Here is a 54,241-nt window from a genome sequence, read left to right as displayed (position 1 = left end):
GAGGTCCAGTACAGCCCAGACGTCAGCCCCGAGGCACTGCGCTACAAACCCCGACTCAACTCACGGGTGAGTTTGACGCACCGTCAGCACCGAGGAACAGCACCTGGGTACCCGACCTTCGGTACCCACCAAGTACCAGCCCAAGACGACACGCACGGGGAGACTCGCCCAGGAGGCCTCTCCCCCAACGCTCACCGATGTGCCAGCCATCCATGGCATCGTACCTTGGCACACCGACGTTCCCGGACTTCACACACGAGAACAGAGCACAGTACACAGAGCTACGAATGTGCTTAGAGACAATGATGTCCGATGTACCGGATGAAACGTACAAGTATGCTATCCTACTCAAGCACCTGAAGGTGCCCAGAGCGCACAATATAGCGCTGGCATATTCCAACTCTGCTACCCCATACACCGCGGCTCTAGTAGCCCTCGACCAACGTTATGGACGCATATGGGACTACGTGATACAAGAGATAAGAGACATTGACCGTCTCCCCCCAGCCAGAGACAACAGAGCATTAGATGACCTCTCTATCAAGGTACAGTCCCTGGTAGGGATGCTGGGGTCCCAAAAGGAAAAAGGGATATACGAACTGTACGCTAACTCCAATGTAGAGAGAATATTAGAGAAGCTCCCTCCCGCCCGACAAGAACGTTTTCGGCGGCAGAGAGACCACCGTGACCCCAACGGCCCAGAGGCATCCCTCCTAGACCTGTCTGAGTTCCTCGCCAGGGAGGTCAGCAGCTTACGACTGGACACGTTCGTATGGAGTGGACCAAGCCCAAGACTAGGACCTCGGGGATCAAACGATAACCGCTGGTCGGTGACCGCTATGCACCAAGCCGAATCAGTACCGCAGCACAAGAACCACAACGCCCCCTCGACGAAAGAGGAGTGGAAGATTGAATGCCAGTACTGTGAAGGGGAACATCGGCTGTATCAATGCGACACTTTCGGGAAGCTGACCACGGACGAGGTGAGTCAGTGGATCAAGGACCACCGCCGCTGCTTCCGCTGCGCGCGCAGCCATATGGCAGCTGAGTGCCGCTTGAAGAAGAAGTGCGGCAGGTGCGGCGGCACCCACTTGGAGGTCCTGCATGACATCAACAGGCGCCCGACGGGACAACAGAGTGGGCCCGTCACGGTAATGTACCAGGCCGAGGCGGTGGCACCAGTACCAAAGATCCACCAGACCGCTCCCTGGTGTCCCGACTGCTACAGCAGACACTGGGAGTCACGGTGCTACTCGGACGACCGCGAGTCGGCACCACCCCAGACGATTCAAAGCAACCAACCAACAGGAGTGCTCCACATTGACCAGCATAGTGGGACCCCCCGAGTGCTCATCAAAGTGGTCAGAGTGCTCCTGAGCTACGAGGACAAGGTCCTGGACACTTACGCCGTCCTGGACGATGGGTCTGAAAAGACTCTCCTCCTCGCTTCCACCGCAGCCCAGTTGGGCCTGCGGGGTGCCAAAGGTACCATGACCATACGCACCATCAGAAGGGACCAGAATACCATAAAAGGTGAAAAGGTCTCCTTCAAGATAGCAGCGGTGGACCAGCCCGAGAAGCAGTATAGTATAACCAACGTCTTCACCAGCCACGACATAGGCCTATCACAGTACACCTACCCCATCCCACAGCTGATGGCCAAGTATGTGCACCTACGTCAACTACCTATACCGCTTATCGACGGCGCCACACCGACCCTGCTCATCGGCTCCGACCACGCGGACCTCATCCTCCCAATTGAGGCGGCCCACATCGGACCCAAAGGATGCCCAGTCGCGGTTCAGACCCGACTGGGGTGGACGCTCCAGGGCCCCCTCTACGGACTTGACAGTCAACCCACGTCTACACGCTGCCTACACACAAAGGCGAGCGACACCGGCCACTCCCTTGTACAGCCCGTTGAGAGGCTATTGACATTAAGCGAGAGGCCTGTGAGAGAACCGTGGGCACAAGAGGGAGTTCGGAACTCCACCCCCTTCAGCTGCGCTTCAGACGTAGCTGACCTCGAACCTAGCACCCCAAGCGACTCCTTGACGGGGCGGCCAGAACCGGCCCCTCCTCAGACGGGGTACAGAGCAAACAAGAGAAACAGACGGAGGAGGAGGAGGCACAGCCAAGCACAGATCAAAGCAGTCTCAGGCCCGCTTCCTCCTAAGCCCCCTTCATCCCGTCCAGTCGTCATGATCATAGACCAGTCACTACCTCGAGCTGCGTGGCCGGCCGGCCGCGTAAGCAAAGTGATCACTGGTGCCGACGGAAAGGTCAGAGCGGCAGCAGTGCTCGTCCAGGGGCGGACATACACCCGGCCCGTGGCGAGGCTGATAGAGTTGCCAAGGCTCCCCGACTCTCTCGATGACGACCATGACCCCCCGACTTTGTGAACTGCCCTACCCTCACAACGGACATTGAGTAGTGGACAGTGCGGTTAATCTGTCTCTGCTTATCTAATTAGGTGGGACTAATTAGGAGGCGGCTGTTACGAAGGATCAGATTAAACCGAATATATATATTTACTACTTGATATATATTGCATAATATTTGTATATCGTCTGATATCCCTTGTGTATTCTTTGTACATATACACGGAATATCCCTTTTACCTAGTACAGACCATAATATTTCGTTCTCCTATTGGATAGCGATCCACTAGGCGCCACAGCCATACCCCCAAGGTCTAGTTCAAAGTCACCGTCAAGGCTTGCCTGGACATGCCCGGTTCGGCGCAAGAATACGAGACAGGAATAAGGCTGGTACTAGATTATTCACCGTACGTATAAATACGTCGCAGGTGGATACAGCAGCACTTAGCCTAAAGTCAAGTTAACCTAGAAACGCGTTACCCTCAACCGTAAAAGCCTTCATCACGAGTCAACGACCAAGTGAAGTGAGCAACCGTGCGTCTAAATAGAGCACTTATAACCGCGTGCGAATAGGACAGTAAAAGTATCAGAGCTTAGTGGAATAACGTCAAGTTCGACCTAGTTAATGTGAAGTACCGCGCACCGGAGAATCTACACCGGTGAATGCAGAGCCCTTTTCCGGCTGGATTATTATTATATTGCTTTGGTCCTGTGGCTGTTGGAGCGGAGGAGAATCGTCTACACCCACTACTGTGTGGGATTTACCCGTGAGGAACATCACTTGAGCCCGTCTCTGGGAGAGGCTGGCCGGCTTTCACCTATGCTGCACGCATACTTGGATTACAGCTGCTGCTTTCGTCTGCCGATCAAGGGAGTAATGTACCGACTCCCGTAGCTGGAGCTTATTGATTCCCCGTTGATCCAGAGTTTGCATTCGAACATTTCCTCCCCCTGCTGGCCTACAACCGGAGGGACCCTACTAGTATCTCCCGCTGCCCTACTAGTGTACCATAGATATAATTCCTAAGATACAGGTGGTATTCATTATCTCCTGCGTAATATGATAATGGACTTACGTTATTGATTTACTCACGCACATTCTTTCGCCTTATAAGCGCGACCCTACGTAAAGTATTGTTATATACTATCATTGCTGCTAATAAATATTATTATAACCCAGTTTTGTGTGGAACCGTGTCATTGTGGGAAGTGTTCATCTGATATACCTGTGTACTGTATGGCCAGTAGTAATGTACATAAGACAGTAGTGGTTTAATGATACCATACTTATTAATACAGTCAGGGAATTGTACCCCTCAGTTACACTAAGTATGTTTATTTTGGGTGAGCTGCCCCTTTAAAACGGGTATTTAGAAGTTACCTTTGACAAATAGATGAATGAATGAATGAATGAAAACTTTATTTAACAGATTGCAGAATGGGTACAATACAGTACGGCTCAATACATACAATTGTTAAGGGGATGCAGACCTGAGAAAGACGTTTGTCTTGTTTCCATCAGGGTCCCCCATTTTCAATTCATATAGACATTTATGATATACACAACATACATGACATTTATGGCATAGGGACATATAGGTATTGAGTACTGATACATTTGTGACATAAGCGGTATTAAAATGTACAGTACTGTTACCCCTAGATCCTGACAGAGTATATATGATGGGGAGGGGACTGTACATTAGGAGGGGGTGGGTGGGTGGGAGAGAAATATACATACGGCGGGGAGGGAATATATACATGCGGTGGGGAGGAGACTGTCTATTAGGAGGTGGTGGGGGTTTTGGGCATTTACGGTGGCCAGTTTCGAATTGCAGCCTCCCGTAGGTGCTTTTTAAGAGCGGTTTTGAATGTGGGCAGGGATTCACATTCCTTTACAGCTTTGGGTAGGGCGTTCCACATTGTTGTGGCATAATTGCGAAACGTGTTTAGTCCCTTGTTTGAGCCGAATCTGGGTTTAACATGATTTGTTGAGCTTCCTCTGGTGTAGTGGTTGTGGTATTCACTGACCTTTGGGAAGTATTTTGACATGTACATGGGCACCCCGGTCGTATAGTGTATCTTGTAGACCAGGCCCATTGCAAGTTGCTGTACTTGGATTAGATTCAAATGTATTGTCAACATACAGCACAAGTACAGTACAACGAAAATAAGTTTGGCATCCAACCAGAGTTAAAATATAAAGTGCAAGAAATATCATCTGAAACCAGTCAAGTGACACTGGATGGAAAGAAATAAGTATTTTTAGAGTAAGTAGTCCTTTATTAGTACTTAGTCCTTTATTAGTACTTAGTCCTGTATTACTCCTCTATTAGTACTTCATGTATTATATTCGATAAACATAGGCTTGGTCTACATGTTAATCTAGTAGGCATTAGCTTTGAGACCTCAAATTGAAAGTAGACAGTAATGGACCTTGTATTAGTGGTATGTAAATGCAGTGGTTTTAGTGGAGAACAGCGCCCCCAGTGATAGATCTGAGGTAACACTGACATGTAATGACACATGTTTACCACTAGATGGAAACATTGTCTCAGTGCCAGGGCTGGGGTCATTCACTTCAATTTATAGAAACATTGAAACTGTAAGTTCTATAACTCTATAACTGAGGATTTGTGCTAAATTATTTGTCAATATAAATGCAGCCCATCTACACAATTTTGAGTATGACAATTACTTCTTTTAATAAGCTCATGGAGTCTCCAAACCGTTTCAAACTGTAAATGGTCCTACATTTATATATAAAACTGTTTAGAGTTGTTGGATGAGTGCGAGATTATGTGCCCCATTTAAGCCCTTCATCCCCAGAATGACCATTGTCCTGTAGACAGGGACCACTGCTGCAGGTCACTGACCATGTCCTGTAGACGGGGACCACTGCTGCAGGTCACTGATTCGAATCAGACTTTATTTATGAACTGTGTTCTTACATCATGACTGTCTTCTGTGTTCTGACCATGTTTATGAACTGTGTTCTGACCATGTTTATACCTCCAGCAATATCACCCTGAGTATCGGGTCCCCCCAGGGCTGCGTTCTGAGCCCCCTGCTGTACTCACTGTACTGTACACACATGACTGTGTGGCCAGGTTTAGCTCCAACTCCATAGTGAAGTTTGCGGACGACACGTGGTGGTGGGGCTGATCTCTAACAATGACGAGAAGGCCTATCGGGAGGAGGTTGATGAACTGGCACGCTGGTGCCGGGACAACAGCCTACTCCTGAACATTGGTAAAACCAAAGAGCTGATCGTGGATTTTAGGAGAAGACAGCAGGGGACACACACGCCGTTGTGGATAAACGGGGCTATCGTGGACAAGGTGAGCAGTTTCAAGTACCTGGGAGTCCACATCACAGAGGACATGACATGGTCTACACACATAGATTCTGTGGTGAAAAAGGCGAAACAGCGCCTCTATCACCTGAGACAGCTAAGGAAGTTCAGAGTATTGGGGAAGATACTCTACTCCTTCTACTCCGGGGCTGTAGAGAGCATTCTGACTGGAAACATCACTGCCTGGTTTGGAAACAGCACGGCACAGGACAGGAAGGCACTCCAGAGAGTGGTGCGCTCAGCTGATTGTACTACGGGTATTGCACTACCACCCCATGCAGGACTTATATAACAGGAGGTGCAAATCCAGAGCCTGCAGAATAATGAAAGACCCCCACCACCCCAACAACAGCCTGTTTAAGCTGCTGTGGTCAGGCAAGCGCCTACGGTCACACACTGCACGAACAGAGAGACTCCGACTCAGCTTCTTCCCCCAGGCCATCAGAACACTGAACACTGAACTCTCCACTCACAAGTACACATGAGCACACACACACACAGACACACACACACACACCACTCATGCGGCAACCGCTAAAAAAATCACTTTAAACAAAATGTCACTTTAAAAAATTGAATCTTTAGAAACACTTTGAAAGAAGGAGGTACTGTATATGTAGCAGGGTGGATTATCCCTGCTTCGTGGGAACTGGGGTGCACGGTCACTAGGTAGCAAGACACAGTAGAACTCGGGCTAGCTGCACCTCCGGCTTTGGGGTCAGGAGCGTCAACTGGAGGCTGGCAGTGGGGTGTATGAGGCCCAGGATTTACAAACCTAGTCCTGTACTCCGGTCTTCCTCCCTCTCTCTTGGGCAGTCAGCAGTACTCCCCAACACGCCCTCACTCTCCCCAATTGTCCCCTAGCACCCCCCCACACCTAATGACCGAATGGTAAATAAATAACTTGGTTCCCCCCGCAAGCAGTACCCTCCCTCATTAACACCAGAAACCTTACAATGGAAAAGGGAAGGTTGAATAGGAAGGGGTTAATAATGGATATATTATCCGCATCAAAGGGTTAGAATTAGACTCAATAAAAGACACACACACCGTGCTCCCGTTCAGTCTGAGTGTTATTATATCAGGGGCCTAGTTACAACATTGCTACGTCTGGTGATTATTGCACCATGGGTATCATCACACAATGCTTACAGTCTGGTAATTATATAATTACACCTAGGCACCAGGTGCTCTCACGGTACCCGGACTAAGTGCTGTCCACTGTACACAGACTACGTGCTGCCCACGTCTGAGCTAAACACAGTATCCACCTTCCCTAAGGGTTTACATATACTGCTCCAGGTCGGTAATATGGGGAAGGAAGGGGGAACATAGGGGAGGAAATAGAAGGGTTCACCGAATGGGAAATATTAGGAAACACACATATTATCACGCTCAAAGGAAAGGAACGAAAACAAAAGAGTGGGCCCACAAAATACCAGTAAAGTCCTATCTTAATGCCGGCATATATTGTTTGGGGTACCCCTATGGAATGGTAGTAGCAACGTTACTTTCGCCCGCAGGCTGCACCACACTGTGTACTGTATAATAACTCGGGAGCATCAATGCTCATTTGTACTCATCCGAAATGGCCGCCTCGCCACGCCACTGTTGTCCGGGAGGCAAGATGGTGTCGAACGCTCTCGGTGAGGATGTTAGCAGGCGGAGCTGGGCAGAGAGGCAGCGCCGGCTGAGAGCGTGTGCTGAGCGATGACGACCCCTGCTGGACGGGACGAACTCCCGTAAGCTGTAGGCAGCCGGGTGCAGGTCTGATTGAAGTCAGCCGGAGCAGACTGATTGCAGGCAGCCGGGTGCAGATCTGGTTGAAGTCAGCCGGAGCAGAACGGTTGTTGGCCCACGCTCGCCTCTGGGCTCGTACTCTATACCGCACACAGTAGCTACTATAACTCGATTGTTAAGGACTTTGATACTTGGTTAGCCGCACGTTACTTATACCGCACACAGTAACTATTATAACCCGATTGTTAGTGCCTGGCTCTGCACTAATTGTTCACACACTATCGCTGGTACTGCTAGGATATCGTGTCCACTAGCCAGTACTTCCTATCACCCGTTGCTATCTCACGGGGCCCTCTGGCATAACTTCAGCAACAGGGCTCTCCAGAGCCCCCGTTCGTTGCGACTGTTCAAGTTCACTGCCGAAGAGGTTCTCTTTCCGTCTTCCGCCCCCATATATCACGTTCCATCTCTGTCCAACACTCTCTGCCAGACACCGCCCCCTGCTGGTCCCGCCTACTAGTCACACAGGGAAGGATGTTGATCATGGTCCAGCGATACTGTGTATAGTCCATACTTCAGTCGATAGAAGGAAGAGAAACTCATATCATTGCTCGTGGGAATATCAATGATGTCTTTGTGTACAAAGGGAATATAAAACACCAGTCAGCAGTCCTGAATAATATACAATATTTTCAGACTGCTACATATAGTTTAGATACAGTAAGAGTTAACATTGTAAATTGTATATTGCATAGTAGTGTATATAAGAACCAGTTTCTCAGGAACCTAGCATGTCTTTTTTTTACCATGCATATCTTGTGTCTTATCTATTTAATTTTTTCGATGCCTATTTATTCTATTTTATTATTGTATTTTGCACAATCAATGCGGGCAAGACCACCCGCATTTCACTGCATGCCCTGGTATGTATGTGACAAATAAACCTCTTGATTCTTCTTTAAAAAAAAATTTAACTGTGTTCTTACATCATGACCATCTTCTGACCATGTTTATGAACTGGTTTACCGTCAGACACATCTGTATGTTCTTATTTTTACAAGCAAAGCCGTTATTTTCCGTAGTGAGTTTTAATTTGTAAGAGCAGGCGTTAAAATGTGAAATAAAGAGCTTTGTCTCTGAACTGTTTCTTTTTTTTTATCTACTTTTTCTCCCCATTTTTCTATTTTTCTCCCATCCCAATTTTGTATTATCCAATTCTTTATCCAAGCTAGACCATGCCTCCCACTGGCCGGCTGCAATGTGGACGAAGCCTTGCATCACGTGTCCCCTCCGGTACACGAGGAGGCAGCCGTCGCATCTTTTCTCTCAGTGGCGAGGAGTAACACGTGGGAGGCTCACGCTGCCCCCGATACTTCCTGATTCTGCTGTACAGGTGCACCAACCGACCTGTAGGAGTCGCTGTCCACAACGTCCGATCCCCACCCACCGGCTTTCCCACCCCCTAATACTGCCAATTGTATTAGTATGAACGACCAGCCAAGCCGGAAGCAACGCCGAGAGCTGGGCTCGAACCCAGCATCTCCTGCGTTAGTGGCGAGCTCCTTGCCCACTGCGCCACTTAGCCGCCATCTCTGAACTGTTTCTAATAGAGAAACCAGACCAGAGCAACCAGACCAGACCAGAGCAAACAGTAAGCTGAAGAGAGCAACTTCCTGTTTACATCACATCCCTCACAATGGCCCACAGGTTCCACAGAAAACACTTTCAGGGGTTTCCAGACAATGATGATTATATCATCACCATCACCATCACCATGACCACCATCACTATCATCACTATCACTATCACCATCACTATCAGTGGCGGCACGGTGGTGTAGTGGTTAACACTGTTGCCTCACAGCAAGAAGGTCCAGGGTTCGATTCCCGCTTGGGGACCAGGTTTCCATGATGCCAGGTACTCAGGTGGGGTATCTCCCAGGCCTTTCTGTGTGGAGTTTGCATGTTCTCCCCGTGCTTGCAAGGGTTTCTCCCCCGATAAGATAAACCCAATGGAAAAACATGAACAACAGATCGCTAACGCTGTGGCGTCCTTGACGAAGACGGACAGGAGCACTTGGATTGGTCCCCGGGGCGCGGCTCACGTTGACGCCCTATCTGCTCCCGGCTGCCCATTGGGGGAAGGACAACGGGATGGGAAAAGTGCAGAGAGACATTTCATCGGCGACTCAGTGTGTGTTCCTGTGGGTCGCCCATCTCGCGTGTGTGTGTTAAAACTGCATGACAAATAAAGACTTCTAGTCTAACCAATTATTATATCATCATCACCATCATTATCATCATCACCATCATCATCATTGCATCTTGTATGCACCTTTTTGTTTTCTTCTCTCTTCACTTGCATTTCTGTCCTATTTATGCAAATGTATTTATCCCTTTTATATGTATTCTGAACCATTTGTATTTGTAATCTTGACGGCAAATTAGGTTAAAACCTCAATTTCAAATTAAATCATCACCATCATCATCATCACTATAATCAACCAGCTTCTGTCTATCATTACCACTTAGTCATACCAGGAAGTGGCCACATAAGGTATCAGCCAATCAACAGAGCTGTGTACAAACTGAAGATGATGTAAAGTTGACCACCATGTGAGCCAATCCTTTGTGAGCACGCAGGTTAGAGAGCTGATGACGACGCGCAGCCAGTGGCCTCAGAGACCTGTCAAAACGAGTCAATTACAGAATATTAAGAAATAAAAGTAATCAGCACATCGATAAAATAATGTAATTATTGTAATCGGTTACTTAATCAATTATTGAAATGTCAAAGTAATGAATTACTGAATACTGATTACTTCCTGTTCTAGTTGGTTGGAGGCGTGTTGAAAGCTTGTTGGGTAACGTTGGTTTTGTAACCATGGTGACTGCAGCTGAGCACCACAACATGAGAAAAATACCCCAACAGGGTTAGGGGTTAAAGGTCAGGGGTTAGGACTCCATTAGTATCACTCTCCCCTCCCTCTACAAGTAGAATCAAGATTCCCTTGAGCAAGGCAGTGTTTGTGCTCAGTGGTCAACTGTCAGAGAGAGAGAGAATCATAGATGTTGTTGAATAAACTGTATGTTTATTGACCCAGACCAGTAACTCTGAACAAAGGTCTGAGAGAGAGAGACCATACAGAGAGAATACAGAGACCAGAGAAATAAGACAATACAGAAAGGGAGAGAGAAAAAAGACAGAGCATACAAAGAGATGATACAGAGAGAGACCAGAGAACTTAGACAATACAGAGAGAGAGAAAGAGATGTAGTTGAATCATAGATGTTGTTGAATACTGACAAAGTTGCGATAACAGTATGTTTACTGACCCAGTAACTCTGGACAAAGGTGAGAGACAGAGACAGAGAGAGAGAGAGAGAGAGAGAGAGAGAGAGAGAGAGAGAGAGAGAGAGAGAGAGAGAGAGGGGACAGAGTAGAAAGAGGGTTGAAATGAGAGAGAATACAAGAAGAGACAATACAGATAGAAAGAGACAATACAAAGAGACAGACGATACAGAAAGAGACACTGGCACGAAGGAGTGGAGGGTCGGGGAGTCTTTGAGTGTGTTTATACTATATTATACATATTATGCTAGACTCAGACCAGCACTGCTTCCAAAAGAATGATTAGAATTAGGGATGTTCGATATTGGCTTTTTTACCGATATCCGATATTGTCCAACTCTTAATTTCCGATACCGATATCAACCGATACCGATATATGCATACTTATCACAATAAATAAAATAAGAATTTGTTCTTACTTGCTTGCCTGGGTAAATAAAGGTTAAATAAATCAAAATTTGTTTAATAAAAACTTAAAAAAAAAAACGATAGGCCTACCGATAATTTCCGATATTATATTTTAATGCCAATATCGGTAGGCCGATAATATCGGACATCCCTAGAATCAATCAAATCATCAAACAAAGTCAAACATCTAATTTGGAACATTGGCTCAATGAAACCACAAAGTAAATTGCAAAGCTACCTCTACTGTCAGAGATACTAAGCAGAGATGGATCCTTACCAGGTACAGGCTCAGAGACCACAGTCTAACCCTAACCCTTACCAGGTACAGGCTCAGAGACCACAGTCTAACCCTAACCCTTACCAGGTACAGGCTCAGAGACCACAGTCTAACCCTCACCCTTACCAGGTACAGGCTCAGAGACCACAGCCTAACCCTAACCCTTACCAGGTACAGGCTCAGAGACCACAGCCTAACCCTAACCCTTACCAGGTACAGGCTCAGAGACCACAGTCTAACCCTAACCCTTACCAGGTACAGGCTCAGAGACCAGTCTAACCCTAACCCTTACCAGGTACAGGCTCAGAGACCACAGTCTAACCCTAACCCTTACCAGGTACAGGCTCAGAGACCAGTCTAACCCTAACCCTTACCAGGTACAGGCTCAGAGACCACAGTCTAACCCTAACCCTTACCAGGTACAGGCTCAGAGACCAGTCTAACCCTAACCCTTACCAGGTACAGGCTCAGAGACCACAGTCTAACCCTAACCCTTACCAGGTACAGGCTCAGAGACCACAGTCTAACCCTAACCCTTACCAGGTACAGGCCCATCTCCAACACCCTCACGTGGCACGACAACACCCTGAGCCTCGTCAAAAAAGCTCATCAACGCCTGTACTTCCTGAGGAAACTGAAAGGGGCGGGGCTTGACACCAACATCCTCAGCTCTTTCTACAGATGTGTGGTGGAGAGCGTACTACTGACCTCTTGCATATCACAGCATGGTAAGATAGCTGCACAGCAGCAGAGAAGCAGGCGCTACAGAGGGTGGTAAGGTCTGCACAGAGGACCATTGGATGCAGCTTACCAGACATCTGACATTTACAACAACCGATGCATGCACAGAGCAATCCGTATCATGCGTGACACCCACCCTGCCCATGGACTGTTTACCCCCCTCCCACCCTGCCCATGGACTGTTTACCCCCCTTCCTTTAGGCAGGAGGCTGCGCAGCATCTGGGCAAGAACCACCAGGCTGAAGAATAGCTTCTTCCCGGATGCTGTGAGACCACTGAACAGTTCATCGCAGCTCATCACTACCATGCCTCAGCACACTGCACTGTGGCACTTTATGGCACCTATCTCCTTTTAAATCAGTGAATCAAATTCGTTTTTATTGAATTAAAATCAGTTTTATTGAATTAGACTAGGTTTTTATTGAATTCATTCGTTTTTTTTACTGAATGATTCATTTTACTGGATTTCTATTGAATCAGTTTGTATGTCTATCATGATGATCAGTATTTATTTTAGTATTTAATGGCTATAACCGAGACCTGAGTACTGTATCTTGTGCTTCCATGTCACATGGAAAAATGACAATAAACATAACTTTGACTTGACTCATTCACTTAACCTTTCTCTCTTCAGAGAGGAGGAACAAACCCAGGGGATCTGCCCAGTGTGAGTCAGCAGGTCAGAGCCAGAGAGTCAGTGTTGTGACTTCATGTCAAATCTGGTTTTATTTATGTATATTTTGACCCAAAGAACATATACTGCCGATTTGCAGTTGGAGTCAACCTTTTTAGTTATGATTATTGCGAATTGAGAGACACAGACAGAGAGAAACACATACAGAGAGAGAGAGAGAGAGAGAGAACCCTATGTTTTGTTTTGACATGATAATTCTACATTGTGATATGTAGTAAACTGCTTTGGCAAGACTGTTGACACAATTTGACATTCATGTCAATAAAGCACCTTTGAATTGAATTCAATTGAGGGAAATCGATAGATGATGTAAACTAGACTAGGATACTGACAAGATAACAGTATGTTTACTGACCCAGTCACTCTGGACAAAGGTCTGAGTGAGAGAGAGAGAGAGAGAGAGAGAGAGAGAGAGAGAGAGAGAGAGAGAGAGAGAGAGAGAGAGAGAGAGAGAGAGAGAGAGAGAGAGAGAGAGAGAGAGAGAACAGAGTAGAAAGAGGGTTGAAATTAGACAAGAGGCAATACAGAGAGAGAACAGAGACAATAGCTTACAGAGAGAACGGAGACAATACAGAGAACAGAGACAATACAGAGAGAGCAGAGACAATACAGAGAACAACAGAGACAATACAGAGAGAACATACAGAGAACAGAGACAATACAGAGAGAACAGAGACAATACAGAGAGAACAGAGACAATACAGAGAGAGAACAGAGACAATACAGAGAGAGAACAGAGACAATACAGAGAGAACAGAGACAATACAGAGAGAACAGAGACAATGCAGAGAACAGAGACAATACAGAGAGAACAGAGACAATACAGAGAGAACAGAGACAATACATTGAGAGAACAGAGACAATACAGAGAGAGAACAGAGACAATACAGGGAGAAGAGACAATACAGAGAGAACAGAGACAATACAGAGAGAGAACAGAGACAATACAGAGAGAACAGAGACAATACAGAGAGAACATATACAATACAGAGAGAACAGAGACAATACAGGGAGAAGAGACGATACAGGGAGAAGAGACAATACAGAGAACAGAGACAACACAGAGAGAACAACAGAGACAATACAGAGAGAAGAGACAATACAGAGAACAGAGACAATAGAGAACAGAGACAATACAGAGAGAACAGAGACAATACAGAGAGAACATATAATACAGAGAGAACAGAGACAATACAGAGAGAACAGAGACAATACAGAGAGAACAGAGACAATACAGAGAGAAGAGACAATACAGAGAACAGAGACAATACAGAGAGAACAGAGACAATACAGAGAGAACAGAGACAACACAGAGAGAACAACAGAGACAATACAGAGAGAAGAGACAATACAGAGAACAGAGACAATACAGAGAGAACAGAGACAATACAGAGAGAACAGAGACAATACAGAGAGAACAGAGACAATACAGAGAGAACAGAGACAATACAGAGAACAGAGACAATACAGAGAGAACAGGGACAATACAGAGAGAAGTGCGAGAGAGAAACAAACTAACAGATGGAAAGAAAGAGACTCAAGACCAAATCGACTGGTAAATCCACTCATCAACTATGAGGAAGTTGCAGCCCTAAAATAAAAGTGTTTGTTTTCAGGTGACTGGAGTAACAGGTGCGTGGGGTTTACCAGGAAGTTTAGACTATCTGTCAACATAAAGGGTAGTTATTTATTTTGTTATAGTTAAGTGGTATGAAATCCAAGTCCTGACCAGGTTCCAAGCGACACCGGCAGATTCAGACCGGCAGCACACAGGGTCCGGTAACAGAAATATGTTAAGCCACAAAACATGGCTTATAGGCTACTGTACCGACACTGTATACTATATTACGATTTACTGGGGCGATCTAGCTAGCTTGTTCCAGTGTATTACTAAGTACTGGGGCCATCTAGCTAGCTTGTTCCAGTGTATTACCATGTACATGTACTGGTGTTATCTAGCTAGCTCATTCCAGTGTATTACTAAGTACTGGGGCCATCTAGCTAGCTTGTTCCAGTGTATTAATACATACTGGGGCCATCTGGCTAGCTAGCTCCAAGATATTGCATTGGTCTATGTCACGACATACTATACTAGGCGGTGGGTGAAGCTGAGGTTGGGGTACATTTGAAAATATTTGAGTAATTGTGTTAGCTAACTTTAGGTCCGATGCTTGGCAATAGCAATATCATGGCTTTGGTAATGTTAGCTTGTGTTAGGTGTAACATTTGCTAGCTAACATTAGCGCTAGTATTTGGCGGTTGATGACAAGAGCCGTTGATGCTAACGCTAGCCGACAGCAAAAACTGATTTTGTGTTGGACACTTTGCACTAATCATTTTTGGGAAACTTTGAAAATCAATCTATTTCAGGTTATGGTGGGGTGTGATGTCTCCACTGGGGGTAAGGGCTGGGTTTATAAAAATAAAAATAAAAAAATACATTTTAGGTGAACCAATTATGGTGTGAAATACTCTCAACCAGGCCACCAGGGGCGCCACTGAGCAGAGGAAAACCACACTAATAATCACACATCACTGCTATTCTATCATTCATGATTTTCTACCAAAAATGTAAATATAGGATTTTAAAAAATGTAAGATTGTTGGGAGGCCTGTCACAATGTTAGATTGTTCTTTCTAGTTTATGTAGAACAACATCAAATCAGCAACACATAAGACAATAATGTAAGAAGATGGTTAAAAACATTTATAAAAATAAATACATAAACTCCATTCATTCATTCAACCTTTATTTAGTCTCAAAAATCATTGAGTTCAACTCTCATTTCAAATTATTTAGAGAAATACAGCACACAAATACAAAAAAACAACAACAAGAAAGTCAATCAATAAAATAATTAAAAACAACTGTAGACTGGGGTGAAATTGTTGCTCATTAAAGAGTTAAACTGTCCAGAGCAGTAGCGTTGGATGCAGGGGGGCCAAGGGACCATCGACCCCCCCCCCCACCTTTTTAGAGGAGTTTGCAGAACCTTTTAAGTTGCAAATCGCTTTGTATCCCTGCAAATGCCCCTATATTGCAACACTTACGGTAAAAAGACGTTTCAATCATTCTCTAGAGACAAAGATTGCCCCTATATTGCAACACTTAGTGAAGCTTCAGACAGTACATCCGGGTACTTTGGCTCAGAAGTACGCTTGTTTGTTGTGTTGTTAGTGCAGTGGATCAACTTGGTGAGAGTTTGTGTCATTGTGAAAAGTTACGTTTGATCCGTTTTCAGGCACGCCTCCTCAGTCTCCCCCACAGAGTTTAAGATTATTGTTTTTTGGAGGAAAATGATAGTTTTCAAGTCATAATCAATAGAACAAATAGGCGTACAGTTGGCAAAATTATCATACAGAGGGCAAAACCAATACGCACAAATACGATAATTATCGTACACCTGGCAATGAGTGAGACAGTTTTGGAGCAAACTTCCGAACCAGGACCTGACTCATGAAGAGAGAGAGAGAGAGAGAGAGAGAGAGAGAGAGAGAGAGAGAGAGAGAGAGAGAGAGAGAGAAGACATAGAGAGAGAGAGACATAGAGAGAGATATTGTCTGATGATTGATTGAAAACTTTATTAACAGATTGCAGAATGGGTACAGTACAGTACAGCTCAATACATACAATTGTTAAGGGGATGCAGACCAGAGAAAGACTTTCGTCTTGTTTACATCAGGGTCCCCCATTTTCAATTCATCATAACATATATGACATACACGACATACAGATAAGACAGTACTGCTACATCTATACATTTATGACATACCAGATTTGCAAATACAGTACTGTTTGTGGTACAAAAAGAGTCTAGAGAAGAGAGTATATACATTTGACATAGAAACTGTACACATATTATATTATGTGGCCTATGCGAAATTATGTATCCAAAGCCAATTCTATCTGCATGTCTCTCTAGTCGTTATATTATAAGCTGCATGTAAACCTACAGGTCTCTCTAGTCATTATATTATAAGCTGCATGTAAACCTACAGGTCTCTCTAGTCGTTATATTATGAGCTGCATGTAAAGCTACAGGTCTCTCTAGTCATTATTTTATAAGCTGCATGTAAACCTACAGGTCTCTCTAGTCGTTATATTATAAGCTGCATGTAAAGCTACAGGTCTCTCTAGTCGCTATAAGCTGTGTGCCATCAAGGGCTCATCAGATCATCAGTAGGACAATCATGTTTTTTCAAATAGCGTCTCAGGTCTATCTAGGCCTCTGCACCTCTGGAATGAATCCGGTGCTGCTGGACTCATTGAGTTTTAAGGCACGTTGCAAGATGTTCCACGTGTCGGAGGCACGGAGTGTGAACTCTGGTTTGAAGTGTCAGCCAATCACTAGGATGGAGTACGATAAGGTCCAGAGGTCCAGTCCAATAAGGCAGTGATAGGAGTAAATAATTCTCTCTAACCTTGGTCCTAACATAGAAAAATAACAGAACAAGCAAAGTAGCCTGTAGCTCAGACTCAACAATAAAACATCATATTCTTCGAGGTTTCTGCTCAGGTCACGTTCAAGTCAATCAATTCAGAAAATCGGATTTTATAAAAAATAAAAGAAATACTACTTTTATCATGAGGTCATTTATATCAACCCCATTAACCCCTTTATGTGTTTTTTCATTCTAGGACTCTAGAATTAGAAAGTAAGTTGATCTTATCCTGGTATCCCGACGTTGGCTGGATTGGAACATTTTGAGATATTAACAAATTTTGCCTCTACAACTTCATAAAACATATAAAGCAATCATCGAAAGAGACAATAAATATTACGTTTCCACGTTTTTGTACGAGTTGCATAATGTAAACCAAGCTACTGAAATAATATGTAACGGCGATTTTCGCAAAATGACATTCCCTTTACGCAAAACACTTCTTCACCTCGACTTGTAGATACAGATTTATCATGATGCCATTTAACAAATATAGCCGGTATTTTACAGAGAGAGCTTTTTCTGTATGTCATTTCCATTTTATGGGGTATTTTATCTGAAAAATAGCAAAGATGCTTCACACTATACATTGTGTTTTTGAAATAACTCATGATAGAAAGAAACAATTTTTTTTAAGAACCCTCCTTAAATTACAAACTATTCAATTATTCATCACATTGAAACAGAAACATTTACAATTTACAAGTGTTCTAACGTGCAAATTCTTATGAAATATTAGCTAATTTGAGTATGTTAACACATTGACCGCCAATCACGTTGTACGACGGGTTTGCTGGTCATGCGAATTCTGCCAAACCACTGCGTACGACGTTATTGAGATCATATTAAATTTTTTCGCCATGGTATTCATAATTCCGCCACCCAGCCTCTGCTGAGACAGTGGGACTCTGCACAACCGTGCAACGCTTCAATACCGCCGCCTGGTGGATGATCGGTCGAGTTACAACCGGAAATGGATCTGGTGATCTCGGTGCATCTGGGAAATCCATCCGGCAGTCACATATTGTTGCGGGACTCTAGACACACATCTGTGTATATGGATCGCTGCCATAACTCAATAATCGATATGATTTGGGCGTTTATTGCGCCATACAAACCGGAAATGAATCTAGTCGATTGACGTCAAATAAGTGGGATCTTTTTCCTCCAGTCTCATCGGCGAACGGTAAGAGGACAGTAACGTTACTTTCAGCTTGATTGTTTATTCTTTTCAATGCAAACCGCTTTGATCAATATATCACCCATACTACATAAAGCATTTACTGACGATCACGGAATTATAAACGACCCCCCCCTTTCATCCGTGCATGATGAGTCATAACGTTTAGGATCGTATTCAGTTGGATTTTTTAATATAGAGTGTATCGTGAATAAACTGCAATCGATAATCTATATTATGCGTTTAGGCCTATAACTAGCGTTCTAGGAATTACTGCAGAAAACGATAAAAACATACTTATATTCTAGACGGTATTTTCGTATGAATCTATGAATGAAAAAGTATAACGTTCCTACATCCTGAACGATAGATAATCGATGTTGAATGGGCCATAGTAATGTCAATTTAGCAATACAATTTAAAAAGTTATAGCCCTGCAAAGAAGGTGAACATCTCCATAGGCTTAGACTGGTGGCAGTGATCATACATTGATGGATAGAAGCGTGGCAGTCAATGTGTTAATAACAAAATATATAAAAGTCATAATACAAAAGATTGTTTATTTTGTATCTAAATTAAATGTGTAAAGTTTCATTAAAATAATACCCCCCCCCTATTCAATGGTAGTACCTCCCCTTAAAACAAACCTTGTTGTCATAGAAACATAATATTATTAATAACTGGTATAAAAGTCTTAAAACAAGAGTAACAGTGTACAACAGTATGTCATCGGTCAATGAGTAATTTGACTGTTCCGCTTCATGTATGTATCATTTATCATGTATGTAATTTTATTTGGTTGTTTGTTTGATGCATGTTTTAATTATTTCCCGTACCTCTGTGATGTTTGTACCATCTGTATCTCTTCTATCTTATTTTATTTTTATCCCCTTTCCCCGTGACCCTTCATGGATGGATGGATGGACAGACAGATGAGGTGAGATTGAGAGAAGGTAAATCAGACTAGCAGAGTTCCTACTAAACTCTTTTAACTTTGAGTCACTATAATCTGGACTGTAATGAGTATACAGTATAATTCTGTGTGTGTGAGATCGAAAGTGTGTAACTTGAATAATTTCTGAATACATCAGAGCTTCAGTCAAATCTGTGACATCATCCTCACTCAGAGAGATGCACCATGGGAGGTGGAGTCTCCAACACTGTGGGCTCCTGGTCGCCGGGGATGATGGCGATGTCACCCGTAGGGTGGTTTGCGATCTGTGACAAGAGCTCCTCAGATTGAAGCAGATGATTGGTCCATTTTTGACATGCCTCCTCAACACTAGGCCCCTCCCCTCCATATTCCAGAGGCAGCAGAGAGAGCGAGAAAAAGTCACTCAGAGAGTCATAGAAATCACCTCCATGCATGTGGATCTGAGGAGGAGAGGAGAGGAGAGAAGAGAGAAGGAGCGAGAGAGGAGAGGAGAGGAGAGAGATGGGAGGAGTTAATATCTATCTGTTATCAGCATGACAACAACAACATTATTAGCCCTGTTGATTGACAGCTGACTGACCCTCTGTCTGATCTTGTCAGGCAGGAAGGGGCGGAGCATCGCGAAAACAGGCCGGAAGAAGATTGGCTCGTTGATGAGATGGATTCCTCTGACCTTCAATGGAAAAGAGTCCTGGAGAAATAATAAAAAAAATACATTTAACACATTCCCGCCCAACAGCGTATATATCCGTGTTTCGCATCCACCGGTTGAGGACCAACCACGGACATGTCCGTGGCATGGTTGTTTTGGCTTTTATTCCATTTTAATAACCTATTCAAGGTCGCCGAGCGGCACTGCACTCTTTGAATTCGAAAAAGTGCATTACCGGCCAGATCCTCTTAGGGGCGCTGTCACGATAATGCAGTGTGCCCTGTGACAGAACGGTGCCTTCTTTTTTTTTACTTTCAATGGAGTTTCCAGTTAGCTGGATTCTGGATGTGCAGCCTGTAGCTTGGAATACGTTTTGGATCGTGGATTTCAGTGTGCAGTAAAGGAATTTATCATCAGCCAATGGACATATCGATCTACCAGATGGCGATCGATAACTGGGAAATGCTCTGTGGGATCCAATCGGCTCACGGTAAGATCTTTTTCACGTAAATTAAACGCTGATCAGGCCTTGTTATCATACTCAACCAGCCGATCAATGAATGTGGCTACTGAGGCGAACACGGTTATTGGTAATCAATAGGGATGTCCGATATTATCGGCCGATATCGGCAGTAAAATGTGATATCGGAAAATATCGGTATCGGTTTAAAAAAAATAAAAACAATAACAATATTTGTTATATATATATCCAGTGAAATTATTAGTTACCTGAAATTATTCAGTTTTTTGGACGGGGAAACCCTGCATATATTGGTATCGGTTGATATCGGTATCGGAAATTAAGAGTTGGACAATATCGGAATATCGGTATCGGTAAAAAAGCCAATATCGAGTATCCCTAGTAATCAATAATCAGAAACGACGTCCCCCGCCCCCCCCTTTCATGCATTCATGGTTGAGGATCATATGCACTTTGAGTTTTACCTGTAGCTTCTGTATAACAGAAATGCCATTGGATATAACGTTAGTAGCTAGGGATGGGTATCGTTAGGATTTTATCGATACTACTACTCTTATCGATACTGCTTAACGGTTCGGTACTTTATCGATACTCTTATCGTTCTTTTTGATTATTTTTTTATGATTTTTATATTTGCAGTTGAGAGCATTGGTCATCTCCCTACAGTAAAGATTAGAAATGATTGAATTATTGTAAATTTGTGTGGAGTGGTGGGAATAGCTGCTTCAATAATAACTTATAACAACAACAGACAAGTTAGACAACTATGTATAAAAAAAAAGGCAGTCGCAAGGCAGTCGAATACGCGCATTTCTGCACACTAATATCATGTTTTGCCAACAGATGTTTTGATAAATTGCTCGTATTGCCACCCTTACTGGCAAATGTTTTGTTGTACTTGTGGCAACGTGCATTGTCGGCATCGACTCTTGTAAAGTATATCCATACTTTCGAGCACTTTACTCTATCCGCCATCACGACTCAGTGCATGCAGAGGCAGAGCTGTCTGTGTCAGCACGGAGACAGCACCTTAAGTTAAGAAGTACCCGTATGTGTATGACTATCGCGACTCACGAGGAGTGTGTGTAGTGTAATAATAATAATGGCTCGCTGCGGCTCGCTTCTCGTGCAGAGACAGAGAGCAACTTTTAAATAATAATAATAATAATAATAATAATAATAATAATAATAATAATAATAATAATAATAATTTCTCTAGAGTATCGATAGCAGTACCGATGACGTCGGAGCTTATAAATACTCCGTTCTTTTCTAATATAGTACCGGTTCCCGTTTAGAACCGGGGTCCGGGGGTCATCCCCATTAGTAGCTATTAGCCCTTTATCCAGCCTTCCAGGAAATATACTAGACCAAATCCCTTATAACGCTTATATTCAAGACGCTATAAAATGAGAACGTATTGATGAACAAATTATTTCTTTAAGCCATTTTGAAGGGACGGTTTATGGTCTCAATTGACAATGAGAATGGACAGATAGCAATACTATAAAGTATAGATTTAGCTCTACAAACAGCCCCACGGACTGTGCAAGTAGGTGAACAGCCATCCAGTCAGTCAGTAAAACAGTCAGTCACATACCACTAGAATTGATGATATTTTCCTGGCGAGGGCAGGGTTAATCTGGAGGGCATGTCCGAAGCTCCACCCCTCCAGGTCAAAGATAGCCTTCAGGCCCCGCCTCTGGGTCTCTGTCTCCATGGCGATGAGCTCTGACGTCATCAGGCTGATGCTGAACACCTGGTAGGCCGACCATTTTTTAGGATTCCACTGACCTGAGAGAGAGAGACACAGAGAGAGAGAAACAGAGAAAGAGACAGAGAGAGAGACAGAGACAAAGGGAGAGAGACATAGAGAGAGAGACACAGAGAGAAAGACAGAAATAGAAATAGAGAAAGCGAGACATAAAGAGAGAGAGATAGACAGATATATTTATATATAGAGAGAAAGACACGCACATTAAAACCGACGGCGGAGGCGACCATGAGAGGTACCTGCTCAGTTAGGGGTTAAGTGTCTCACTCAAGGACACGTATCGCGATATATCGCAATATTTTGCGTGCCGATATTATATAGATACACTGATGCCAAGTACATTTTTGGGTGAAGTGTTCCTTTAACTCATTAACTGTGTTTACAACTAAAGGTTACCTGAAAACCACCTGTAGTACAAACCTTCAGATACTGCATTCTCTCATATTGTGATATCAATACAAATTCAATATATATATATATATATATATATATATATATATATATATATATATATATATATATATATATATATATACACAATAATATTGTCACATACACACACACACGCCCCTCACCTATCCGGTAGATCAGGACTCTGCTGCCGCTGTGGTCCCGGTCTGGTAGGACCGCGTGGTAACAGTTGTTCAACAGACCCAACACCACACTGGGAGACAGACTCCTGCTGATCTCTGGGCTGTCTACACGCCAATGCTCATAGTTTAATAACAACTAGAGAGAGAGAGAGACAGAGAGAGAGGGAGAAAGACAGAGAGAGCGAGAGAGAGAGAGAGGGAGAAAGACAGAGAGAGAGAGAGAGAGAGAGAGAGAGAGAGAGAGAGAGAGCGAGAGAGCGAGAGAGAAAGAGAGAGGAAGACAGAGAGAGAAAGAGAGGGGGGAGAGAGAGACAGAGAGAGAGGGAGGGAGAGAGACAAAGATAGACAGAGGCAGAGAGAGAAAGAGGGGGGGGGATAGATAGAGAGAGACAAATAGAGAGAGAAGAGAGACAGAGCAGACACAGTAAAGTCAAAGTCAGTTGGTGATAATTGTGGAGTAAACATTGGTAATAGAGGCACATTCCTTAAAATCCATTCTCAGAATTATGCCCCAATGACCTGTGTGGAGTACTTCTGTTTGCTTTTAACTCTTTCAGTGCCACTCACGAGATTTCTCGTGTTTTTTTATAGGTGGTTGCTAGCCACTCACGAGATTTCTCGGATTTTTTTTTTTTTTTTTTGCGATCTGAAAAATTATTGCATCACCCGAGCCTACCCGAGTATAGCCGAGGGGCGCCGACGATCACTGTGGAAAAAAGCGCCCCCTGTCGTCTCCCAGATGACATAAGTGATTTTGGAATGGACTCAATGAAAATGAATGGGGAAAAAAATCCGGTACTCCACATTTTCCAGTTCACTGATCCAGCCGGGGTTACCAGAGTTCATTCTGGAGCCTCAGATCCCCGCGGATCATAGAGATCAACTGTGTCGCGTTGGATCCATACACGTATCGATTGGAATATACCAGTTGGATACCATCTGATGTCAGGTAAGGACTCTATGTTATCAGTGGTAGGATAATCGGAGTAAGTTTGATGAAGTTATAAGCTGTTTTGTGAAATGTCTTCTTTCGGTTTCACTGTAAAACTCTGTGAGGTAATCAACGGAGCGATTATCAGTGCGCGGCCGTAATGTGCTTGCGTGCACGTATAATATTGATCATCTAGCGTTTATTTGAAAACGATTCATAAAAAGGCCGACGAATATCAACGTTGTGGAATATTCCACTAAAAGACGATTTTCATAGAATGCTCCAGAATGAGCTGTTTTTTATATCAAAACGGGGGCTTTTCTAACTGCTCTGAAATGGAAACGACGCGATAAAAAAACAATCTGTCTTCACAGCACTGACTGGAAAATAGTCTTTGATAATGCGATGGGCAGATTAGACACATAGCCATAATTTAAAACATAGATTAGGCGATATTAACGTTAACATTGGCGCCGATGGTGGCATTCAAGCGGTAAAACGGAAAACCAGGCGTGGCACTGAAAGAGTTAAAGAGGTCACATTATAATTACTTATTACATGGCGTTTTCACATTCGCCGAAATGCTTGCTTGTGATTGGTCAATAGCCCCCCGACTGCGGTCATTATTTTTCAATAATGACCGCAGATTTTTCAATAATGACCGCAGAGCGCAGCTGTTCGCAATCAAGCCCACTGACACACTGTTTCAGTGCAATTAGACACTGCCGTGCCGGCGATGACAGGGGGCGGAGCGACGAGCGGACCCAGAACACAGCGGAGCCAGAACACAGAGGCTGCCCGCGATAATAATAATCACTTTATTTGGGCTGACAGAGCCACAGAACAACTGCGATTTGTCAAATGAATTAGGTATATTGTTAGTAAGTTAGCCATGTAATAAGCGGGATAATGTATAGCGCTGCACTGACAGCGGAGCCAGAGGCTGCCCGCGATAATAATAATCACTTTATTTGGGCTGACAGAGCCACAGAACAACTGCGATTTGTCAAATGAATTAGGTATATTGTTAGTAAGTTAGCCATGTAATAAGCGGGATAATGTATAGCCTACGAGGTCATTGTCGCAAAATAATTGACCGACACGGAGTTTAAAACACCTCGGCGCGGCGCCTCGGTATTTTAAACTCCGTGTCGGTCAATTATTTTGCGACAATGACCTCGTAGGCATACATTATCCCTTACATGTGTGGCTGAATAGCTGGGTCAGGTGGTCTCTTCAGGATGATGGTGATACAGATTCATCTGACTTACCTGCCATCTGGCCCCAAACCATCAACACAAACTATCTCTTTACTGTCAGAGATACAAAGACTAACTGACTGAATATAGACTGACCGGTCAGGTCTAGGTATAGAGACATACACCCTGACTGAATATAGACTGACCAGTCTATAGAGACATACACCCTGACTGAATATAGACTGACCAGTCTAGGTATAGAGACATACACCCTGACTGAAAATAGACTGACCAGTCTAGGTATAGAGACATACGTCCTGACTGAATATAGACTGACCACCAGTCTAGGTATAGAGACATACACCCTGACTGAATATAGACTGACCACCAGTCTAGGTATAGAGACATACACCCTGACTTAAAATAGACTGACCAGTCTAGGTATAGAGACATACACCCTGACTGAAAATAGACTGACCACCAGTCTAGGTATAGAGACATACACCCTGACTTAAAATAGACTGACCAGTCTAGGTATAGAGACATACACCCTGACTGAATATAGACTGACCAGTCTATAGAGACATACACCCTGACTGAATATAGACTGACCAGTCTAGGTATAGAGACATACACCCTGACTGAAAATAGACTGACCACCAGTCTAGGTATAGAGACATACACCCTGACTTAAAATAGACTGACCAGTCTAGGTATAGAGACATACACCCTGACTGAATATAGACTGACCAGTCTATAGAGACCTACACCCTGACTGAATATAGACTGACCAGTCTATAGAGACATACACCCTGACTGAATATAGACTGACCAGTCTAGGTATAGAGACATACACCCTGACTGAATATAGACTGACCAGTCTAGGTATAGAGACATACACCCTGACTGAATATAGACCGACCAGTCTATAGAGACATACACCCTGACTGAATATGTAGACTGACCAGTCTAGGTATAGAGACATACACCATGACTGAATATAGACTGACCAGTCTCGGTATAGAGACATACACCCTGACTGAATATAGACTGACCGGTCTAGGTATAGAGACATACACCCTGACTGAATATAGACTGACCAGTCTATAGACATACACCCTGACTGAATATAGACTGACCAGTCTATAGAGACATACACCCTGACTGAATATAGACTGACCAGTCTATAGAGACATACACCCTGACTGAATATAGACTGACCAGTCTAGGTATAGAGACATACCCAATGACTGAATATAGACTGACCAGTCTGCAGGACAGTGAGGTAGAGAGACAGAGATGCACTACCTCTTAAAATGTGACAAATATAATTGAGTAGACTCAATTAAGAAATGTCTTTTGTTGATGGGAAACTTCATTGCAGATCCCATATACTGCTTTAGAGTGTGATTGGGTCGTGTGTGTCTAGACAAAGTGTCCTCCTGTCCTTTATCTAGCTTTGTCTCAGGAAGGACATTCAGGTTGACTGAGAAAGTGAAAGTTCTCCTCTGCCTTTGTTTGATCTCACACGCAGCGTCGTTTACACTACAGTATGTGACCATCTCCCATTTTCTTTTTTTTTTACTTTCTCTTTTGATATTTTTATTGGTTTTTTAAAAGATTTTTCACATACAGTTACTTACATTACAAAACACACATTGGGACAGAAGGGGGGGGGGGGGGTTCCTCCAGTTCATCTATGCTGTCATTCACATCATATGCAAGCAAAAACAGATCAAAAAGAAAAACAAGCAAAAAGGAAATCTAACCCAGACAAGCACTGCACAGTACTGCACTTGCCTCGAGCCCATTCACATGTAGGCATACATATATATACATATATAATTTTTTTCTATCCAAAGTCTGTCCATACAATGGGGCATTGGGCCTTTAGAAGGATCTGAGAAATTTCAGCAGGAAAGTAGTCCAATAGTGGGGCCCACACCTCCTGAAAGGAAGCGTCGTTGCCTCTATGCATTGCACAGAGTCTCATCTCCCATTCTACAGATGAACACTAGGGATAGGCAAAAGTCCCTAGTTGATATAGTCACTGGGAACTATTTAATATAGTCACTGGGAACTATTTGATATGGTCACTGGGAACTATTTATATAGTCACTGGGAACTATTTGATATAGTCACTGGGAACTAGGGATGGGAATTGATAAGATTTTATCGATACGATTCCATTATCGATTCTGCTTATCGATCCCTGATCCATTTATAATTTAAATAAATAAATTGGAAATGCAACAGAACTAAGCTGGTTAGAATAACAACATGCAACTTTGACATTTCTGATTGTCATTTATTGTTGAGCCCCCATGTCAGAAAAATACAAAAACTGTAAAAAAAAAGAAAGAAATTAACTATACACTTAAATAAAATAATGTATTTGAGATTCTCTTAAACTAATTTTTTTTTTGCATTTCTTTTTTATTCTTAAACTCATTTAATCTATTGAACTGTAGTTGCATTCAACAACAACAACGGGAACCGGTTTTCGATTCCCATCCCTACTGGGAACTATTTGAATACTAATACTAATTGACTCCCCGTTAACATATGATTTTGTTTTTAATTGAGATCATCAAACAAGCGAGCTAGCTGGCTGCTGTCATTGCTAACAGCTAGATATTTCGCAGCAGGCAAATTTTAATTCCAGGAACAAAAGCATTCATTCCTAAAGTTACATGCTTGAAATGTCTGAGCTTCCACGTTAACATATGGTTTTGTTTTTACTTAATACTAGCGAACGTGAGATAATCCAACAATTGAGCTAGCTGGCTGCTGTCACAGCTAACGCTAGCGGAGCAGGTGAACGTAAAGCATTAATTCCAAAAGTTTACACACTTGAGAAGGCTTCACATGTACTGTACATCTCCGGTCTCTCTTTCTTCATCTTTCTTTTCTGTTCTCCCAAATGTTAACAGACTGTTGTCTAACATTGTGACTGTTAGACAAAATGATATTCACATAAACTATTTGATTTTCTATAATTTAACAACTATTAGAATATTCAAAAATCAAAGCCCATCCCTACCTGAATAAAATAGCTGATATTTTATTGTCAACATGTATTAATGCCTTGCTCTACCCATTGAGCTACACATGGAATGGAACCCCTAACCCTGGCAGAGTTAATGCCTTCCAAGCAAGTTCGACTCCTGTTGAAATTAAAACAAGAGACAAGCGGTCCATGTTCTGGAAAGAGGAAATGCTTGGGAGCTAGGACAGGTATGACTAACATGTCTGTGTTTGCTCATATTTCCTGTTAGCCATTGATTGTTAGCTGTTGACAGGTTGGGCTGCTGTCGAGATGAGGCTCAACCGTTGCACTTTGGTCGTGCTGAACCCCTGTGAATTCCTCAAACGTGGGAATCTCAACCAATGGATTGTTTTCCAACAAGTGGTGAGATCCTATCTGTGACTAACCGCTGACCAGCAGACCATAACACTAGCTCAGGCCTCAGGTTAGTGCTAACTATCTCTCATGGAACAACAGGTTTTCCTCCCAAAATTACCTGCATCTCCCAATCAGTAGCTCCTGACTCATGCCTGCCTAAGAACCTGCCTCCTCTACATCCTCTGCACCCTCCACCAGACTACATCCTGAATGGCTGCACCCTCCACCAGACTACATCCTGAATGGCTGCACCCTCCACCAGACTACATCCTGAATGGCTGCACCCTCCACCAGACTACACCCTGAATGGCTGCACCCTCCACCAGACTACATCCTGAATGGCTGCACCCTCCACCAGACTACATCCTGAATTCACCTGTACTCATCTGCTTTCAATTCCTGCCTCAAAAGCTTTTTATTTTCTACCTAGTTTAATCTCCTGTACATTGTATGTTACCATCGCACTTTACTGTTACATTTGCACTCTGGTTGGATGCCAAACTTCTTTTAGTTGTACTGTACTTGTGCTGCATGATGACAATACATTTTAACACTTTAGTTGCCAAAGGACGAGTTTAGGCATCCTTCCCCGCCATGCTCAAGTTGCCGAAGACGCCGTAACTCGTCTTTGATATCAATATTTCAAAAATCTGTGATCGGAATCATATTTCCTTTCCGGGGCCCTGAGACACAAGTGTGATCTCCTCTCAATCCTCTAGCGGTTCAAGACCGCCATCTGGTGGCCGATCGGCAGATCGAAAAAACGGATGTTACCTTTAACCCGGCAGGACTCACTCCATATGTGGTCCGGGCACTCGCTAATGTTAGAGAGACTCAGTCTTCACACAGTGAACATCGATCGCTGCAAATAACTCGAAAAAACAACATGATTTGGACGTATATATTATTATACAACCTGGAAATGGACCGGGTATTTCAACATCCCATAATGGAAAACTGTCTACCCCACGCTGATCGCCCAACGGCCCGCGGAGACTGGGGTGAGTTTTAGCGTGTAATATTACCGTGTTCGACACTAACTGCTATGATGAACATTTGACCCACATTAGATGAATGGTAAAACGTTGCCCACGGAATTATAAACGATCCCCCGCCCATCCGGTCAATATCAGATGATACGTAGAAACTTCTAGAAGTACGTCCAATTGAAATTTTTGATCTCGCACAGATTCCTACCAAACTGTATTTCATCATCAATATAATGTATTTGGGGCTATAAATCACGTTCTGGAGAAAGCTGCAGAAAGAGATGAAAACATACTTATACTTTAGATCATATTTTAGTATGAATATGTGAATGAAAAAGTTTAACGTTGCTACACCACGAACAATACATATAGGACCTTGAATGGGCCCTAATAATGGCAATCTAGCAATATAATTTAAAAAGTTATAGCCCTGCAAAGAAGGGGAACTTCTCCATGTTAAATAGAGCTGGCAACGGATGGTATATCATGAATTTAACCTTAGGCAATCAAAGTGTTAATCTAATCATACGTGTTTACATTACAGTTTTTGTTGAGTTGTATTCAGTGAAGCGATACTTTTGTTGTGAAAGATACTAGTACATAGAGTGGATGTCACGTCTGATCACAACCATTTCACAGCCAAATAAATTGTCAATAAAATGTCATTGTATTCAACAAAACGACACGTTTGTTTTTTTCATAGCAATAAATGGGCTGCATTTATATAGAGCTTTTTATCCAAAGCACTTTACAACTTATGCCTCACATTCACCCGTTCACTCACACATTCACACACTGACGGCGGAGGTGACAACCTGCTCATCGGGAGCAGGCACGTTGGAACTTTAAATCTGTAGGGGGTGCTGCCTTTGAGATAATTTTTTTATTTTTTTTGCGCGGTGGAGGAAAAACGGGACACATTTCCTTTAATAATAACAAATAATTAATTTAATTTATATAGCGCTTCTCAATAACCCGAAGTCGCTGACAATAGTCGGGAGCAAGAGTACAAACAAAGAAACAAAACAAAAGGAACATGAGACCATGGGGGGAACAGGGGCTTGAACTATGACCTCTGCCAGTGGGTCTTGGACTTCCTGACGGGCAGACCCCAGGTGGTAAGAGCCGGCAACTGCACCTCCTCATCCATCACGCTCAACATAGGGGCCCCCCAGGGCTGTGTTCTGAGCCCCCTCCTCTACTCCCTGTACACACATGACTGCGTAGCACAGCGGAACAACAACACCATCATCAAATTTGCTGATGACACAGTAGTGGTGGGCCTGATCTCTGCCAACAACGAAAGGGCCTACCTGGAAGAGGTAGAGAACCTGTCACAGTGGTGTCAGGAGAACTGCCTCTCCCTGAACGTCAGCAAAACAAAAGAGATGATTGTGGACTTCAGGAGGTCGGGGGTCAAGGACTACAGCCCCCTCAGCATCGACGGGGCACCGGTTGAGAGAGTGAACAGTTTCAAGTACCTCGGAGCCCACATATCCGAGGACTTGACATGGACCACACACATTGACAGTGTTGTGAAGAAGGCACGACAACGCCTCTACTTCCTCATGCGCCTAAGGAAGTTCCAAGTCAGTCAGAAGATCCTTAGGAACTTCTACTCATGTACAATAGAGAGCATCCTGACCGGCAACATCACCTCCTGGTTTGGGAATAGCACTGCACAAGACCGTAGCAGACTACAAAGAGTGACACGTTCAGCCGAACGCACAATTGGAGGGGGGCTTCCCACCCTCCAGAACATTTACAACAAGCGGTGCAAGGGGAAGGCTAAGAGAATTATTAAGGACTCGAGCCACCCGAACAACTGCCTCTTTGAACTGCTGCGGTCAGGCAAGCGATACCGGAGTCTTAAGGCGAGCACAGAAAGACTCAGAAGAAGCTTCTATCCCCAGGCCATCAGGCTGCTAAACGAACAATAAACACTATGCAACAACCATCAAATGCACACAGCACACACACCCACACGCACTCAAACAAACAACACACTGCAGCACCCACTCTCCACACTTTAGATCACACAAACACACTTTACACTTTATATTTATTGATAAAGGATTTGCACTACAACTCGTACACCTACTGTGAATTGTACCTAAATTGCACCTCGTCCCATTTCTGCCTTGCACTATATAGTATTGTATATTAGTACACTGCACAGTATTGTATGGTAACTACGTCTATTCTGCATCGAACATTGTACATATGTCTAAACTGAACACTGTGACCTAATTTTTTTACTTCTAATTTTACTATGTTATTTTATTTCATACTTATCTTGTCTTGCACAGTCTCTGGAGCGTAACAGTAAGAAGCATTTTGTATAAAAGTATTCTGTACTTCTGTATGACAAATATTAAAGAAACTTGATGATAGCACAAAAAAGACTGGAGACAGACATCAATCAGGTAGGAGGGGGGGGGGGGGGGGGAGAGTTTATGGGTGGGGGGGGGTTGAAGGCAAGGGAGAACAGGTGGGTTTTGAGGCGAGCTTTGAAGGTGGAGAGTGTAGGGGAGTCTCTGATGGACTGGGGGAGGGAGTTCCAGAGTCGGGGTGCAGTACGAGAGAAGTTTTTAAGCTTGGATGTCGGGACAGTGAGGGAGGCAGTGGAGGAGGACCGGAGGGAACGGGTGGGGCGGTAGGGAAGAAGGAGATCAGTCAGGTAGGGGGGGGCCAGGCTGTGGAGGGCTTTGAAGGTGAGGAGTAGTGTTTTAAAGTTTATGCAGTGTTTGATCGGGAGCCAGTGGAGGGAGTGGAGGACAGGAGTGATGTGTTCGCGGGACCGGGTGTTAGTGAGGAGGCGGGCGGCTGAATTTTGGACCATTTGCAGTTTATGGAGGGAGTGGGAGGTGATACCAGTGAGGAAGGAGTTGCAGTAGTCCAGGCGGGAGGAGATGAAGGCGTGAATGAGGGATTCAGCAGCAGGGGGGGAGAGGCAGTGACGGATTTTTGCAGTGTTGCGGAGGTGAAAGTAGGATATTTTTACGATGGAGCGGACGTGGGGGTCAAATGATAGGGTGGGGTCAAGGAGGACACCAAGGTTTCGGACTAGGGGGGAGGGGGTGATGGTGGAGTCGTTGATGGTGAGTGTGATGGTCCGGATCTGGTGAGGGTGGTTTTGGTGCCAATGATGAGAAGTTCAGTCTCGTCACGTTTGAGGAAGTTGTGAGTCATCCAAGTTTGGAGTTCGGTGATGCAGGATTCGATGTGACTGAGGGGTGGGCTGTGGGGGGATTGTGTACTGATGTAGATTTGGGTGTCGTCAGCGTAGCAGTGGAAGTTGAGGTGGTATTTACGGATGATGTGACCAAGGGGGAGAATGTAGCAGATGAAGAGCAGGGGGCCAAGGATTGAGCCTTGGGGGACCCCCTGTGTGACTGGGGAGGGGGAGGAGTCTAGCCTGTACCCCCCAGACATGTTGCTGGCCCTGTCAAAACAGTATCCTATCAGCCTCTCCATTGGCAGGTCGAGGCGTAAAAGAACAAAAACAGAGGAGGAGGGATATACCAGAGGGATATACCAGACCTGGGCCCTCATTCATCAATGTGTGCGTAGAACATGACCTATTTCCACACGTAAGCACGGAATGTAGAACTAGTGTACGCACAGGGAAGTCGGGATTCATCACACGGTGCGTACGCAGGCTCTATGCTCCTCCGTGTTGATGAATACCACTTTGTTCTACCGTCAATGCTCGTGCATGATTATCCATATATGGTCATGAAAATGAGGAAACACCCCCCATGGGATGTGAAATAATGGACGGACCCGAGCGGAACTCTGAGAAACTCCACGAAGATTGTTCACTGCTGTCGAACCAAGAAGACACTATCGCGTATTATGGGATAAATAAAAGGCGGACTTGTAAACGGTGATGTCAGATATCAACGGCTCCCTAAGACCATTGCTGCAATTCTGCCTGGACAGCTCAAAATACTAATAAAGACCGTTCGTTGACCACTGTTTGGCGTTGGTTGTGTGTCATTATAACCGTGCTGTAATATGAATGCCTTTATTAGTTGTGTTCGATTGGCTATATGATTTTTAGAGGCATCTATTTTGTTGTCGGCTAATAAAGACCGCGCTGGAATATGACTGCCTTTTCCCGTGTTGTTTGATTAATACCCAGGGATTAAAGTTCTCCTCAATTTTATTCCAAATCGCGATGGATCTCCCGTCAATTTTCTACCTGCTGCATATGATTTCTAGAGGCATACTACAATCTATTTTGATGTCAGTATTGGGTAGCCTATATAAACAATAATAGAGAGCATATACAAGAACAATGAATCTCACTGCATGTATGATGTAGCCTGCCTTTCAATACATGAACTTGAATTCCATCATGTTTGTGTGCGGGACTCACAAGGCTGTTGTCACAATGGGTGGTACCGGTACAGTAATAATTACAGTCCACACAATATCACGATCCATGCCATAGCCTATGTTCTATTAGGACATGATCTGTGACGACAAATGTTCTAGAATGTTTGAAGATATCATACTCTGACAGCATGCCTATGATCAACAAAAACGCGAACTTGAATCCCATCATATACATAGTCTGTCCACTATCTGGTGGCATTGCAATGCGTTTTCTATTCTTTCTTATACAGTAAAAAGGGGGAAGAACACTATATTCATATGACTTGTATTCTGCTTACAGCTTCGAAATTCCACTTGTTTCGTTTAACGTAAAGCCTTTTAAATATAATCAAAACGTTCCCGTGTTTCTGCGGTCTGCGCAAAATAATAACGAGTTGAGCTTTATGATTTATGATGAATTGAAAATGGGGGACCCTGATGTAAACAAGACGAAAGTTGGTCTGCATCCCCAATTAACAATTGTATGTACTGAGCTGTACTGTACTGTACCTAGAGCTGCCGCGGTATTGATATTTTCCTTACCGCACGAATTTGCGCAATATTTCCTACCGCCGCGGTAATTACCGCACAGTGCGCACAAAAAAAAAAAAAAGTTTGAATGCATTTTTTTTTTTTTAGTAGTCTACTCTTATAGCCTGCCTCTAGTCTAATGGCGCTTTTCCACTGCATAGTACCTACTCGACTCGACCCGCTTTAGGCACCTTTCCACTGCAGCCAGGTACTACTCCGTTTGGGGAATGGGGATGCAGGCGGGGCCGCCGCCGCTCGCTTGTGTACACTGAAAGCTCCGTGGGCATAGATGTCCGAGGGCTTGCAGCAAGCCAGAGTTTAACACAGTTTCAATCAATCAATCAATAACAACATTAACCAGACTCTCGTTGCGTCTATTCTGCCAAAGCTAACGTTACCTCTCATTGTGTATTCTACCAAGCAAACCCGGGTTTAACGTTAACGTTAACCTCTCGTGTATATCGGATAACAACAACAAACTTAACACATCAGCGATCTTGTTGTGACACTAAACTCTCCGCTCGGTGGTAAATTGGGTTGATGTCGGTTTTGTTTCATCAATAAATAAGGCAGAATACACAGTGAATCCATTCTTTTTTGTTTATTGCACTTGGTTCTGTCGCAAACAAATCCTGAATGAAATGCATCCTTAGCGAGGCAGTAAAGATGGCGGCGTTCTGTTTTCGTTCAGAGGCGTCGAGTAGGGGGTATCTGCAGAGCCGCAGAGCCAGGCTGGACCAATAGGGTCGCTTGGAACCGAGTAGGGTATATCTGCAGAGCCGCAAGCCAACTTTATTATTATGATAAAAAACAGCGGCGACGCGGTATTCAGCCTAACTCTGCGGTGAGCGTGATGCAACAGCTCTACCGCGGTAATGCGGTTATCGCGGCAGCTCTACCCATTCTGCAATCTGTTAATAAACTTTTCAATCAATCAATCAATCAAGCTACGCGGAGCGCAGTCAGTCAGTAGCCTACACCCTGTATATTCCGATAACGCTATATAAACCATGCTGCATTCATTCTGAGAGAAAGAGCTATTATTCCAAATGCTATTTATAGGGTTTTGACCATAATTACACTACTGTTGCTATTTTACAATGAACTATAATGAACTACGGTTCGTACAGAACATGCCAGTGTTATTATGCACAGAAGCTCATTTCCTTGTTGTAATAATATATTCTACCACTGGGCGCCAGGTACGCCTGGTCTGACCTGTGCGTAGATGTAAGCACGGAGTCAAGTTCAAATCGAAATTGATGAATCCCACTCTTTGCTTAGAAATGATCGTACGCACAGGGTAAGCACAGATCTGTGCGTAGAACACGTTGATGAATGAGGGCCCTGGAAAGTGATTTTGATTGGCAAGAAGCCTGGTCAAATGTTCAACTCACATCAAGGAACCCGGACCATCAACAAATCAATCTTAACTATATTCACACGACATACTTGACTCCTAAAAGACTGAAAATAACGGGTCTTGTACAAGACTCCAAATGCTGTTTATGTACAAATGGGGACGAGGGGACATTTATGCACATGTACTGGGACTGCCCACCAGTTAAGATATTCTGGAAAGAGGTGACCCAGCAATTATCAAATCTCTTAACTTGGAATATACCTGTACACCCCTCTGTATTACTGCTGAATGATGTTTTTGAGTGTGCAGTACATCCACAGCTAAAGAGGTTTTATCGGGTATCACAGTGGCTAAAAAGCTGATAGCATCACGATGGTTCCAACCGGAAAAAAATTGCCGAAAGGTCTGGATTATTACATATCTCGATGTGATCTATCAAGAAATATCTACAGCAAGAATTTTGGGTCTCAATGAATCCAAAATGACATTGTGGTTAGAAGTGGTGGAGAAAATAAAAGCTAGCATATAATGGTAATGTCTGGTTAGGAGCGAGGGAAAATGGATGGATTATCCAATGGGGGGTCCGGGAGGGGGGGTACGAGCTGGAGCATATGTGTGTAGGTTTTTAGATAACAGGTATTAAGGGTATATCCTATATATGACAATTAACTAAAATGTGATTTCATTGGATGTGCACTGTCAACTAATGCTTGTATATCTTATCGTGTGTTGTCATGTTTGTTTATGTGTTTGTTTAAAAAATAATAAAAAAATAAAATACAAAAAAAAAGAACAAAAACAGCGTCTCGGCTGTTGTGTCTGGGGCATTGTAAAAACCCCAAAAGAAGTTCTGGGCTTCCAAGTTGTCATCGGCGAACTGTATATTACACAAGAATTGTTCTTTTCCAGTGACATCAGTGGTTCCGTCAGCTCTCAAGCCAAAGAATGGGCTTTTGGATGCTTTGAATATCATGGGCAAACAGCTGTAAGATTTCGTTTTGGATGTTGTTGGACATCCAGTTGTCTCTTTTGGAGCCAATTCTTCAACTCGGGATCAGACTCGGTGCGCACTCTTTCCATCATGAGCTGCCATAACACTCCATCCCTATTTGCATCACCCCTCAGTGGAAGCCCCTGGCGCCCGAGGAATCGTATGCAGCTGAGCTGCAGCTCTAGCATTTTCCTCGCTGGCATTTGTTTTTTTGCAATCGTTTCGGAAAGTAGTGCATTAATTGGCTTACTTTTCAGCGCTGCACATTTTTTACTCGCATCTGAATGAAATGCGAGATTTCTCATGGTCCCGTAATTTCTCCATTGCTTTCCTCCAATTGGAAAAGCCTGTCTCCTTTACAAAGGCGCTCTCGCTCTTGGACACCAACTTTTTCACAATCGCTGACCTACACACACCGCACACAATGCTGTCACGTTCAGCAATGTACTCTAGCCACTGCCACTCTTTGAACCAGGCCGCCCGCCTTACAGGAGCGAGTGAAGCTCTCCCCAGGGTATTTTCGGGCAGGAAATACATAATTATCAAGTGGTCTGAATGACACAACATGATCTGCATTGATTATAGTAGCACATAGCCTGATTGTGTACGTACAGTAGTGTAATGAATGAATGAAAACTTTATTTAACAGATTGGAGAATGGCTACAATACAGTACGGCTCAATACACACAATATTAAAATGGTGAAGTGCTTTGAGCAGGATAAACTTATAATATACAGTGTTACAGTTATACAGTTACAGTATATAATATACAAATACTATCATAAAAAAAATAATAATATTAATATTTTTAATAACCAGGGCTTTTGTAGTTATGGAGAAATATGCACAAAGTTTAACCTCACCGAGTCCACATGGCTTTTTTACATACAGTTACGCCTATGTTTGAGGTCTCACAGTGTTCCATTAGACATACCAGTTGAACACCACAGATACCACAAATTCTTCTATGAAAGAGAAACATTGGGAGGTTTTGTATCAGGTTTTTATTATCAATTACTAACGTCCTCGTATGAAACCCTTCAACTAGACACTGTCTGGAGGAGGGATATACCAGACCTGGAAAGTGACTTTGATTGGCAAGAAGCATGGGCAAATGTCCGTCTTACATCAAGGAACCCGGACCATCAACAAATCAATCTTAACTATATTCACAGGACATACTTGACTCCTATAAGACTGAACAGAATGGGCCTGAAACAAGACTCAAAATGCTCCCAATGTACAAATGGAGACGAAGGGACATTTATGCACATGTATTGGGACTGCCCACCAGTTAAGGCATTCTGGAAAGATGTGACCCATCAATTATCAAAACTCGTATCTTGGAATATACCAGTACACCCCTCTGTATTGCTTTTGAATGATGTTTTTGAGTTTGCAGTAAATCCACAGCTGAAGAGATTGGTTTTATCGGGTATCACAGTAGCTAAAAAACTGATCGCATCACGCTGGTTTCAACCGGAAAAAATGTGCCGGAAAGTTTGGTCTCTTACATATCTCGATGTGATATATCAAGAAATATCTACAGCAAGAATTCTGGGTCTCAACGAATCCAAAATGTCAATGTGTGTAGAAGTGGTGGAGAGAATAAAAGCTAGCTTATAATGGTAGTGTCTGGTTAGGAGTGAGGGATAATGGAGGTACTATCCAAGGAGGGGTCCGGGAGGGGGGGTTCGAGCTGGAGCATATGTGTGTAGGGTTTTAGAAAATAGGTATTAGGGGTATATCCTGTATAAGGCATTTGTATAATTGTTAATTTCGCTGGATATACACTGTATACGGTAAAATATTATTATAGACTTTTTTTGTTGTTGTCTTGTTTCTGTACTTGCATGTAATTTTAGCCACCTTGACTGTTAGTTTCATTATGCATTGTGTGTTGAGTACTGACTTTTAATAATTTCTGTTTTGCAATAATTAAAAAAAAAAAAAAAAAAAAAAAAAAAATTTAAAAGAAATCGGGAGCAGCCTTGCTCAAGGACACTTCGACACGCTGCCAGGATAGAGGAGCCGGAATCTAACTGGGAACCTTCCGATTACCAGACGAACGCTCTACCTCCTGAGCCACTGTTGCAATAACACGATTGATATTTCCTGGTTTGTAAGAGAAGGTCTGACTGGACTGTTATTGGACGTGGAAACAATGTCACCATCTGGCCGTCTAACCCATATTATTATAATTGTATTACTGAATGAAACCGTAAACAGAGAGGCCTATTGGGATGCTAGATGTGAAAAACTGTGATATACCTTAACTTGCTACCTCTCTATCTTTTTTATGCCTGTATTTTTTTACTGCTGTGAAGTACTTTGAACTGCAATTTCTGTATGAAAACGGCTATACAAATAAAGTTATTATTTGTATTATTATTATAACCAATGTTTGCTGGGAGTCTACAGTGAGTCTACAGTGAGTCTACAGAGAGTCTACAGTGAGTCTACAGTGAGAGTTTACAGTGAGTCTACAGTGAGTCTATAGTAAGTCTACAGTAAGTCTACAGTGAGTCTACAGTGAGTCTACAGTGAGAGTCTACAGTGAGAGTCTACAGTGAGAGTCTACAGTAAGTCTACAGTGAGTCTACAGTGAGTCTACAGTAAGTCTACAGTGAGTCTACAGTGAGTCTACAGTGAGTCTACAGTGAGTCTACAGTGAGAGTCTACAGTGAGTCTACAGTGAGTCTATAGTGAGTCTATAGTGAGTCTACAGTGAGTCTACTGTAAGAGTCTATACTGAGTCTACAGAGTCTACAGAGTCTACAGAGAGTCTACAGTAAGTCTACAGTGAGAGTCTACAGTGAGTCTACAGAGAGTCTACAGTAAGTCTACAGTGAGTCTACAGTGAGAGTCTACAGTGAGTCTACAGTAAGTCTACAGAGAGTCTACAGTGAGTCTACAGTAAGTCTACAGTAAGTCTACAGTGAGTCTACAGTGAGTCTACAGTAAGTCTACAGAGAGTCTACAGAGAGTCTACAGAGAGTCTACAGTAAGTCTACAGTGAGTCTACAGAGAGTCTACAGAGAGTCTACAGTGAGTCTACAGAGAGTCTACAGTGAGTCTACAGTGAGTCTACAGTGAGAGTCTACAGTGAGTCTACAGAGAGTCTACAGTGAGTCTACAGTGAGTCTACAGTAAGTCTACAGTGAGTCTACAGTGAGTCTACAGTGAGTCTACATTGAGAGTCTACATTGAGTCTACAGTGAGAGTCTACAGTGAGTCTACAGTGAGTCTACAGTAAGTCTACAGTGAGTCTACAGTGAGTCTACAGTGAGTCTACAGTAAGTCTACAGTGAGTCTACAGTGAGTCTACAGTGAGTCTACAGTGAGTCTACATTGAGAGTCTACATTGAGTCTACAGTGAGAGTCTACAGTGAGTCTACAGTGAGTCTACAGTAAGTCTACAGTGAGTCTACAGTGAGTCTACAGTGAGTCTACAGTAAGTCTACAGTGAGTCTACAGTGAGTCTACAGTGAGTCTACAGTGAGTCTACAGTGAGTCTACAGTGAGAGTCTACAGTGAGTCTACAGTAAGAGTCTATACTGAGTCTACAGTGAGTCTACAGTGAGAGTCTACAGTGAGTCTACAGTGAGTCTACAGTGAGTCTACATTGAGAGTCTACAGTGAGAGTCTATACTGAGTCTACAGTGAGAGTCTACAGTGAGTCTACAGTGAGTCTACAGTGAGAGTCTACAGTGAGTCTACAGTGAGTCTACAGTGGGAGTCTATACTGAGTCTACAGTGGTCTATACTGAGTCTACAGTGAGTCTACAGAGAGTCTACAGTGAGTCTACAGTGAGAGTCTACAGAGGGTCTATAGAGAGTCTACAGTGAGTCTACAGAGAGTCTACAGTGAGTCTACAGCAGGGTTCGAAATTAAGGGGGGCTTGGGGCAAAATGCCCTCGAAAATGGACCAAATGCCCTCGAAAATCAGTTAAGAAAAGCCCCTGACAGTTTACTAATTATATATATATGCTCTACAGTGCAAGCATTTCACTCGTATTTGCCCCTAATAATATGTGTGCGCGAACCGGAAAAATAATTTACTCGCAGTGTGCGAGTGAAGATTACAAACAGCTCCGCTGTTAATACTTCAGAAAATAGAAGTCCCACATTCCACAAGGCGCATAAACGTCCAATCACAGTAGAGTTTCCTGCGGTGACGCGGCTGGTTTCATGCGAGTGAAAGGAAATGAGAACACAGTACGCGCTGGAAAACAAAGTCACGGTACCGGCATAGGCAAGTTATACATTCAGAATCAGACTATTAAAAAAATTCAGCCAGCCATGAAGCCCATTCATTTTTATTTTGAGCAAAAGAGAGACGAGGAGAAAGAGGAATCCGGCGAGGCAGCTAATGTTACTGAGGCGGATAACGTTAGCAAACTTAGCACACGCACTGTGGGCCAGCCAGTGACTTTGGTGGTGTGTAGGGTTGCCACCCATCCCTTAAAATACGGAATCGTCCCGTAATTGGAAACTAAAAGACGCGTTCCGTATTGAACTGATACTAGGGATGGGTACCTTTCACATTTGAACCGATACCGGTACCGGTACCTGTGAATCGATACCGGTACCCAACGGTACCTTTTTTCGGTACTTTAGTCTCAAGAAATTTTATTTACCTACCGTAAAAAAAAGAAATCTACAATTTCGACAGTTTTCGGCTTGTCATTGCTCCGACTGCTTTGTTGTTGAATCAAGTCAAATCCTAGGTAAGCATATATTGTGCGTGTGAACGTTGACATGAAAAGAAAAAAGTTAAAAAAAATAAAATAAAAAAAGGAAAAAAATAAATAATAAAAAAACCTTTTTTTAATTTTAATTTTTAATTTTTTTTCGGTTTCTCACTTGATTCGATACTTGGTAGTACCGACGTGTTTCGGTTCGGTACCTCAAGAGTACCGAATTCGGTACCCATCTCTAACTGATACGGGACGCCCCTTGTCCCGTATTTTAAGGTTGCCAGTTTAGTGAGAGAAATGAGTCAGCCGACCTACAAAAACAAGCAAAATTGTGTCCAAAAGTTGCGGGAAATAAACAGACTTGGCAACTCTGCTATGATGGGCGTGCGCTCAGCAGCTCACCGACCAATGAGAATTCGCGCTTTCACGTTGCTAAGAAGAGTTCTGTGCGCTGTGTGCCAATCCTCTGTTTGTGCGCTGCCTGTCATCCTCTAACTGTGCGCTGCCTGTCATCCTCTGTCTGTGCGCTGCCTGTCATCCTCTGTCTGTGCGCTGCCTGTCATCCTCTAACTGTGCGCTGCCTGTCATCCTCTGTCTGTGCGCTGCCTGTCATCCTCTGTCTGTGCGCTGCCTGTCATCCTCTGTCTGTGCGCTGCCTGCCTGTCATCCTCTGTCTGTGCGCTGCCTGCCTGTCATCCTCTGTCTGTGCGCTGCCTGCCTGTCATCCTCTGTCTGTGCGCTACGTGCCATCCTCTAACTGCGCTGCCTGTCATCCTCTGTCTGTGCGCTACGTGCCATCCTCTAACTGCGCTGCCTGTCATCCTCTGTCTGTGCGCTGCGTGCCAATCCTCTGTCTGTGCGCTGCGTGCCAATCCTCTGTCTGTGCGCTGCATGCCAATCCTCTGTCTGTGCGCTGCCTGTCATCCTCTGTCTGTGCACTGCCTGTCATCCTCTGTCTGTGCGCTGCCTGTCATCCTCTGTCTAAGAACGCAAAGGACACAAGCACAGGTGTCACAGTTCTTCATGACTGAAACATCTCCTGAGATTGTTTCGGTATGGGATATTACATCTTATTTATCTGGTTGTGTTTTGCTTCTTTTTTTTTTAACTTACATTTTTATTTAACATTTATAGACATACAACACAACATTTACAGTGACATCCATAACATAACAACATACAGATATGGGTCCCTTGAATATGGCCTCGTTCAGCCGTCCAGACCCCCGTAAGAGGAACCCCCCCTAGAAACCGGGCTCCCCCGCATCCCAGGTCCGTCCCACGCGGGGCCCAGCACTCAGCGACACTGGTACCTTGAATTTGATTGAGCCAGACCCAGTAGAGGGGCGAGGGGTGATACTCCCCCCCACCGAGCCAAGTCCGCTACCTCCCATGTCACCAAGCCCCCCACCCCACGCACAACGAACCCACAACCCACGAGATCCCACTCTCCCGGATCCCCCTGAGAGAAACCCCTCCCTCCCGCCCTCCTCCCTGAGAGATAGAACACCCCCATATCCTGGTCCACCATGCACGGAGCCGAGCACCCAGAGCCCCCACCTGCCCCCGCCCGGCCGCCAGGTCCGCAGAAGGCCTAAGCACCACGCCTCAATGGCCCCCGACCCCAAGCCCGGTGCCCCCCCGGCCCGGAGACCAGACGGCCCGGCCATGACGGCCGAGGACCCCAGGAAACCCCGCCTCCCCCACACCAATCCCACAACACGCAAGGCTAATAAACTACATGTGTTGTTGTAGCCACCGGGTAAATCGCGATTTTTTATTAGTTTGTCATGACAAACCAATTACATAATCCAACATATGTGTAAAGGCACAACATATTCCAGTTAACGGTATATTTTTTTAATGATTCGTTACGGCGCAATCAATACTTCCATGCATTCGGGACCTCCATGTTTTGGGGGTATTCATCAGAAAAATCGGATCCGAGATTCGGCTCCCATCAGTCGGGCAAGAACTGCGGGTTTTCAGCCTCTCTCCTCTCTCCTGGAGCTTAAGGGGGAGCCGCGCTCGGCCAATCAGAGAAACGCGGAAGGCGCTCGGCCAATCAGAGAAACGCGGAAGCGCATGTTGGTTGCCGAAAGTGTTCATGCGTACAAGTCCCACAACATAAAAAGAAAATATATAAAAAAAATATATATATTTCTTTTTATTTTATTTCGAAGCTTCGAATTAAAATCTTGGCCCCGAAGCTTCGAATTCCAAAAAAAATCGAAGGTCAGCCCTAGTGTGTGTGTGTGTCTCGCTCTATCTCCCTCTCCCTCTCTACATCTCTCTCTCCTGAACCTATTTCATTCAAAAGGAAGACATTGATGGACAGTAGCTATACGTATAAATTATAGCTCAGTTGTAGCTGTAACAGAATAATTGTATATTATTAAATAGCGTTTCAATTATAATGAATTAAATCATTGTATAAAGAATTTTCCATGTTTTGTCATCTAATAATATATTCCATTGCCTTTCCTATCTGTATCAAAGTCAAAATGTTGGTATCGTGACAAGACTACAACATACAAAAGCAGCTTGACAACTGATATCCTTTGCGTCTAGTAGGCATGGGCCAATTTGTGATTTTGGTGGTATGTGCTATTTGCACAGATGTTTAGCCCTTAGTATGCACACGCACAGTCAGTGGCGGAACTTTGGTCCCAGCGGTGGGGGGGACATATTAGGGGGCGTGGTCAGTGACGTCGCAGGGGGGGGGGGGGGGGGGGTATTTCTTCTAATACCAGGTGTGCAATACGCATTTTCCCAGGCGGTGGCGCCTCTTGTAAGAAGTGGTCATCGTGGAGCCAGGGCTTGTCCAGCTGCACGTCCGCTATTTTTTTTTTATTTTATTTTTTTTGTCTTTTTCCCCCTCCATTTTCCTCCGATTTTCTCCCATCCCAATGTTAGTCGTATGCCAATTCCCAGTCCCTTCCTGGTCGCTGCGCACTTACCCCCCACAGTCAGATCATCTGGGAGAGTGGAGGCTACCACGTGCTTCCTCCGACACACGTCCAGCCAATCACCGCTTCTTTTCACCCGGCAGCGCGGATTCTCATCGAGAGGGCGTAGCGTGTGGGAGGACCACACTATCCCCCTCGAGTCCTATCCGCGCTTAGCAGGCGCCCCGACCGAACTGTAGGAGTCGCTGTTTACAACGACCCGGACCCACCCCGCCAGCTTCTCCCACCCTCTAATACAGCCAATTGTATTAGTGCAGACGGCCAGCCAAGCTGGTGACAACCCCGGAGCTGTGAGCTGGATCCGAACAGGCGAATCCAGCTCACAGCTCCGGGGTTGGTGACGAACGCAATCTCCGCTCGGCCACCTAACCGCCACACGTCCGCTATTTTAATATAATGATACTAGTGAAATCTTTTTAACTCTGTCAAAATAAACGAGCTCCATAGGCATAATAAACTGTAAGCGACATATACATGTTTGCACTGTCTTTTTTCTATTATAAAGTGCCTCTCGAGACTCTGGTCCATAACACATAACAGATCAGTCATTTGATTGTAATGCAGGTGCTCGCATTATAAATCGAATGTATGCGCGACAAACAATGTAATCGTTTTGATGCATACATCTCTGCCCAGCCTACCCCACCTGTTGCTGTTGCGCCCCCGCACAGAGACCCATATCCCCGCACCAGAACGCTACGACGGGGACGTCTCTAAATGTCATGCCTTTATTTTTCAATATTCACTAGTATTCGGACAACAGCCACACACTTAAAGTGATACATCTAAAATCGCTTACCTTACCTGTCGGGGGTCCAGGACTCCTGCGTTAGAATGGGCGACAGGCAGCTCAATTAGTTCCCTGCATACATCGCAAAAGGTATTCGATTTCGACCACCCTCCCGGGGCTCGGATTATGATAGTTCTTGTAACTGCCTCCGTGTTCAAGTTTAAGTTAAGTATGATGTCATAGACTATGTCAAATGTCATGACTCATAGTAGAATCGGCTGGCTTGTTCGCCATCCGCCAGGGAAACCGCAGATATATATTCCTTTACTGCGAATTGAGACGAGAGCGTCCCAAAAAGGATTCCAGGCCGCTATTTCTTTACCAACGGATTTCCAGTTCCAACTGGTTCATGCGTCGGCTACACGCTGCTTTAATAACACTGCATTATCGAGACAGCGCCCCTATGTATGACTTTGAGGAACTGGCAATGAATTCCAAGAGTAGGGTAAATCTGCAGTGCCGGCACTGTGTAGTAGCGAGTCACAGTGCCGGCCGCCAGGCTGCGCAGTTGCAGCGGTTTGGAAAACATGGGGGGGACAAATACTGCATTCTGAAATCATGCGGGGGACATTTTCCGGGGACCCCCCCGCAAGTTACGCCCCTGCGCACAGTATAATATGCATGTAATAAATAGTTTGTTAATAAACTCTGTGTTACTTGAACAATTTTCACTGTGCTCCTTGGGAAAAAGGTTAGCGTAGAGCCATATATATGGAGACATTAACACATTGTGCGCCAACAACGAGTATACTCGTTATTGCCCGCCAATCGTTGTGCGCCAACAACGAGGGAACTCGTTTTTGGGATCAATATTTAATTTTTTTGCCATGGCATTCATAATTCATCCAGCCTCCCTCCGGGACGCAGCTGGACCCTGGTCTGATATTGCAACGCCTCAATACACTCCACGCCAAACCGGAAGTGGCGCTCGGTGCATCGTGAAAAATCCTCCGCCAGAGATATATTGTTACGTGGGTCTAGATACACACTCGAGTGCATTGGATCGCTTTCGAAACGCAAGAATCAATATGATTTCGGCGTTTATTGCGTCATACAAACGGAAAAATGGATCTAGCAGATCGACATCGAATAATCAAAAAAATTTTCCTCCAGACTCATCGGCGGTAAGAGGAATCTAACGTTATTTTCAGCTTGATTGTTTATTTATTTCACTGCAATCCATCTGATCAACGTATCAACCCATACTAAAAAAAGCCGTTACTGACAATCAAGGAATTATAAACTACCCCCCCCCCCCCTTTCCTTCACGCATGATGAAGCATAATGTATACCGATCATATACATTTGAATTTTTTAATATAGCGTGTATAGCAGGGGTCAGCAACCTTTTTGACATGGAGTGCCTGTTTGAAATATAGTTGTAACTAGTGTGCCTCAACAATATTCCATGCATCGTAATTTTTTTTCTCATAATCAAGTATTTTTAATGATAATATTTACATTATTACATCATTATTGTTATTATTAACAATAGTATTATGATGGTTGTATCAACCCTAAATCTGAGTTGAGGGGGGGGGGGAATGCAATGCAGACAAACGGCTGCATACAGTGCGACCATTTCACTCACATTTGCCCATTCATTTTTGGACACATCACACACCATCGGTGTGTGTACTGTACGTGTGCTGTCATAGCTCCACCTACAGGCCTAATGGAGAACACCAGGAGAACACCAGGATGTGAATGGAGGGTGAATGTGAGGTATATCGTGTAAATAAGTTTTGATTGATCGCAAGACTACACTGTAAAAAAAATTATAATAATAAGTTATAAGTTAACAATATAAAAATATTGAGTTCAGTTACTGTGCATTAAGGTTTTCAGTTTTCAATCCATAATAAGTTAACAGAAAAATAAGTACACAACCACATTATTTCAACCTAATAAAACTATGTTTATTGTCATTGTTTTAAGAACACAAGTTGACTTGGTAATACTCACATTTTGAGTAAAAAAATGGCTTTTAGCATGTGCAATGTTCAATGAAATGGAAAAATAAATAATAAAATGTGTTGATTAATCCCACTGGTCACAATGGTGACCGTAATAATGTTTTTGTTATAAGGCTCTGCAAATGTTACTGAATGATGTAGCAATGTATTTCTAACTAAATTGAAATAATAAACAAATAAGGGATCTCAATTAAATATGTGGTAGGATTTCAACAAGATAAATGCGACAACAGTGCAAAATAGTTCACTATAATATTTCAAAGCAAAAAAAAAAAAAAAAAATTATATATATATTTTTTTAACTGCTGCCCCCTGTGCCTATGCAGGCACGCGTGCCTAGGGTTGCCTACCCCTGGTGTATAGGAACAAAACGCCAATCGATAATGTATCATATGTGTCGGGGCCTATAACTCGCGTTTTAGGAATGACTGCTATACACTCCAAAAACATGCTTATATTCACGAGGGTACTAACACGACAATGTATGAATGGAAAAATATAACGTTCCCACATCCGGAACGATAGATACCTGATGTTGAATGGGCCATAATAATGTCGATATAGCTATAATAACTAAAAAGTTATAGCCCTGCAAAGAAGGTGAGCCACTTCATAGGCTTACAGAGGTGGCAGAGAGGGCACAAAGATAGGCATACTGCGTGGCAGACAATGCGTTATCAAACATAGGGACGAAGACTGTAAAAGAAAGTGTCGACAATGTTTTATAATCTTTGTTAATTCTCATCATAAAAATTCTGTGCCCCCGAAATACAAAAAAAGCCCCCGAAAATCAATTAAGGGGGGCAAAAAAAGCCCTGGAAAAGAAATTTTTATTTTCTACAGTGAGTCTATAGTGAGTCTACAGTGAGTCTACAGTGAGAGTCTACAGTAAGAGTCTACAGTGAGAGTCTACAGTAAGAGTCTACTAGGGCTGTCTTAAATACTTTGAAGCTTCGTTCGATGGGCATGGGATTCGAATATGAAAATAAAATTCGATTATTTATATTAAATATATATATAATTATATATTATTTTTGCTAAATCAACTCTGCCTCTCTTTGTTAATTACAACAAGCAATGCTGTTTGTTATTTAAGATGAGGTCGGACTCGGCACTGACAGATTTGTGTTTATTGTGCTGCTTTTATAAAGCCTCAAATGACGGCTTACAATATTTCATGAAAGCAAAGTGTTTTGTTTATCTAAGATTTAAAAAGGTTTAAACTTTACAGCACTGACAAAGTTGAACAAAGTGCTGTACAAGTCCCACAACATAAAAAAATAAAAAGAATAATAAATTATTATAATTTTTTTGTTTGTATCTCCGCCCCGAAGCTTCGAATTCCAGAAACAAATTTGAAGGTCAGCCCTAGAGTCTACAGTGAGAGTCTACAGTGGGGGTAAAAGTGATCAAATTGGCGGGTAAATTCACCACTGCACCCATCTAGAGACCTAAACAGATCACGTGGTCAGTTCTATAAAATAAACTATAATACTAGGTCAGGCCTCAAGTTAGTGCTAACTATCTCTCGTGGAACAATGAGTTTTCCTTCCCAAATCTACCGGCATCTCCCAATCAGTAGCTCCATTTAGGTGGCCTGACTCATGCCTATACCTTTCTCTCCCTCACGGACAAATTGAATGGCTGCACCCTCCATCCCATTACATCCTGAATTCATCTGTACTCTTCTACTTCTCAAAGTTGCTGTCTCTGAACACAGTGGACATGACGGGTCCCCATCTACCCACTGTTTTAGGTTCTGTGGTGATGGCAGCACATCATAAGTAGCTCCTATTAGGGCGCGGCTACGTGGCGTAGTGGACAAGGCGCTCGCCACGAATGCGGAGACGCTGGGCTCGCCTGTTCGAGCCCAGCGCTCCACATTGCTTTCAGTTTAGCTGGTCGTTCATACTAATACACATTGGCCGTATTAGGGGGTGGGAAACTGATGGGTGGGGATCGGGCGTTGTGGACAGCGACTCCTACAGGTCGGTTGGTGCGCCTGCGCAGTAGAATCAGGAAGTGTCGGGGGCAGCGTGAGCCTCCCACGCGTTACTCCTCGCCACTGAGAGATCGAGCTGCGCAGGTGAAAAGATGCGACTGCTGTTACCTCAAGTACCGGAGGGAACTTGTGCTATGTATGACTTAGTCCACATTGCAGCCGGCTTGTGGGAGGCAAGAAACCGCGTTCGTGACAGGGGAGGGTTGAATTGGATGATACGAAATTGGGATGGGAGAAAATATAGAAAAATGGGAGAAAAAGTGGATCAAAAAAAAAAGTAGCTCCTATTAGGAATTCACTAAAAGTTTTCCTCCATACTCCACAGGTCCTTCCAGCTAATCTTCGTCTTCTCTACACAGATCCACTGCCCCTGCTTAGCCTGGGCCACAGCCTTTGTACAGCTCACTACTTCCTCTTGTCGCTGTACCTGCGCCTCCACTACCAGCCTCCTCTGTTCTGTGGGAACTGCTTTACTCCATGCTGGCTTCCCTGAGCCGAGCCCCAGCTTGTCTGTATGCCTAAAAGCTGCCTCTGTTTCCTGTACCTGTCTTGGGTTCCATTTCCTCCTTCTAGTTAGATTTGGGATCAAGTTCCTAACTACTGTATCTTTGGAGAATACCTTTCCCCATACAATGCCACACTACTAATACACAAAATAACTCCTAGCCATTCCCTAATAGACAAACTAAAGGTGCTGTAGAGGGGTAGAACACATAGTAGCATACTACAAGAACCTAGGCGTCCACAAAGACGACTTCAAACTGGAAATGGTAACAACAGATGAGGTACTCAAAAAACTGAGCGCCCTCCAACCTAACAAGGCCACTGGCCATGACAACATCCCCTCCAAATTCCTCAGAGACTCAGCAGCCGCCATCACCCCAGTCATCACACACATAATAAACCTCTCCATAAAACAGGGACACGTCCCCAAGGACTTCAAAATTGCGAGAGTGACCCCTCTGCACAAAAAAAGGCAGTAAATTAGACCCAGGCAACTACCGCCCTGTTTCTATCCTTACCTCCATCTCGAAAGTCATGGAACATTTTTTATACGAACAGGTCGAAAAATACCTTGCGGAAAAAAATCGAATCTACGAATTCCAATCTGGCTTCAGAACATCCCACTCCACTGACACATGCCTTCTCTATTTAAACGACCACATCAAACAAGAGGTGGACGCGGGCAAATACTGCGGCATGGTCATGCTGGACCTACAAAAGGCCTTCGACACTGTCAATCACACCATTCTGATTGACAAGCTAAAAGCAATTGGTTTTGATAGTCTATCAGTGAGCTGGATGCAATCCTACCTGGAGGGGAGAGAGCAGATGGTGGAGGTAAACGGTACCCTATCCCCCCCCCTCACAGTAAGCTGTGGTGTTCCACAAGGAAGCATACTAGGTCCGCTACTGTTCCTAATTTATGCAAATGACATGTCGTCAGCTTGTGACTGCAACTTGTTCCTGTTTGCGGACGACTCAGCCCTGCTGGTCTCTGACAAGAACAAGTTACAGGTTGAAAAAACCCTCAGCTCAGAACTAGGCAAAATCTGCATATGGCTCGCTGATAACAAACTATCATTACACATGGGCAAAACAGAGTCCATTCTCTTCGGTTCAAATAAAAAACTCAGCAAGACCGACGGCTTCTCAGTTACAGTGGGTGACAATATTGTCACAAGGAAAGAAGATATTACCTACCTGGGTTCCATCCTAGAGGCAAATCTTTCCTGTGACAAAATGGCATCCAATGTAATAAAAAAAGTCAACCAACGAACTCGTTTCTTGTACCGGATCTCCTCACTGGTAAACAAGAATACCCTGAAGACTCTAGCAGGAGCACTCATTCAAGGGTACTACGACTATGCTTGCACCTCATGGTACCAAAGCACCTCAAAGGCGCTAAAAACAAAATTACAAACATCTCAAAACAAACTGGTCAGACTACTGCTTGACCTTACTCCTAGAACCCACCTCACCCCTGCCCACTTTGACAACCTAGGATGGCTTAGAGTAGACGACAGAGTACAGCAACTTGCAATGGGCCTGGTCTACAAGATACACTACACGACCAAGGTACCCATGTACATGTCAAAATACTTCCCAAAGGTCAGTGAATACCACGATCACAACACCAGAGGGAGCTCCACAAATAATGTTAAACCCAGATTCGGCTCAAACAAGGGACTAAACACGTTTCGCAATTATGCCACATCAATGTGGAACGCCCTACCCAAAGCTGTAAAGGAATGTGAATCACTACCCACTTTCAAAAACACTCTCAAAAAACACCTAAGGGAGACTGCAACTCGAAACTGGCCCCTGTAAATGTCCGAACACAACCCCCTCCAATGTACAGTAAATTACCAAGTATGGTCTTGTCAATAATCCAATGTACAGTTTTGTTTGTACAGTTGTACAGTGGGAATCGGATACCAGGACATTTATTTTGTGTTTACTGCAGTGCTGAGGGACTGGGAGACCCAAGTTACTGACCAGACACTATATCAGTGATGGCTGTCAGAATGTAGAGCTATACACTTATTTTAACAAACATATACCACTTACAGCACCTTAACCAATCTCTCAAGCCTTTCCACCTTTGATATTGGCACTTCATATACTGACAATGGCCATATCAACTTAGGGAATAAACCAAACTGCAAACACCATAACTTCAACTTGCCAGGAAGCCATGACTTCTCTAATCCTTCCTACAACAACAATGTTGTCAGAACAAGCTTATTGTGGAATCTTAATGTCAGGAGCTTCAGATGCATCATTTGATTTGTTGTACAGTAGGTGTTTTAGAGCAACCTCTTTGAGCGAGAGACATACTGTATTACCAGAGTTTGGCCATAGGTCACCGACACTCATTGAAAGGAGATGCCAAGTTAGTATCACCATGACGCTTTAAAATGTAAACAAATAAATAAATAAATAAATAAATTGTCACAGCTGCTCTGGGTGTTTTTGAACCACTAAGCTGAAATGGTTATGTTTTGTTGATATGTATAAAGCGCTTTAGTCATCATTTTCACAACAACAAAAATAGTTCTAACATTTTGGGTCATCAACATACCTTCTGTTGAAAATATAATGCGGTCGAAAAACACGATTTTCATTGTAGTTTTTTTTTTAGTTTTTAGTTTTTTATTTCACTGTAATGTCGCGCTTCATTCATTTCCTCGTTGAGCTACCTACCTGGCGAGATCACTTTAATGACTCTCACCCTAAAAGGTTGACATGTGTTGTATTACCACCAAATCAATATAAATAATAATATTAATACACGTTATTTGTATAGCACATGGCATACAATAATTGCAGCCCTAAGTGCTTCACAGCTGTAAAATGGACAAAAAACGAGCATAAAATAGACTAAATAAAATAAATAAAAAATACAAATATTGATTGATAAGAAGTCCAACCCGACAATAAGGTTGAAAGAAATATAATTTATACTCACACACTTTAAAACCGAAGTCTTTCTTCCCTGTTTGATGCAGTTTAGAACCCGACAGCCTTCTATATACAAAAAATACCATTGTTGTTCCAATATAATGTGGTTATCTGGTGGTTATGGGTTTTATGATACTATAGCCTGTTTAACCCCTAAGTTTAAGTTCTTCCCAAACTCTTTACCGCTGCCAACAGTCTCCTCTCTTATTTTGCACAAAATGTAACGGGATCGGTACCTTAAGCCTCTAGTCCAGAGTCAGACCCACCTTTAGAGACAGCTGCAGGTCGAAGTCTCGAGCCCGCAGGAACCGGATCAGGAATCCGTCTGAAAAGTCCAGAATGTGTAGCGGGTCCAGTTCCGCCTGAGCCCGCTGTCTGAGCCCAACCAGATACGGTTGGACCGTGCTGGATTGGTCCGGTAGATCGTTGAGTTGCGCTCCCGTCAGAACGGGACCGGTCTGCTCTCCGACGCGGTTCATGTCCGATCTGGATCACATTTAGACCCCAACGAGGGTAGTGTAGAAAAACTCGTCTGAGAGTTGCGAGAGAGAGAGAGAGAGAGAAAGGGGGAGAAGAGAGAGAGAGGGGGGGGGGGAGAAGAGAGAGAGGGAGGGCGCTGCTGGCTGGTGCAATCTGAGAAATGCGCCACCATGTTTCCCTGTAAATAGCCACTACACAACTACAGTACGTGTCATGATGAAAACTGTCTGTTCAAGTCTCATTGAGTTGGTGAAAGTTGAAGCATTGAGCCTGTAACCACTCAGGGGCGTTAAATTACATTCTGGGTCCTGTGCACAAGAAGTCTCTCTTGGCCCCTCTCCTTGACTGCACCTCCAGAGTGCTCCTGCCAGAGTCTTCAGGGTATTCTTGTTTACCAGAGAGGAGATCCGGTACAAGAATCTAGTTCGTTGGTTGACTTTTTTTGAGCTCATACAGAAACAAGTATTGTTGTGACAAATAATAAACAAATTTGAAAGGTTTATGGTGAAAGAACATTTATTATATGGTGCTTCAATTAGCAATTATGAACACAGTAATACAAGATATGCATGATAAAAAAAAAATACATGCTAGGTTCCTGAGAAACACTACTATACAATATACAATTTTAGCTCTTAATGTATCTATCACCTTTATCTATCACCAATCACTTTTAATCAAATTTAATTACAGGTACAAAACATTAACATAAATCACTCTTATGCACTGGTACATAAGTTATATAACAAACCTGTTTCTATGTAGACTACTATACAATTTTAACTTTGTCATTATTATACTTAATGTATCTAAACTATATTATACAAGAGCCACATCTGTTCTTTCCTTAAAGTGACTTTATATACCTCATTCCTTTAAAGTGACTTCTCCATTATTTAAATTGACATTTTCACATTTAAACTCATCCAATGCTTCCAAAGACATGTTGTCTCCGATCATGGGCAGAGATGAATTCCTCACAGAGTTCTCTAATGTCAAAGGCATCAACTCTTTCTTGATGTATATGACAAACTGCCACACTGTTCAACCTTTTCTGCT

General features: G+C 43.6%; 1 protein-coding gene across 1 annotated transcript; it reads right to left on the bottom strand.

Annotated features, from left to right (window-relative positions):
• Positions 1-15,760: 15,760 nt before the first annotated feature.
• ttpa (tocopherol (alpha) transfer protein) lies at positions 15,761-53,199 on the bottom strand. The gene is made up of 5 exons (XM_084327211.1): positions 52,969-53,199; positions 22,987-23,140; positions 22,238-22,431; positions 20,085-20,195; positions 15,761-19,944 (listed from the first exon to the last, which is right to left on the bottom strand). Exons 1-5 carry the CDS (start codon positions 53,179-53,181, stop codon positions 19,690-19,692), a joined length of 927 nt encoding a protein of 308 aa, XP_084183337.1. The 5' UTR covers positions 53,182-53,199; the 3' UTR covers positions 15,761-19,689.
• Between the last annotated feature and the right edge of the window lie 1,042 nt (positions 53,200-54,241).

This window comes from Notolepis coatsorum, assembly GCF_963971535.1.
Source record: "Notolepis coatsorum genome assembly, chromosome: 13".
Classification (NCBI taxonomy): Eukaryota; Metazoa; Chordata; class Actinopteri; order Aulopiformes; family Paralepididae; genus Notolepis; species Notolepis coatsorum.
Note: the sequence above shows the minus strand (reverse complement) of the source record. Positions and strands in the feature narration are given on the sequence as shown.

Coding starts and splice junctions, on each gene's coding strand:
- ttpa (XM_084327211.1), bottom strand. CDS start 53,181: ATGAACCGCGTCGGAGAGCAGACCGGTCCCGTTCTGACGGGAGCGCAA. Junction 23,141..52,968: donor ACCTGCAGCTGTCTCTAAAG/GTGGGTCTGACT, acceptor CTCTCTCTCTAG/TTGTTATTAAACTATGAGCA. Junction 19,945..20,084: donor CTGACAAGATCAGACAGAGG/GTCAGTCAGCTG, acceptor TCTCCTCCTCAG/ATCCACATGCATGGAGGTGA.